Below are 65,614 nucleotides of genomic sequence, written 5' to 3' on the forward strand. Positions count from 1 at the left end.
AAGGAGCTCCAAAGATTGCAAACAAACTGAGGCACAGGTTAAAAGAACTTAAAATCCACTCAGCAGGAAACAACTCCAAGGACTGCAAAGAAACTGAGGCAAATATTCCAAGAAATAAAAGAAATGTAAAGGACTTAAAAATCCACTCTGCAGGAAACAGCTCCAAGGATTCAAAGCCAGCTGAGGCACTGCCCTGCTGCTCACCCACGCTCTGGGCACAGCAGCTCAAACATCACCAATGAGGGTTTTCATCTGGACCCTAACTGGACAATGACAAGAACTTCCCAACAGCCACAAACGGATTTTGTTTCCTGCTGGTGGTGGCCCTGGATTCGAGCAAGCCAACCTTTCCAGCCAGTTCCAGCAGAGCATCTCTTACCCAAGAGTGCACAAAGGCTGCAAGCACAACATCACCCAACTGCAGAGAGCACTTCAGGAACCTTCCATAGCTCTGGGAGGAAAAAAACAAAACAAAACAAAACAAAAAACACCAAAAACCAAACAACCCAAACCCCAACACAACAAACCCCTTCTGTGGTAGCCTGGGGATAGATGGAAGCAAAAAAATTACTGACAGCTTTCCTGCTGGGGCTGGGAGCTTTGGCAGGAGGGGCTCAGGACATCTCTGCTCCTGGTCCTACATGGAGCTTGGTGTGCTCAGCCCTCAGAGCCCTGGGAAGCTTGAGGGTGGGTGGGTTGGGTTTGCTCTTGTTTTGTGGTTTGTTTTTTTTGTTGTTGTTGTGGTTTTGGTTTTGTTTTTCTTTTCCTCCACAGCCATTAAAAACCTTCTAATAATTGGTCATGACTTTGCTCCTTCAAACCCAAACTTGGCAACAGGGAGGTTTTGTAAAGCTTTCTGGAACAGGCTGCAGATAACCTGCCACAGACTTTGTGTTGTGCTCTGCTGTGCTGGGCTTGAAAAGAAGCCTTCATTAGAACTCAGCCTTGTTTACTCCTTGCACTGAGCACTGTCATCCCAATTCCTGTAATTAAATCCACAGTTCTGACAGCTCAGGCTGCAGGAATAATTGCACTGGTAGCCAAAGTTGCTGCTGTTCAGGCTATCACCAGGAATGTTTTCAAGGCTCCTCCCTCTGTGTTTCAAGTAAATCTGAACTGAATCTTCAGCCATTCCACCTCACTTCATTTCTGGAGCAAAGATCTTTAAAAGCTTTCCTTTCACCTGGGCAACCTGGAGGTGCAAACCAAGTTGCTGAGTTCTGGCTGCATGCTCTGTGCTGTCTCCAGGCATATCCAGGGTGAGAGGGTCAGTGGGAGCAAGCAGCATGGTCATGTTTAACTAACCTGAAAGCCTTCTATGAGGACATCACCAGGTGGGTAGTTGATGGTGGAGCAGTGGATGTGGTTTGTCTTGATCTCAGGAGACCATCCGACAGCATCTCCCACAGCATCCCTGCAGCTAAACGGAGCAAGTGTGGGCTGGAGGATCAGGGAGTGAGGTGGATGGGAACAGGATGAAGTCAAAGTTGTGGTCAGTGGGACAGAGTCTAGCTGGAGGCCTGTATCTAGTGGGGTCCCTCAGGGGTGGGTGCTGGGACCACTGCTGTTCAATATATTCATCAATGACCTGGAGGAAGGCCCAGAGGATGATGGCACCAAGCTGGGAGCAGTAGCTGACACCCCTCAGGCTGTGCTGCCATTCAGCCAGACCTGGGCAGGCTGGAGGGTTAGGTGGGGAGAAGTGGAATGAAATCCAGCAAGGACAAGGGGAGAGTCTTGCACCTGGGCAAGAACAACCTCATGGACCAGTAGAGGCTGGGGACTGAGAGCAGAGGAAAGGGACCTAGGGAGCCTGGTGGACAGAAGGATAGCCATGAGCCACCAATGTGCTCTTGTGGCCAAGAAGGCCAAGGGCATCCTGGGATGGACTAGAAGAGGGGCAGTGAGGTCAGAGAGGCTCTCTTGCCCCTCTCTTTGCCCTGGTGAGGCCACATCTGAAATATTGTGTCCAGTCCTGGGCCCCTCAGTTCAAGGACCTCAGGGAACTGCTTGGAAGAGTCCAGCACAGAGCCACAAAGCTGCTGAAGGCAGTGGAACATCTCCCTGGGAGGAAAGGCTGCTCCAACGGGGCGGGGGGGGAACTCAATCTTTCAAAGTCCCTTCCAACCCCTCCCACATTGTGATGCTGTGATTCAGAGACTTTGCACACCAAGAACACCAAGTCCACAGCCTCCTGAGTGCACCCATTGCCCCAGCAACCTCCATCAGCATTTCCTTCAGGTCAGAAGGGAACCAACACCACCAAGCCCTGAAAAGCTCTTTCCAACAACTTTTTTATTTTCCAAGACTATTCCAAGCACAAAGGGAAACATTTCCACCCAGGGGAGCAGGTAACACAGGCACCACAGGAAACAACAAAACACTTTGCAACCACATCTTGCACTCAAAAGCCAACTGTGCTATCATTCAGGAATGTTCAAAGCAGGAGAAAGCAGCTCAGAAAACACAGCACTGGATCTGTGCATGCTCCAGAGCTGATGTTTTCTGCACCTGAGGCAGAAGTGGCTCAGTGAACAAAAGAAGATGCACTGTAACAGCAGCTCCTCCACAAAGGTGGAGATAAGAAAGGGCAGCCTGCTGCAAACACTGCAGCTCTCTTCCAGGAGCACCCAGAGGGCCCAGTAAACAAAAGGAGAAGCTGGAACAAGAGCAGGAAGCCACCTCTGACATCCCAGTGGTGACTGAGGAAAGGTTTAGAACCACATCATTTACAGATGGAGGCCACCTGCAAAATTATCTACAGCTTTTTATGGCACCCCTCAAGCAAACATTCTGCTCTGCAGGAAAAGGGAGCTGACCAACTGCAAAAAACAGCTCTGGTTTAGTAGGAGCTTGAACAAAACCCAAAGCCAACTGAAAATAAACATTCCCCCCCCCTGCCCAGGATGTGCAGGAGATGGGAGAGCCTCTCAGTATCCCAGTTTGCAGTGCACAAGGGAACCAGATCTCAAAACACCTTTGGTATCCACAGCAGTGTCACACTCCAGGTTATGTTAAATTTCCCTCCCCACCATTTGTACTTTTGATTTCCTCAGAATCACAGGAGAACAAAGAGATACCCATCAAAAATCAACTCCCCTTCAAATAACCATCAGGAGATCCAAGGACCTCCCCAAGCTCTTGTGCACTGGGCACAAAATAAATTAAAAAGCTACAATTAAGCACTCCAGAACTTCTTGGTCTGACCAGAACCAGGCCCAACATTTGGGACCTCTCACAATTCTGCTGCCTTCTGGATTTGTCACTGAATTGTAACAGTGAACAGATCTCTGCTGCTACATTTAATAAACCAACTTTGTGAACAGGAAAATTGTTCCTCAAAATGAAGCTCAGGAGGGGTTGAGTCCTGCCTCTCCAGAGGCCTTCTATAAAAGAATAAAGAAGATGGACTCCAGACTTCCATTGCACAGATGTTTGGAACAGTTTGACTCTGCCTGTGCTTCAGAGAGGATTACAAGGTGCTCAAGAATTCTCTGACCTGCAAAAAGAAAGAAATACTGTCAGGATCTAGCAACAGAAATAGACAGCAACTGCATTTACCTCACCCTGGCTTTCTGCTGGGCTACAAGCCACAGAAACAGGAGCTGGGGAAAATCATCTTAGGCTCAGCTGTCTCACTTCTTGGCCACCAAGAACTTTTTCAGCCATGGTACCCTTAGCAGAGACACATTGGAATGATGCTCATTCACTGATTCAGAGATTCCATTGGCTTGGAAGGGACCCTCAAAGGTCATCTGCAGTCAGCAGGGACACTTCCAACCAGATCAGGCTGCCCAGGGCCACACTGGGTCCTGCCTGGTCCTAAACTACAGCCCTACATCCTGAATGATCTCCTCCTCTAAAGAGGATGAAGGGAATGACCACCTTGGAGAGACCAACCCAAAACACTCTTGGTGTTTAATGCCCATGAACAACCTGAGACATCTAAGGAGTCTGTTCCTTGGAGTTTGAGGCTGGCAAATAAGTAATGAACAATACCCAGCAAAGCCACAGCACTTGAAATAGAGATCCCACACTGTAGCTACTGCTGAGCTTCATTTCCACTGCTTGAGGAGTGGCTCCCATGGCTACAGCTATCCAAAAATTAATAGCAATTAAAACTTGAGTTTAAACAATAGTGAGTAGAAACTAATTGAGCAGTTTCTCACCCACAGAATGTTATCTAGAACCTGGAGTGGGAAATCCATGATGGACACAGCACCAGGAACCCACAGAGCACCTCCAGAAGAAAATGTTTCCCCATGAGAAGAGTCAGACATGGGAATCATCTCCCAAGGGAAGCAGTGGAGCCCCCTCACATTTTGAAGCCCCAGCCTGGTGCTGGGCCAGCTCATTTCCACCAGACTGTCACCTAGAAAGGTTGGACCAGATGGTACTTGGGATCCCTTCCCACCTGGCACTGTCATTGTGGGATCCTGGCAGGCAGCAGGCCAGCTCACACTTGCAAGTGTGCTCACTTAAGACAACCCCTTAAGGTCAGGTCACTACCAAAGGCAGTGTGCTGAGAACACACTTCTGGCCACCTCTACCCCTCCAGTCCCCCTCCCCAAAATCTAAAGAGTAAATCCTCCCTCTAAGGGTAAGAAGAGATAGGAATGAGGGCTGGAAGCAGCCTGGAGTGGGAGCGTTTCCTGCCTGCCCACTCAAGCTGGCCTACCCCCCAGAAAGGGCCATGGCACTGCTCCTTTGGCAGGGGCCCTCATACACAGTGCAGCTGTGAATGTTTTGTCCAAGTCCCTGTTGTGAAATGGAAAGGGATCTTGGATCCCACTCTCCAGCTGTGACCCTTCCCCCCAAGTTGAGGGCTCGAGGAGGTGGAGAAAGAGGTCAAATCCCTTCATGCAGAGAAGGGAACACACAGCTGTGCCACTACTCCAGCTGGAAAGCCTTTGGAGAGCAGCCACAGGAACACTGCCTGGTGAACCTCATCAGGATCCACACCAGGCAGTCTCAGGAGAGGTCTCTGAAAGCATCAGGAGAGGTGAGAAGGAAGCAGGCAGGGTGTGGGTGCCCACAGGACACAAGCATACACTCAAGGGCACAGCACCCAGCCTCATGAAGAGTGCAGCAGTGCTGGGGTTCACTCAGGGAATGCCAAGCAGGGCTTGGGCTGCTCCCAGCTAACCTGGCAGCTACACAGGAGCCAGCTGCCCTGAAAGCCCTCTGCAGGTGCCCCAGCTCAGCCTTATCTCAGAGTGCAGATGGGAAGGCAATTCCCTCCACAGCTGCAATGCCCACTCCTCCCAGCCATGAAGGAGCTTCAAAAGAGCAGCTACCAGAAGGGCTGCTTTTAATCAGGTGAACTTCAGCTCTGCTTCTCAGTGAAGAAACTGAGATCAAAGGACAAAGCTGCTTTCCTTCTGAGGTAAAGCATTTATCTCTAAAGAGCAGAAAAACAAGCAGATACCATTGCTGAGGGCTGGAACTCATTGCAGCTACTCAAATAAAAGACAAGTTGTCCTCATCTGAACCCCATCACGATGCAAACAGTAAATTACCTGAGCAATTCAAATGCTGATGGGTTGGCCTAGCTTAAAAATATATTAAAATATATATCCTAAAGCTTTTTATGCTCTGGATTACATCTTCGGACCACAAAGAGAAACTTCAGCTTGACTTCTGATAGCAAATGGACACTGATTTATATCAAATGATATTCAGACTTGGATTTACATCAAATGGACCTGGATTTACATCAAATTATTTGGATTTACATCAAATTCTAACAAATAGACTTTTATTTTATATCAGATAGACCTTTTTGTACTCTGCATTAGATCTTCTGAACACAAAGAGAAACCTCAGCTTGATTTCTTTTGATACCAAATAGATTTTCTTCTTTTTTTTTTTTTTCCCTCTCCATGCCTTCAAATAAAACCAAAAAAGATCCTTCTGCTTTATATTCTGGATGTCTTAAAACAGAAAGTGTTCTGCATTACGTTTTAGATTCAGTAGAAAGGCACAGCTGGAAAATTCTCCCTGAAGTTTCAGAGCACTGCTTTGGAGAAGGCTTTTGAATAATGTTTCAGCTAACACAACTTTAACTCAATTGAATAAGCAAGACTCAGAATCAAGGAGCCTTGCTGCAGGGGATGAGAGTGTTCATTATCTTGACTTAAATACTTCAGAAAGGTGATTATACAGGGAGGGATATTTTTAGAGCAGAGGATTCCCCATTTGCATTAACTGGAGTGACACAGAGGAGAGGACACAGTCCAGAGACTCTTTAGTTCAGCTAAAAATAATCTGCAAAACCTAAAATAGTTTGGCATGAGGGTCACAGCTGAGCTGCAGATTCAGTGAAGTCACCTTTCCAGGTGCTGTTGGCATTGTACTGCATTTTCACAGTACCTGACACCACAGGTCTGCTATTGCCTAGGCTGGACACCTCCACACCTAGTAGAAGGAAGGCTCTGCCTCAGATTTCCAAGCTGGACTTCTAGGGAAAAACTTAGGGTGGGAATAACAGGAAGAACAACAGGTTCTAACCCCAGTCTGACTTCAAAGAATGCTGCACTTGGAGGTGCAAGAAGTATCCTGAATTCCTTCTGACAGACTGGCACCAAAGCTCAGTCATGGGTTTGCTCTGCCTGTGGACTGTTACCTTCTCAATCAGCTCATCACACCTGTCCTTGTTGCCCTGGAAGTCTTCATCAACATCCAGTGTTAAAGTAGGTATTCTTTGGAGATACTCAAAATCTGTTCTGTTGGGACAGGAACAAAGGCAACAGCAGGTGGGAAACCCAGATATGATGCCAGTCTCTGTCAGCAATTTCATTGTTAGGAACCTCACAGGAGCTGCAGATATAAATCACAGCCATGAAAATTCAGGATGGAAAGCAGCTTGAACTCACAGTGTGGCTCCCAGGAGCTATTATTGATTCTTGAACATGCTGTTCCCACAGCACCTGACATTAAATGACCTGAGCTTTAGGTTGGAACAATTTGTTTGCTGCAAGAGTGGTCAGGGATTGGAAGAGGCTGCCCAGGGAAGTGGTGGAGTCACCATCCCTGGAGTGTTCAAGAAATGTGTGGCCATGGCACTTGGAGCCATGGTTTGATGGCCATGGTGGGGTTGGGATGATGGTTGACCTTTTCCAACTCAAACAATTTTCTGATTCTAAATTCAGCTGAAGCCTCTGCTCTCCAGAGCTCTGTGGGGAGAGAGCTGAAGGCAGGTGGCATGTCCCAGCAATAATTCACATGCTGTAAAGCCAATGCTGATGAAGAAGGAGAAAGAAATATTCCTGGAGCTTCCCTATGAGAGGAAAAGCTGAGTTTTGGCTGGTGGAAAAACCATTAGGGAACATCCTTACAGAAATTTAGCCATCTGGGAGGAACCTTGAAGCAAACCCTACTGCAGCACCCTGTGCTGGAGCCAGCTTTCATGCTTGGAGTAAAGCTTCTCCAGATATTCAGTGGGAATTTCTTGCTCCTCTTCCACACAGGTACATCCTGTTTAAGCATTTCTAAAGGCAAAAGAGATGCAAAAGGAAAAATAAAATGAAAACAAATTGGTTGTTTCTACAGGCCTAGAGAAGGAGCCAAGTTTGCTGATGCTTTTTTGACCAACCCTTCCTGCTGGTGAATATTCAAGGGGCTACCTTATGAACCCCTCCCCAAGACTGCACACAAAATCCAAGGAGGACCCAAGCACATTTTCTCCTCCAGAAGGATAAGCTCTTTATTAAAGAGGGCACCAGTGCATTGCATCAAAAGGGCACAGAAACACCCAGCTGGCAGGCAAGCATTTCAGAACCTCTTTGGAGCCCACTTTAAGTGTAATAAATCAATTGTTCCTGTCCTGAACACATCCAAAGCCTCAATGACAAGCCAACCAAAGCTGTTTACAACTGCTGGCTTTGTAATTGAAATGTTTGTGACCTGAAGGGGACTAAAAAGAAAAGCCCTCAGAGGAACTCTGGCATGTTACAGTGCAGTTGTTGACACCAAAACCAGCATCTGAAAGCATCAGAGTTGGGAGGAAGGAAGTACAGACGTGACCTGTTAGCTAATTACTGCAATTAGAGCTCTTCTGTGTTTTCCTCTTGCCCCTGCACACCCAGATCTGTTCAGGATGCTGCTCTCTCCTTTTCAAAAAGCACAGATGCCCAAAGATCAAAGCACTGTCAGAAAGCCTCTGGTTTTCTGCTCTGTATTGTTGTGTCTTGTTATTGTAATTAGAAAATCATCCCCCTCCCTTTCAGTTAAGAGCACAGAGGCTACATTGTTGAGGAGATTCTTTAAGTGTTTCCAGGCTGCATTAGTCATAACCCAACTGTTGCAGTCTTCAGGGGGATACTGCAAGCTGAGCTGAACTCCAGCCACCAGGAGGAGATCTCACAGAGATCGAGGGCTGCTCAAGACTCTGAGATTACAGCTCCCAGCTGTGCCCTTGCCTGTTCCAAGCGTTCCCCAACACAAGGATACAGTGGTATGCAGTGACACAGCAGGGTGCCCTCACTGGAGCTCACTGCATAGAATCCCAGCATGGCTCAGGGTGGAAGGGACCTCAGAGATCATCTGCTCCAAGCCCCCTGCCATGGGCAGGGGCACCTCTCGACCAGACCCAGCTGCTCAAGGCCTCATCCAACCTGGCCTTGAACACCCCCAGGGAGGAGGCAGCCACAGCCTCCCCAGGCAGCCTGTTCCAGAGTCTCACCACCCTCATACTGAAGAACTTCTTCCTCAGCTCCAGTCTTTCCCTGCTCTCCCTCAGCTTCAAACCATTCCCCCTTGGCCTGTCTCTAGACACCCAGATGAGAAGCCCCTCTGCAGCCTTCCTGCAGGCTCCCTTCAGTATGTTACTCTTTTATCAGCAGAAAGGTCTGCAACAGCACTAATTCCAAAAAGCCTCTGGCAGAACAAAGATCCCATTTAGAGGCAAGGCACAGGAGGAGTCCTCTCATCTTCTGTGCTGCCATAAAGTTTTATTCCTCACCTGGGGAGTGGCTCTGAGATAAATGATTCCATCCAGTGCCAGGCTCTGCCCAAACTGCTTGCTCAGCCAGTTGTGCCACTGCTGGTAGATGGTCCACTCAGCTGCATTCAGGCACCCAGACTCATGCAGGCTGCTTGCAAAGACGTATCTGCCAACAGAGCTGTGGTGGAGACACAAACCAGCTGGAACACAGCAATCACAGAAGCACAGGATGTCAGGGCTTGGAAGGGACCTCAGAGATCATCCAGTCCAACCCCCCTGCCAGAGCAGCATCCCCCAGAGCAGGTCACACAGGAGCACATCCAGGTGGGTTCTGAATGTCTCCAAAGAAGACTCCACAACCTCTCTGGGCAGCCTGCTCCAGGGCTCCAGCACCCTCACAGTGACAAAGTTTTCCCTCCTGTTCCCTTGGCACCTCCTCTGCTTCAGCTTTCCTCCAGTGCCTCTTATCCTGTCATTGGGCATCCCTGAGCAGAGCCTGGCTCCATCCTCCTGACACTGCCCTGCACCTCTTTATCAGCAGGAACAAGGTCACCCCTCAGGCTCCTCTGCTCCCATCTCCAGAGCCCCAGCTCCCTCAGCCTGGCCTCAGCAGGGAGATGTTCCACTGCCTGCAGCAGCTTTGTGGCTCTCCTCTGGACTTTCAGAGGTCTTTTTCAACCAAACTAATTCTCTGATTCTGTATCAAAATGATGACAAAACGAGGTACAAAACTTAGCCATGCTCTGCTATTATTTACTCCTGCGTTTGACTTGGCAGAACTCTGATCTTCACTTGAGGGACCTGCTCTGCCCTCTACTCTGTCTTGCTGAGACCACACCTGGAATACTGTCTCCAGTTCTGGGCTCCCCAGTTCAAGGAGACAGGGATCTGCTGGAGACAGTCCAGAGGGGACTACAAGGATGCTGAAGAGACTGGAACATCTGTGTGATGAGGAAAGGCTGAGACACCTCGGGCTGGTTAGTCTGGAGAAGGCTGAGATGGAACCTTATCACTGTCTATAAACAGCTGCAGGGTGGGTGTCAAGAAGGGGCCAGGCTCTTTTTGGTGGTCCCAGGGATAGGACAACAGCTACAAGCTGGAACCCAGGAATCACAGAATCAATAAGGTTGGAAAAGACCTCAAGGATCATCAAAGTCTAACCTGTCACCCAAGGCCTCATGACTATTAAACCATGTCACCAAGTGCCACGTCCAATCCCCTCCTGAACACCTCCAGGGATGGTGACTCCACCACCTCCCTGGGCAGCACATTCCAACATCTAACAACTCTCTCTTTGAAGAACTTTCTCCTCACCTCGAGCCTAAACCTCCCCTGGCACAGCTTGAGACTGTGTCCTCTTGTTCTGGTGCTGCTTGCTGGCTACAACCTCCCTCCAGGTAGTTGTAGACAGCAATGAGGTCACCCCTGAGCCTACTCTCAGTTCCAGCTCAACATGAGGAGAAACTTCTTTGATGAGAGGGTGCTGGAGCCCTGGAGCAGGCTGCCCAGAGAGGTTGTGCAGGCTTCCAAAGCCCGGCTGGGCACGTTCCTGCACGACCTGCCCTGGGTGACCCTGCTCGGGCAGAACGTCCCCCAGAGGTCCCTTCCATGGTGTGGGGTGGCTGCACACACCTGTCGCTGTAGACATAGGGCTCCAAGAAGAGGGCTAGAGCTGACAGAAAAAAATAACCCTGTAAATGACTCAGCAGTGGTTCATCATTCCCTGGACATCTTAGAGGAGATCTTACAGGACACCTGGGCACCCCTCTGCTCTCACTTGGCTAGTTCACCACTGCTGACAGTGACTTCTCCCTCCTTTTTCCATCTCCTGCTTTAATCAGTAAACTAGCAGAGGCATTTACTGTTTTGATCATTTACATCCTGGTGCTGGATAAGGGCTATTCTACCATCCACTAAGAAAAGTGGGAAACAGGGCTGTGCTAAGGATCAGCCAAACTGCTGCCTATCACAGTGATGGGAAGCAGAACATTCAACTAGGTTTGTTTGCTTGTCTGTCAAGTTTCACTTTCTTTTCTGTTACCTTACCTCATGATCCCCTTCAGAGTTCTGCTGAAGATTGCACCATCTGGCCAAAGGCTCCAGAACAACCTTCCACTCCTCATCAGCTTGCTTGAGAAGGCTCACAAAGGTCGATTTCCCTGCAGCTGCAGAAGCATTTGGGGAGAACAGCAGTGAAAAATCCCCAGTGTTGTTCTTTGACTACCACACAACTCTGGTTTCAAGGCCCGTGAATGAGCCTCCCACACCCATGTTCCTTCGACCTGGTGACCAGGATGAATGACAAGGAGGTTATCGTGTGCCAGAAATTGTCAGCAATAGAGCAACTGAGTTTCTCTCTTTCATGTTGTACCTCACGACACTATGAGCTGATTTAAGCCCAACCCAAACCTCCTCTGGGGCAGCCCGAGGCCATTTTCTCTTGCCTTGTTGCTTGTTACTGGAGAGAACAAACGGAACCCAACCTGGCTTCAGTCTTCTTCGAGGACGGCGTGGCCCCGAGTGCAGCGGCGGCAGAGTCACGCTGCAGAGCTCTGACCACCGGCCCCTGCCAAGGCCACCTCTCTCTGCCCAGTCCTTCAGCCTCCCGGTGCGGCGGCAGAGTCACGCTGCAGAGCTCTGACCACCGGCCCCTGCCAAGGCCACCTCTCTCTGCCCAGTCCTTCAGCTTCCCGGTGCGGAGGCGGCAGAGTCACGCTGCAGAGCTCTGACCACCGGCCCCTGCCAAGGCCACCTCTCTCTGCCCAGTCCTTCAGCCTCCCGGTGCGGCGGCAGAGTCACGCTGCAGAGCTCTGACCACCGGCCCCTACCAAGGCCACCTCTCTCTTCTCAGTCCTTCAGCCTCCCGGTGCGGCGACAACCCCAGCTCACCGATGCTGCCGTCCACGGCGATCTTCTTGATCCTGCTCTGCTGCAGCCCGCGCTTGTGAGGAGTCGCCGTGGCGGAGGGAAGGCGCCGACAGAGGCAGCGGAACGGACGGGGATGAGGCCAACAAGCGCGCGCGAGGCCGCTAACGGCCCGAACGGAAGTACCGCCCGCGCCCCGCCCCGCCCCTTCGAATTTGGCGCGCGGGGCCAACTCCTCCGGCACCGCCCACTGACGTCACAGCCCAGGGAGTGAGTACGGGCGGGCCAGAGGGCCAGAAAGCACTCAAGCAAAGCGTGAGGCAGTAAGGCGGGCAGTAGAGCGTGGCGCTGCCGAGCCAGGCAGAGCTAGAGGAAGGAGAGCGCATCGATGGGCCGGAGCGGTACCACTGTCGCGAGTTGCTCGATTCTCAGCACCGCCCCCGCAACCTCCTGCCCTGAGGCCTAAAGGTTCCCTACAGCCCAAAGGCTACTGGAGACCTTGACTGGAGACCTTGACATCCTTCCTATGAAGAAAGACTAAGAAAGCCGGGGCTGTTTAGCCTTGAGAGGAGCGAGAGGGGATCTTATCAATGTCTGTAAATATCGGAGGGGTGGGGGGCAAGAGGAAGGTGCCAGGATCTTCCTGGTGGTGCCCAGTGATAGGACAAGGGGCAAAGGCAGAACATAGGAGGCTCCACCTCACCATGAAAAGAAACTTCTTTACTGGGAGGGTGCTGGAGCCCTGGAGCAGGCTGCTCAGAGAGGGTGTGGAGTGTCCCCTAGAGGCTACTATCAAGACCCACCTGGATGTGTTCCTGTGTGACCTTCTCTAACTGATCCTGCTTTGGCAGTAGGGTTGGACTTGACCTCCAGACGTGCCTTCCAACCCCTGCCAGTCTGTGATTCTCTGAAATTCAGATAAAGCAATTACAGAAACCTAACTTTGGTGTGCAACGTTGGTGACAATATACAGGGAGAGGGAAAATAACAAAAACCCAAACAATCTAGAAGCAGGAGATAATTCAGAACCAAAGTCCAGAAGGAAATGAAGACAATCATGGTCAAACATAGCTATTTATTTTCTCTTATAAACAGCCTTCAGTTTCTTATTGAAAAAAAAAAAAAAAAAAAGAAACCAAAACCAAAAACAAAACAACCCTAAAATTTAAATATTCTGTCCCCTCACATACAACAATCTGTATACAGTATTTACAACTCTCAAATAAACATGTTGCAGATTTTTCAGACATTCAACTCGTTTTCTTTTCATCGAAAGCTGTTCTCCTTTGGAACTAAAATATCATCCTCAAATCAGTGGCTATGAAATGAAGCAATATTGGCACAGTTAGCTTACAGGAATGGTTCTCACCTTGCATTTTTTACCTTTTACACCTCGTTTTCTCCCATCTAGTTTAGGGTTCTAAAAGAGGAGGGAAGGTTAAGTGTTGCTCCTGTGATAGCTTTTCATTTTTTTGCCTTAAAAAATGGCATTTTAAAAAAAATTATCATTTATTGAAACCTCATTGGCTTTTATTGCATTCTTTCACTGCACATCCAACTATGTGCTTCTAGGTAGCAACACAACCACCAAGTAGGAAAACAGCCATGAAAATAAAACCTTTCCCCCCCAGCCCACCCACCCACCCCATGACAGGGCTCTGGAAAAAAAAAAGTCAGAAGTTGCAAATGTACAAAAATAATGAGTATAGTTTAGTGGCTATAAAAATTAATTTCCCCTAAAAATACAATACTCTAGGGACAATCTGGGGAATTGGGTCTTTGAATGATAAAAATAAGGTTGCTGGAGAGTTAAGCCAAGCTGCAAATCTTCACCTGGTTAAGAGGAGATTGGAAGAGAAGCAGGAAAAAAAAAATAAAAAAGGGTTAACGGTTTAAAAACATTCAGGGTTAGGCTTAGGGTGAAGAGAGAGGATACCCAGGGAAAGACAGCAGGAAACTGGTAGTGGTTTTAGTAGTGCAGTCTGGAAGAAGAAAACTCAGACCAGCAGTGGAGGAAGAGGGTGGGGGAAACCACCTCAGTGAGGGGAGGAAAGGGGTGGGAAACACCTCAGTGGAAGGAAATTCAGTGTAACAGGGAATCTTTTGGTGACAGTAAAGCAAAAAAAAAAAAAAAGTCTGTGCTGGTGCTGCAGCTTTTTAAATAGTCCATCTAAAAGGGGGTGGTTTCTGTACAGTAATCCAGCACTCTGGCAGGAGATGGGGAGAGGGTGAGCAAGAAAAACAAAACAAAAAAACAACTATCAACAAACAACTATCCAAAAAGGATGTGTTTATGGCAAAACTGTCTGGTGATGCAACAGAAAGAAGGGGGGAGGGTAAGAAGCAGAAAGGAACAATCTGAAAGGTAAGTAAAGTCCATAGCAGCAAATAGGTCTCCTTATCTGGTACAGGAGTGTCAGGGAGACTGGGAGAGTGTTGAGTTGCTAACTACTGAGGAAGGACAGAGCTCCTCCAGAAAGTAAGGTCAAAGCAAAAGTTCAAAGCCCTACATTGCATAGTAAGCAGTAAAAGAAACTCTACACTTGCAGATGGCCCCCAGCCCCTTGAAACCTGCTTTCTGCCTTCCTTTGCCACTCAAGCTACCTGCCAACAGCAGAATGGGGCATTTCTGCTTGCTGTCTGCATCATCTTGGACTCCTGCCATGGGTTTGAAAGCCTGCTTCTGCAAACATCCTTGCATCCACACCATCTGCACAGCATCAGTGTTGGACACAGGAGCTGAAGGTGGCCAGCTGAGCAGAGTTTGCCCCATCCCATCTCGAGGTAGTTACCACCCAAAGGACTGCCATGCTCTAACGTGCTGGGAGGGAGCTGCCAGGCACCACAAACCAGAGGACTGCAGGACCCTGCTACACCAGAAGGGCTCAGTCAGCACTGGTGGCACCCCACCAGCACCTCCTGCAAAGCTGCAAGTGTTGGTCTCCAAGCCCTGGTGCCACAAGAGGGTCCCATTGTAACATGAGGTTTGTTCAGGGTTCAGTTCTGGGGTTTATTTTGGGGGGGGAGGGGGGGTGAGGGGCTGTCCTCCCCCTTCCCCCCCCAACAAATGCACTATTTGAGTAAAACATTCACTGGATCCAGATCCCAGGTAGCACCTTGTGTTCAGCATTCCCATGTGCCCTTACTTCCAGAGCACAAACACAGCAGTGCCTGGTCCCACAGCTTTTGGAAGCAAAATAAGGAAAAACAAACACCCACCCCCACCCAAAAAACCCAAAACAATAAAAAGCTACAAACAGCATTGGGCTCCTACACCCCAAACGCTGCATGCAGAGCTTTTCATGTTGTTACTTTCAAGTGTTGTAGCATCAAACAATGTCTTCATATAGCTGGCAGGCAAATCATGATCTCCAAGCTTTTATTACATGCCTAGAAACTCTTCTCTGCAGGTGTTTTCTACTAGCTGGATGCTAAATACCAAAAATCCCACATTTATGTGGGATTTTCCCACCACCACCACCTAATACATTCTCATTCTTACTGGCTGAACTGCAGCAGATGCCTCTGACTGTCTAGAATTGGTTATTTAATAAAAATAAACACCCAAACCTTCCACAGCAGCGGGATACCAAAAATAAGAACTTGGGACTGCTCCAAGCAAATCCTAACCTCTTAATATTTCCCTTCTGCATTTCCTTGCTGGTACCTGACACCAACCCAACTGAAACCTGATGGAGGATATCTCCCAGTTAGCACCTTGGAGCAGGTTTCTGCCACCATAAATATTTTCCTTTTGCATTTCCTTGCTGGTACCTGACACCAACCCAACTGAAATCTGATGGAGAGTATCTCCCAGTCAACACCTTGGAGCAGGTTTCTGCCACTCTCACTCACAGTGTGCTAGCAGCAGCACCAGCACTGACTAAAAAGCTCCTCTCCAGGAGGATTATCAGCACAGGAACATGCACATGCAGCCTCTTCAGCACTGACTCAACTCAAAGCAGTTTTCATTAGAATGCTGACAGGATTTTTAGTATCAAACTGCACCTGCAGCACTCTTCAGGCCAGAAAATGTCAGTTGTTGAAGGCTCCTCAGAGAGAAGCAGGCCAAAAGGCTGAGTGGGGAAAAATAAATTCTCAAATCCAGCTTCCTGCATGCCAGTGAGTCCGAATTTGGGGCAGTTAAGACCCTTCTGTGGATGCTGACTGCAGAGGTGATCTCCTCCCAGAGGAGTATGGGAAAACACAAGGCTGAAGAGGCAAAGCCATGGACCTCAGGTGGGGGAAGGCCACATTCGGATTCAGTTTTCTCAGGGGCTGCACTCCCCAAATTCCAAACCTCCCCCAAATTCACCACTATCTTCCCATTACTCTTCCCACCTGCTGTATTTGCATGGAGATGGTCTGCAGCTTTAAATGGGGGAGGGAAAGGAGGGGGTGAACACCATCAGACCACCATCAATCCAAAGGGGTCCATGGAAGGAATGATACTCCTTCCAAGACACATTTCCTGCTCCTCCACAAAACCAGGCTTTTATTCATAGCTCCCCACCATCACTTCACTGGTGATTTTCCAAGCCAGACTTCTCTTGGTGTTACCCACCCCAGTGCATATTTTTTTTCCCCTACCTGTATTTGTGCAAACTAAAGAGCTCATTTGGCAAACACTAGGAAACTTCACAAAGTGACTGACCCAAGCTGATGCTTGTTAAAAAAATAAAAGCAAACATAAAAAGCAACTCTGAGAAGCCAAACCCAATGGCCACAAGACACAACACTTGCTAAGCACATGGTTCTCTGCAGTTTGGACACCACCTTCATTGGTTTGCTTTAGCAACTGGAACTTCATCCTCACTTCTCTGCAGAAGAAATAGCTAAGGTTTGAAAAAATTCTGTATTCATCTCTAAAAAAATAAGTATTTGTATTAAAAGCTGGAGATCACTGATTTCACTAAGTTATGGCTTTTTGTCTTTTTTTTTTTTTTTCTTTTCAGTGTAAGCATATTTATAATTATCAGTAAGTGTCCTGGGTGTTAGGTCATGGTTTGTTTCCAGCAATGTTTTTGTGTGTGTGCTTTGCACCTCAGAAGTGAGTCTGCCAAGGCACTTAAGAGAATGTAAGCAAAGTCTTTAAGGGACTCGATGAGAATGGGCTACCACTGACACAATACAAAGAACCCATCCACCAGCACAGTCAATCCCCCAAACCAAGCATCTTTTCCTTTATAAACACTCAGCACCTGCTAAAAATCCACAATGAATAACAACGACCAGAAAAGGGAAAAAAAAAACCCAAACAGAACAAAACAAAAATAAACTAAAATAATAAAAAAAAGAAGGTATTCACCACTGTGTCACTAACAGAGAAAAGATTTCCCCCTAAGAAAAGCACAGGAAGGAGATCTTGGCTGTCATTAGGAACAGCACAGGGGCTTTGTTCTCTTGGGTTTTGTTAAAAAAGAACAAAACAAAAAACCAACCAAAACTATAAAAACCAAATACCAAAACTCTTGCTTAAAGAAACAAGGGACTTCAAGAAATCCTCCTCCTTTTATCTGTCCTTAGAGGTGAGTTTTTCAATTAGTTCTTGAAGTGGTGCAAGTTCTCTTCTCTCAATAAGGTTGAATTCCTGTGGGAATGATGAGAAGAAAGACACTCAGAGTTTATAGCTTCATAGGATGGGTTGGGTTGGAAGAAACCTTAAATATCATCTAGTTCCAACCTCCTGCCACAGGCAGGGACACCTCCCACTAGCCCAGCTTGCTCAAGGACTCATCCAACCTGGCCTTGAACAACACAGCCTCGCTGGGCAACCTGTTCCAGTGTCTCCCCAACCTCACTGTAAAGAATTTCTTCCCAATCTCCAGTCTCAATCCAGTCTCTAAATCTTCCCTTCAATCTATTGCCCCTCATCCTATCACTGCAAGCCTTTGCAAACAGTCCCTCCCCAGCTTTTTTGTAACTTCCTTCAGGTACTGGAAAGCTGCTCTAAGGTCTTCCCAAAGCCTTCTCTGGGGAGATGGAGGGAGAGATGGCCAGAAAAAATACATAAAGATGGAGTAAAACAACACCTTAGGGTCCTGGAGTGGGTGACTCTCCTCCCAACACACCAGGAGTAGTGTGAAGGGCCACTACTTTGATCCATTCCTTTCTGCAGAGAAGAACTGTAGCCATCATGCTCCCAGCCACACTTACCTGAACAAAGAATATAAAGTGCTTGAAGGAAGTGTTAAGGTGAGCCTCTTCCTGCAGCTGGATCACTGGATCAAAGTGCTGGTGGTAGATGTGAGCGTAGACTCTGAAGAGACGCTTTAGAATTGTCTTTGCCACTGACATGAAGTTCTTTGGGAAGGGAACACCTGGGGAGCAGAAAGCAGAGGGCTCATTTTAACACACCCATGCCATGCTCATCTCCTCGCAAAGCCACCAGAAGCCAGGCCTCTCTCTTGCACAACAAGGGCTGCTCCATCTGTAAATCACAGGGTGTGCTTGGGCTGAAGCCCAACAAGCTGGCAGGGACCAGAGGGGAGGGTTCCTGCCCTTCAGCACCCCAATGGCTCCAGGTCAAATCACAGAACCACAGAATACTAGGGGCTGGAAGGGATCTCTGGAGACCATCCAGTCCAACCCCCCTGCCAAAGCAGGGTCACCTAGGGCAGGTCACACAGGAACACATCCAGGTGGGTCTTGAAAGGCTCCAGAGATAGAGACTCCACAGCCTCTCTGGGCAGCCTGCTCCAGGGTTCCAGCACCCCCACAGTAAAGAAGTTTCTTTTCATGTTGAGGTGGAACTTCCTGGGTTCCAATTTGTGTCCATTGCCCCTTGTCCTGTCACAAAACACCACTGAAAAGAGCCTGGCCCCTTCTTCTTGGCTCCCACCCTTCAGATATTTATAGACACTGATAAGATCTCCTCTCAACCTTCTCTTCTCCAGCCTAAGCAGCCCCAGGCCTCTCAGCCTTTCTTCACAGACTACATTTCTCTGCTGAACCTTCCTAAATCCAGCTGCTAAATGTTGCTATACTTAAAACAGCTCCCTGAAGAGCCTTCCTTGACTGAGACACCTCTGCCCTTCCAGGAGCATTCAGATCCATCACCTGGCCTCTGACTGCCAGCCAAGTCTCCTCCAGGCTTTGAATCATTCACCAACAGGTCTGCTGTCTTATAACACAAGACACATTATGTTCATGTCTCATGAGGACAGGCTGAGGGAGCTGTCTAGCCTGAAGAAGAGGAGGCTGAGAGGAGAACTCATGGCTCTCTACAAGTCCCTGAAAAGAGGCTGGAGTGAGGCTGGTGCTGGCCTCTTCTCCCACGTAACTCATGACAGGACAAGAGAGAATGGCCTTAAGCTGCACCTGGAGAGGTTTAGGCTGGATGTTAGGAACAACTTCTCTGCTGCAAGAGTGGTCAGGGACTGGAACAGGCTGCCCAGGGAGGTGGTGGAGTCCCCATCCCTGGGGGTGCTGAAGAAATGAGTAGATGTGGCACTTTGGGTCATGGTGATGCTGGGTAGAAGGTTAGACTTCATGATCTTAGAGGTCTGTTCCAACCTTAACGATTCCATGATTGTAACAGCTCTGTGCACACACCCAAGAGAGCACAGGACACTCCAAAGGACACCAAGTACTTTGTGTAGCCAACTGAAAGCACTTTTGGTATCAGCCAGTGAGTTGTACACTTCCCCTGGCTGAATTGCAAGCAGAAACAGGCTCTCCTCCACCTCTCAGCACAAAGACTCCTGGCTCCATCCTGCTCACCCCTCAGCCAGGGGCTGCTGCTTTGTGAACAGCGTCCTGAACTACTCTGAGACCTGCTCCTTTCACTCACTACAGTGACAAGGACCCAGAACAGGTAAAATCAGTTTCAACAGCAGACTGTGTCAGTGGACAACCTGTATTAAATTTGGTTAGGAAACAGCAACCAGCTACTGGGAGCAATCTTCTCTTTAGCTGACACATCTGCAGGCTAAGAAAAGATATGTATCAGCCACTTAAACCTGAGATTAAACCTGGCCAGCCTCTCATCATGCAGCATTTTCCCAGCCAGCTTAGTTCATCTGCACTCTGGAGTCCTGCCTGAAGGCCAGAGCCCCAGGCTGGATGCTGTAAGCCACTCAGGGTCTTGCTAAAGCTTTAAATGCTCAGCAGTAGGATTTTCATACTGTGCTTAAGCTTGCCCTGCTTCTGTGTACATCATATTGCCTTCACTGGCTGCTGCATCTCTTGGGAAGGTCACATGTAGTTGGTAGTCTACTCTAAGGCTCTTTCTGGAGCCCTACTTTTCAAAAATACAGCCTAGTAAAAGAAAAAAAAAAAGAAGATTAAGTCTTGAGGTAACCTTTTAAACATCAGTTTAATGTTAACTGTAATTATTGAATATCATTCTTCTTAGTGGACTTTTACCCCAGCTCTTGATCCCTACTCTGAAACACTAAAATGAATGTCACAGCAGGCAAAGAAACCCTGCTCATATCTATTGGGCACCCAAGATTCAGCTTTTGGTCACCCAAACCAGCCTCTTCTGCACGTCTGCCTCCAGAGCCTCACTGAAAATGTGTCAAATGCTTCAGAGACAGTCACAGAAGGAAAGCAATTAAGAGATCTCCCTCCTTCTTCTACAGCCTCTGAGTAGTGGTGTGCTGGAAAACTGCCAGTGAGGAGCTTTAGAACAAACAGTCCTTGGTGTCTCTAGAAGCTGGGTTTTCTTCTCCTTATCCTTTCCAAACTGCTGGCTGTTCAGCATTTCCCTCCTGCTTTTCTCAAAGAAACCTCTTCAGAACCCCAGCTCTGCCCTGCCTCCAAACCCCCAGGCTCTCACCTTCACTTGGAATACCAGCAGAGGTTGGGGGCTCACCTATTGGAGAGCAGCACAGGGGAAAGGGGCCTGGGTTCTGGTGGATAGAAGGATGCCCATGAGCCAGCAATGTGCCCTTGTGGCCAAGAAGGCCAAGGGCATCCTGGGGTGGATTAGAAGGGGGGTGTGGTGAGTAGGTCCAGAGGTGTTCTCCTCCCCTCTGCTCTGGTGAGGCCACAGCTGGAATATTGTGCTCAGTTCTGGGCCCCTGAGTTCAAGAAGGGCCTCAGGGAACTGCATGAGAGGGTCCAGCACAGAGCCACAAAGCTGCTGCAGGCAGTGGAACATCTCCCTGCTGAGGCCAGGCTGAGGGAGCTGGGGCTCTGGAGCTGGGAGCAGAGGAGCCTGAGGGGTGACCTTGTTCCTGCTGATAAAGAGGTGCAGGGCAGTGTCAGGAGGATGGAGCCAGGCTCTGCTCAGGGATGCCCAATGACAGGATAAGAGGCACTGGAGGAAAGCTGAAGCAGAGGAGGTGCCAAGGGAACAGGAGGGAGAACTTTGTCACTGTGAGGGTGGCAGAGCCCTGGAGCAGGCTGCCCAGAGAGGTTGTGGAGTCTCTTTCTCTGGAGCTATTCCAAACCCACCTGGATGTGTTCCTGTGTGACCTGCCCTGGGTGCTCCTGCTCTGGCAGGGGGTTGGACTGGATGATCTCTGGAGGTCCCTTCCAATCCCTACCATTCTGTGGTTCTGTGTGTGTGAAGTTCAAAGAGGCAATTCAGCTTCTTAGGAGGGAAGGTCTAGGGGAACAAACACCTTCCCTGCATCAAGAAGCTGCCAGCTACTGGTTGTAAGATTTGGAGAGCCTCTGCCTTATTTGTAAGGAAAGAATCCAGTGCTGAACATGAAGAAATGTCATATCAACAGATTTGTTAAGCAGGATTCAGCACTGTGCTGGGTGTCTATTAGGAGTATCAACAACACATGGATCAGAGTTCACATACTACCACAGACATTTCCTTTGAGGATATCAAAGTGTGTGTCAGTGTGAGCTGAAATTCTCCCCACGCCAACAATAACCAGGCTAGCTTACACCCAATAGTGACTTATTTACACTCTTTCACTTCCTCTGCTTGAACTTTGCAAGGAAAAATTAAAAAGACAGTTTCAAACCATCACAAAGTTCCTTTCCAGAAATCATGTCACCTTTTCCAGCTGCCCAACTTATCCTGCAGGAGCAGTTTCCATGCTGTGAAACCTGGAATGTCCCTGTGCAAGTGCAATCCCAACAGACAGTTCCACTTTGACTTGAATTACTTTACCTATTTTCGAAGGGAATAGTGTTTCATCATCCAGCTGATCCTGGACCCAAGTCATCAGGTAATCAATGTACTTTGGTGCTGAGCACTTAATTGGTTTCTTTATGTTTGTCCCATCTGCCCAGTGGTACTCATATCTGGGTTGGGACAACAACAAGAAGACATTTCTTAACACAATGAATCATTCAAATCAAGGCCTGGAAGGCTGCTCTTCCTGCTCTGCTCCCCTGTACTCCCACACCCTCCCCACAGCCCTTCCTGCAAGCAAAGGTCCAAATGCTCCTGAGCCAGCTGCAGCTGTTCTGGGCCCAATCTCCTCACTGCTTTACCTGGACTCTTTTTGAAGTCTGGGAAGGCTTTGGGGAAAAAAAAAAGTGCATCCTCCCATCATATAGCCCATCCCATAGCACAACTCCTCCATCCTCAGTTAGAAGTTGCACACAGCAGCCTGTGGTCAAACCTGCAGCATTGCACATCAAAAGGTGCTCTATGGTAGGCTTCCAAATCCTGAAAAGCCAAGAGCTGCTTAGCCTGGAAGGTTTTTTTTTCCCTCCCCTCTCCCAAATTAAAACATGACAGCCTGTTGAAGTGAAACACCAAAGTTAGATGAGATTCTCACACAGAGGAAAGCTAAGCTCCAGGGTTCAAACCTGACTGGTTTGTAACAACTCTGTCCCTGAAGATGTTCAAGAAGGCTGCAGAGGGACTGTTTGCAAAGGCCTGCAGGGATAGGAGGAGGGGCAGTGGTTTGAAATTAGAGGAGACTGAGACTCAATGTGAGGAACAAATTCTGCACCATGAGGATGCTGGAACACTGCAACAGGTTGCTCAGGGAGGTGGTTGAAGCCCCATCCCTGGAGATCTTCAAGGTGAGGCTGGAGAAGGCTGTGAGCAACCTGCTCTAGTGGAGGATGTCCCTGCTGACTGCAGTGGGGTTGGACTGGATGAGCTTTGGAGGTCCCTTCCAACCCAAACCATTCTAGGATTCTATGATTCTGACAGAATTCCCTCACACCAATACACACCAATTAGTTGTATCTTGAAACAGAAGCTCTAGCTATGCTCCTCACATCAGAAAACATCCCTAAGTGCAAACCATCACAGGACCAGCTCCTCCACCAGGCACTTCCACATGGCCTAAAAAAATCCCCCAAAGCAGAAAGCCCCAAGAGATGCCCCCTTGATGCCTGCCTTTCAGCCCCCCTCACATGCACACCCGCTTCTGATCCTTCCACAGAACCCATCTGGGGTTTCCCCAGCGTGGGGAATGCTCTACAATCCCTAGGGACAAGATCACCTAATTAAAAGCCTGGCAAGAATGCATCTCCCAGCCTCTAGCATCTCTTTTCTCCTCTGACTCCTAACTGTTTGAACAGGACATCCATTTCTGTCAGTGCTTCTTGCTCTCTTTGGGGAGAAAGAAACTGTTTAGCCTGGCAACCAGACAGCTAAGCCTTTAATAATTAACCTCCAGCCCCAAATAACTGCTTCTCAGGAGACAAACAATAAAGCAAAGAAATATTTTCATGCCCTTATTTAATAACCAAGAGTCTGTTCTGCATGCCAAAGCACAGAGCAGACAAAGGGCTGCGTTATTGCACAAGCTTAGCCCCAAATCCTTCTGCTCTGTGGCAAACTCCTATTCCTTTTGTATTTTCCCACTTCCTTGCTTTGCAGCAGCAACTCTGCTGCCCACGCTGGGTTTGGCATGCAGCAGTGTCCGTTTTTAGGTTAAGAACCCAGTGCCAAAGCTTTTCTGGTCCATCTGGCTGCTTTTGCCTTGCACAGCCTCTGGCCACTCCACCTTGCAGCCTTCTGCACTGCCTCAGCTCTCCAGCAATTATTGCCTGCAGGCAGTCACAACAATGTCACTACACAAGAGGAGGAAGTGAGGAGGGGAGAGGTTCTCTTGATTATTTGTCTAAGATTTTGCAGTCATTTAAAAGGAAGCAGTGCCCTCCCTCACCACTTGCTTCAAAATTTTCCTCTTTGGAAGATACTGAGCAAGGAAAAAAAAAAAAAAAACCAAAAAAACCCAAACATTGGATGTCTGTACAAAAGCAAGAATCAAAGTGAAACTGAACTGAGGGACAGGGATTTTTTTTTATGCACACTACTAAGAACTGTAGCCAAGTTTACTCCTCCAAGAAGAAAGATTTTGGAAAGCCATAGTTGAACACTTGCATGTTGAACACTTGCATATAAAACCTGCCAATGTGAATTTAAGAAGCCCTCATTAACATTTCACAGCATTAAAAAAAGAAAAAAAAAAGGAAAAATTAGGTTTGATAATTTAGAGGGAAAAAAAAAGAACCAACAAACAAACAAGCCACCAACTCAACAAAAAAAGCCACCCTAAACCCCCAAACCTTTCCACTCCCCACTCCTTTAAAGGTTCAGAGGTTTTTTACCTTCACAGGTTAAAAGTCATTCCACCCCCAGAAGTGATCTTATCTTTGGCCCCCAACTGAGCTAATCTCAAGTTTGCAAATGCAAAATCATCTCCAAAACTGCCCCTCCTCAGTGATGTGTAAAGCATCATCTTACTTTGGGCCAGCAGACATCACAGGGCAGCTCTCCTCCGTGCAGAAGTCTGTGATGGTTCCATAAAGCATATTGATCTGGTTGAAGAAGTCCACAGCTGGAAAGCATTTAAACAAACATCAGTTAACACTGCAGGGCAACGGCAGCACCAGCTTCCCACAGCTTTCATCTGCTGAAGATGGACCTGGAGAAGAGAAGACTCCAGGGGGGACATTAGAGCTGCCTTCCAATAGCTGACAGGATCCTACAGGAAGGCTGCAGAGGGATTTTTCCTCAGGGTGTCTAGAGACAGGCCAAGGAGGAATGGTTTGAAGCTGAGGGAGAGCAGGGTTAGACTGGAGCTAAGGAAGAAGTCCTTCAGTATGAGGGTGGTGAGACTCTGGAACAGGCTGTCCAGGGAGGCTGTGGCTGCCTTCTCCCTGGAGGTGTTCAAGGCCAGGTTGGATGAGGCCTTGAGCAGCTGAGTCTAGCTGAGAGGTGTCCCTGCCCATGGTGGGGAGGTTGGAGTAGATGATCTCTGAGGTGCCTTCCAACCTGAGCCATTCTAGGAGTCTATGAATAATATATTTGGGGAAAAAAAACTTCATTGTTAGTGTTTTTTCTGATGCATTATAAAGAAGATGCAGAATGCAACCACCAACTTCCTACAGAGCCTCTAGCAGTAACTATTTGATCATTCTTCAGTTGAGAAATTTATTTCCTCTGGGTGCATTTTTAGTAGAATCCCAAACTCTAGTGGGCAAGCCTGGCATAAACCAAAGATTGTCAGTGGAAACTTTCCACTTGCAGAGAGCTGCTCCTCATAAGACAACAGTATTTGTATTTCAGGCTTTGTATTTCCATCTTTTTAAGGAACATTTCATAGATTCACAGAATGGTTTGGGTTGGAAGGGACCTTAAATATCATCTAGTTCCAAGCCTGTGCCAGGGGCAGGGACACCTCCCAATAGACCAGGGTGCTCAGAGCTCCATCCTGCCCAGCCTTCAACACTTCCAGGGATGAGGTTTCTACCACCTCCCTGGACAACCTGTTCCAGTGCCTCACCACCCTCACTGTCAAGAATTTCTTCCCAATTTCCAGTCTAAATCTGCCCTCTTTTAGCTCTGTTACAGCCAAACACCACAGGTATGGGAAGCAGGTATAGAAGGCATGACACAGGATTAGTTACAGCACCAAGCAACTTCTGTTTCTTACCACTTAATTATCATTAATTACCCCAAATCAATACTTGGTCCACAAAGTCTCCTCTTTATAAACTACCCTTGGAGTTTTGCTCTAGGGGGATTGATGCTCAACTTGTGGTCCATGTTGGGAAGAGCAGTTCTCATTGCCCAGACTTTCTTGTTTTGATGGTCTACAGTTGAATGACTGAAACCAAAGCCCCCAGCTTGGCACATTTGAGTATTCCCAGGGCTATCAACTCTGTTCTCAGTCTGTGTCTGCTAACTCTGGTACACAGATACACAGCTTTGCTGTCTTGAAATGGAGACTGACATCCTAAAAGCAAGCACTAGCAGGTATCTGTGAAAGTAACTGAATGCTGAAGGAAAGGGAGGGGGAAATCCTGCAGCTTCCCCTCACTGATTTTGCCAAAGTATCAATTCAAAGATCACACAAATATCTTGACAGCAAGACACAGCTCCTGTTCAGCAGAGGCAGGATATGAGCTACAAGTGGCATGCAACTTCCTTGGTATTCAGAAAGGGAAGAAGGAAGTAAGAAGTGGTGCTACATGCACCCAGCACAGCTCATCTGCTGAAACAAAACCTCTTGGCTGCTTTTTATCCCCTGCACAGCAAAAGCAGAAAACAGCACTGGGGCCTCAGAGCTGCATTTCAATATCTGAAGGGGACCTATAGGAAGGCTGGGGAGGGACTGTTCAGAAGGGGCTGTGGGGACAGGACGAGGGGCAATGGTTTGAAACTGGAGCTGGGGAGATTTAGGTGGGACATCAGGAGGAAGTTCTGCACAGTGAGGGTGGGGAAATACTGGAACAGGTTGCCCAGGGATGTGGTTGAGGCTCCAGTCCCTGGAGACATTCAAGATCAAACCTGATGTGGCCCTGGGCAGCCCGATATAGTTGGGGATGTCCCTGCTGACTGCAGGGTGGTTGGACAAGGTGACCTTTGGGGGTCCCTTCCAACCCAATGCAACCCTGTGAACCTGTGGAAAGGTTGATAAAACAGCTACAGAGGAGCAGGAGGACTCCTAAGGCCTGTTTGGATAGGGGGAGGAGGCAGTTAACACCAAAGGGCAGCAAGAAGTGGTTACATGCAGCCCTCATTTCTGAAGTGTACACAGGAACTGTTAATTAAGTTTCCATTGCCTGCTCCCAGCAGAAACCACAGCCCAATGTTTGCTTCAAGGCAGGCATGTTCAGAAAGCCCACACAGGCCCTGACAGGGTGACTGATGACTGTGAATCCCACACTCACAAAGTCTCCAAGGCCATGAGGCACACCACAGCCAGCAGTGTGTGACAAACAGCGCCAACGCAAGAGCCTCCTTTTCCAGCATGTGGAAAGCTCCACACTGGCTCTGAATATTTTCATTTCCTCTTTTCACTCACTGTTCTCTGCATTTCAAGGCCTTAGGTGATTTCTCCAAGTGCTTTTCTCATCAGAGTACACTCTGTCTGGTGTTCTGCCACAGAGATATGGGTGAGATGTTCTCCTGAAATCATTTTTAGCACTTTCAAAGGAAACTCAAAACTGATTATGCACTTCTCACCTTTTTTTCTATTTTGAAAACATGTTTGAAAAAATAAAATAAAAATCTACTTGCACATCAACTCAACTCCTACAAGCCAGCAGCAAAGCTAAGAGCCCAGCAGCAAAGCTGATCTGAGAGGTTTTTTCTGACCTTAATGATTCTGTAAGAGCAGAGCACATTTGTTACTGTGCTCTCACTATTCTGAAAGGCAAAAATCAATGGCATCAAGTCACACATTTGATTTCCTCAGTACATAGTCAACAGAAGGGGCTCAGACCTGCCATTATCTGGTACTAGGTGTGGCAGAGGGAAGCTGGAAACAAGGGAGCACATCCTCAGTCAATATTAAGTATTCAAACCCCACCTGGCTGCAGGAGGCATGAAAAAGGGCTAATCACCCCACAGCATGCAGCTGTTACCACAAGGCAGCTCCCACTCTTTTGCTAAGTGCTTTGCTGCTTTTGCCACCCAGCTGTCTCTCAGTTAATTCATTTGGGAAGGGAAAGACACCACTGCCACGCAGGAGAAAAGAGCTGTGGAGTGGAGGAACCACCAAAAGGGAAGGATGCCAGCAAGATCTGAAGCAGCTTTTGTAATGCTTACTCATAAAATGGGTTGGTTGTTTTTTTTTTTTCCTTCTAGATAGTTTTGCAACACAGTGTGAATCAACTTTTCTATAAGCATTGGCATCAGCAATTTCCACATTCCCTGGATGCAGTGGCAAGCCACATGCCAGAGCATCCTGTGGCTAATTAAGAACAGGAAGGTTGAGTGACAGTTTCACTTCCCAAGCGTAGCAAAGGGCAAGGAGAAACTGAGAGAGCCACAAAAACAGTAAGAGGACCTCCCCTGCAGGGAGACTGGAGTTAATCTCCTCCCCCTACTATCAGGTGATAGGAGGAGAGGCAATGGCCTGAAATCGTGGCAGGGGAGAGTTAGGCTGGAGATGAGGAAAAAGTTCTTTGCTGCAAGAGTGGTCAGGCATTGGAACAGGCTGCCCAGGGAGGTGGTGTCCTTGGCTAGCCCCTCACCAACACATAAGCAAAGGAGCCCCTGGTTGGTGCTTTGAGTTTCCCAAGCTTTCTTCTGGGTTTGAGTTCAACACACCAGCTTTTCCCTCCTGTTATTTAACTCTGTCTAGAGATGATGCTCAAGAATATGGCGTAGTAGTTGCCCTGGTAGAGTTAGATAATGGTTGGACCTCCTGATCTTGAAGGTCTTTTCCAACCACGGTGACTCTACAACATTCCCCTCTCCCAGGTACAGCAAGGTGGTGCTCGCAAGACAGAAGAGCAAACCTTGCTAGAAAGGAGCACACAAATGTCAGCCCACATTCAACACCCTCCTTATGAAAGGGAAAGGGGAAAAAACCCAAACCAACCAACAAAAAAGGGTTAACCAACTTACTGTTAACTGCAACCCACTCGTTTAAGTCTTCCCCCTCTGGAAGCATAACAGCCATGCGCAGATTGCCGCTGCCCAGCGTGGCCTCAGCATGTTTTAGCAGCTCATACTGGTGAGACCCCTCTGGAATGTTCTTCTTTGGTTTGAAGGTTTTGGAAGAGCGACTACCACTGTGAAAGGGAGAGGAAATATTTAGGCAGCTTGTGGAAAGGGAAGGGGAAAAGAAAGGAGTGGGTAAGTCACGTGCGAGCACAGGGTTAACGTTAAATACTTTGCCAGCATCCTAGAATGGGTTGGAAGGGACCTGAAAGCTCATCCAGTTCCAACCCCCTGCCATGGGCAGGGACACCTCCCACCAGCACAGCTTGCTCAAGGCCTCATCCAGCCTGGCCTTGAACACCTGCAGGGAGGGGGCCTCCACAACCCCCCTGGGCAACCTGTTCCAGTGTCTCTCCACCCTCACTATCAAGAATTTCTTCCTAATCTCCAGTCTCAATCTGCCCTCCTCAAGCTTTAATCCATCCCTCTCATCCTATCATTACAAACCCTTGCAAAAAAGCCAAGCCCTTGTATTTGCTACAACTAATTTCTAAGAGGAAAACACTTCTTGCAATTCCAAGATGTTTTGCTCCCTTCACTCCCACAACCAACATGTCCAGCAAATCATGCCCTTCTGTTTTTCTAGGTAAGTACAGCTGCAGCAGTGCCAGATGCAGCTCAGCCTAGCACTAAATGAGGAAATGTGTTTAAAGGGATTGAGTCAGGAAGCCTGGCAGGGGAGCCACACCTGCCAGCGACTTCCCTCTGCCACAATCCCACACAGCGCTTGGCCTCAAGAAGACATCACAACTTGCTTGTAAGCAAGAGCACAACATTTCCTCCAGAGGTGTCATTTCACCTCATCACCTGCTGACAGGGAGGGGTTTCATCATGCAGATGCTGCTGGCTGTTCTGGTTTACATTAGCAGCATGATGTTTCTAGGGGAAAGGAAGATTTTCAGGCACCCTGCTCACACCACGCTGCATCAACAGCCCACTTCAGCTTCAAACACAGCCCTGGCAGATCTTTTACAATCAAAGTTGCTAAATATGCAGCCCAAGCTCTTGAGACACTTCTTGTTAACTGAAGCAAAGGAGCCACTTGAACCTCTGCAGCTAAAAGAAGCACTTGGGCTGGCCTGGCTTAGACCTCCTAGCACCCAAGTGTTTGTACACTGGAGTCTCTGTGGAGCTTTGTATCCATTTCTAGGAAATCTGTTCCATATCCAAACAAAGCTGAGTCAAACCAGAAAAGTTTAGGCTCTTTATGGAAAAAACTTAAGACTTCACAGCTTGTTCTTACCACAGAACCTCAAACTCTTATCTACTGTTGTGTCTAACAGTTCATACTGACAAGAAAAAAAAAACAACCTTTCCCTGAGCCCAAATCCTACTTGGACCCAGGCTGCCAACTTATCACTGAGTTATTGAGTGTTCCAAAGCCTTGCTCCAACCCCTCTTGAGGAGCAAAACCAGACCAAGATATCCCATAACTCACTACAGCATCTTAAACTAATGCAGTACTTTTAAAGTGATCACTGTGCCATTGGCTTAGTGGAAGGAGGAGAAGAAGAACAACTCAAGAACACAGTGCTGCAGTTCCTGCACATCATTTCACCCAGGGCTCACCAGTGGATTGCTTGATCAGACACTGGAGAGGACAGAACCTTGCCCTGGGGAAAGGTTGCAATGGCATCACTTTCAGGACACACTTGCCCCTTACACTTTTCTAAGTGGCCTGTAATGCTGAGGCTGTGGAATATCATCCTGTCTTTCCCTGGGGGAATGTGGGAGTAGCTAAGTCCTGCAAGCACAGCTCTGCTTCTCCCAGCAGCTTTCACCACCACACAACCACAAGCATTCACCATCATGGTCCAACTGAAGTAAGCCCTGGAAATGCTGAGGAGTGTCTGAAAAAGCTAAACTCAAGGCAGCACACAGAACACCTACCTGGGGCATCCTAACTTCTCCTATGACAGCTCCTGCTTTTTCATCTTCAAAGACCTTTGCAAGCATTAATTAGTCCTCACAAATTATCTTTGAAGTAGGCAGCACAGACTCATAGAATGGTTTGGATTGGAAGGGACCTGAAAGCTCACCCAGTTCCAACACTCTGCCATGGGCAGGAACACCTCCCATCAGCCCAGGTTGCTCAAGGTCTCATCCAACCTGGCCCTGAACACTTCCAGGGAGGGGGCAGCCACAACCTCCCTTGGCAACTTGTCCCAGTGCCTCCCCATCATTAGCATCTTATTAAACACAAGGAAACTGAGGCAGGGACTCAGTGCCAAAGACCAACAAGTGAATTTATCAGAGGAGTGCCCAGATTTTAGTTCTGAACCTTTGTCTCCTTTTTCCTTCTGCGTCTCTTTTAAACCCTGATCCACAGAAACACTGCAAGGCAGAACCAAATTCCAGAAAAGCAAACATCTCAAGCCTTCAAACAATACTATGGGGCTCCAAATGATAACATCCTGCTAAGAATAGACACTTGGGAGTATCACTGTGTTTGTTTCCAGCAGCCAACATGTCAACAGAGAAATTTAAGTGAGAGCTCAAGCTGCTTTTTCAAAACTAAATCAATAGTTGCAGGTTTCAAGGCTTTTTTTCCCCTGTGACAATCCCAGCAGCTGAAAAGACCAGCAAGGAAAATGAAGTTGTACATGCACAAAATGTGCACTGACAAGCAGTTCAGCATTTCTATTTATAAACCTGAGCAGTCACAACATCCCTGGGCTGAAGAGAGATGGCGTGTGAGCCAGGCATTACTTTCTCCAGCTTTTAACAGTACCCAAAAGTCAATTCTTTTCCAGTCAAACTCCCACTCATTACAAGGAGCCTGCCTCAATCAGTTCACTTGAACTTGGAGAACCAGGGTGGTTCAGGAAGAGAGATTGCAGAACTCTCTGTTCCTTTGAGGTACCACCATGCAGCAGGGTCTAAAGACAAAGTAGATTAGGAGAGAGAAAGAATGGCAGCCAAGGATGTTTCAACCCCAGGCTCAGAGATTATGGGTTCCAACATAGTCCCAGCAACATGTTTCTGCTACTTCAGAGTTCTCAACAGTTGCAAGTTTTGCTCTCCATAAGATCTGGTTTACTGCCAGAGCCCAGCACAATCACAGAAAGGTAGAGCTTGGAAGGGACCTCTGAAGATCATAGAATCCTAGAATGACTCAGGTTGGAAAGGACCCAGAGCTCATCTACTCCAACCTCCCCACCATGAGCAGGGACACCTCTCAGCTAGATTCAGCTGCTCAAGGCCTCATCCAACCTGGCCTGAAACACCCCCAGGGAGGAGGCAGCCACAGCCTCCCTGGGCAGCCTGTTCCAGAGTCTCACCACCCTCATACTGAAGAACTTCTTCCTAAGCTCCAATCTAACCCTGTTCTCTTTCAGCTTCCCTCCCCGTTGTCCTGTTTCTAGACACCCTGAGGAAAAGTCCCTCTGCAGCCTTCCTGCAGGATCCCTTCAGCTATTGGAAGGCAGCTCTAAGGTCCCCCTGGAGTCTTCTCCAGGCTAAACACCCCCAGCTCCCTCAGCCTGTCCTCCAGCAGATCCACAGGAACACTCCCATCTAACAAAAATAACCCTCACAAACATGAAGCTGTAAAAAGTCTAATTCTCTGCATGTGGAAACAGCCTTTGCCAGGATCACTGATCCAAGCAGCCAGTCTGGGAAAGAGTTAAGAGCTGCCAAGCCCTCACACAGCAGAGCTGCCCTCCAAAAGGTGCTTAGAAAGCAATTCCACGCCTGAGGGGTTTGTTTTGCTTTGTTTTGTTGGTTTAAGGAAGAATCAGTCGAACTGACTTGAAAATATCCCAGCAGCACGGGGTCATGCCTCCAGAAACAGCACACATGTTGGCTTTGTTTATACCTTCTGTTGTAGGAACCAAACTGGAAACACTTTGATCAATGCAGAGAGCTGAAGCTTCCCTCTGCAGCTAGCAGGAGACAGAAGAACCTCAGTAGTTTGTACTGTACCTGGAGTGCAGTCAATGAAATGAGACATGTCCCAGTTAGAAACGCTGACATTAAAGAGTGCCTAAGGAAGGATTCCTCCCAAAGCTAACAGTGCACTTGAGAACTAAGAGGCTTCCACTTGATAAGGAAACTCAATTCCTGCCTGCCTGAGCCACAGCCAGTTGCCAAGGCTACCAGAGATGCTTTCCAACCCAAGGAGTGGGAGGCAAAAGACCTCTTTCCAGGTCACAGCCTGCTCCTCCTGCAGCACTGTCACCAGGAAGGTTGTGTACAGCCTCTTCCCTCCCCCTTCTGCCAAAGTAACAATTAGGCTTCTAGATTTGAAACAGTGCCTGCAGTCAGGAGATGTTTCACAGAACACCTTGGAAAGGCCCCAAGGACCATCTGGTCCAACCTTTCCAGGTGACAGTGGAGTTGAAATGAGCTGGCCCAGCAGCCCATTGAGCTGAATCTTCAAACTGGCCAATGCAGAGGACTCCAATGCTTCCCTTGAAAGCTGATTCCAATTTTAGTTACACCAAAATTTATTCCCGTTTTAATTGCTCCACAATTTATTCCCATTTTTACTTCTCAATGCCTCAGGTGGGGTTTAATTAACATCTGACTTCCCCTTCTTGGAAAAAATAGATTTCACTGGAAAAAATCCCCTTCCTAGATTGAAGTTCCACACAATGGTATGAGAAGGTAGATGAAAAAGTCATCATCTCATCAAAAAAAACCCAGAGGAGTCCTGATACACAAGACTCCGCATGTTAGAAGAGCAGAAGTTTATCAGATGACTCACATCCAGCAAGGAGAAAGTGATTCAAGGTAGCCTTAAGGAATGCTTTTGCTTTTGCTCGTCCCAGCCATCACCAGGCAGTGTTGGAAGCTGTCACAACATGTCCACATTCCTCAAAGCCTTTCTTCCTTTTCCATTTAAAATGCAGATTTCAGAGTCAGTGACACTAAGCAAGCAGGGGATTCATCAGATGCACCACAGCTGAAGGTAACCTTTTCCTGGCTGCGCCTAGGGGAGTGACAAGTCCTTGGAAAGAGGCCATTGAACTCTTCCTGTGACACATGCCCTGGCTTGCCCTGCAGCAGCACACTCCATACCCAATCCCCAAAGATGCTAGGTGGCCACAGGTCGTGTTCTAGCTGAGCCAGGCAGGCACCTACACTTCCCTCATCCCCACCTCTGTGGGCTCAGAATGTGCCTGCAAACAAGGGGGAGGTGTCATGCTTCAGCACTCATGTCTACTACAGCCCCGCCCATGGAGGTGGGGATGGTGTTCCTGCTGTTCACCCACTTGGATGCAACCCTTCTCCCAAGTAATCACAACCCTCCAAGGAGGTATCCAGAGAGCTCTCCCGTGAGCAGGAAACCATCATGGGTTTGCTGTGCTCACACCCAAAACAAAGCCTCTCCTTTCATTTACAACACTCCTGGAAAAGGCTCACAATAACCAAAGCAAGCCACAGTTGTCTTCCCTGGCCAGCACCAGAGCCCTGCCTGAGCACTCACAAACACAATTCAAGTAAGCCCCAGAGCAGCCCCCAGCAGCTGCTGACTCAACCTCTCAAGTGTCCTCTGCTGGGCCATGCAAGGAGAGGGACAGGCCAGGAAAAACTTAGATGGAAACAGAAAGAATCACAGAATCATTGTTTGGGTTGAAAGGGACATGAAACATCATCCAGTTCCAAGCCCCTGCCATGGGCAGGGACACCTCCCATCAGCCCAGCTTGCTCAAGGCTTCATCCAGCCTGGCCTGAACATCTCCAGGGAGGGGACATCCACAGCCTCCCTGGGCAACCTGTGCCAGTGTCTGCCCACCCTCACTCTCAAGAACTTCTTCCTCATCTCCAGTCTAAGTCTCTCCTCCTCAAGCTTCAATCCATTCCTTCTTATCCTTTCACCCCAAGCCCTTGTCAAAAGTCCCTCCCCAGCACTCCTGTAGCCCTTTCAGGTATTGGAAGGCTGCTCTTAGGTCTCCCTGGAGCCTTCTCCTCTCCAGGTTGATCAGTCCCAACTGCCTCAGCCTGTCCCCATAGCAGAGGTTCTCCAGCCCTCTGATCATCTTTGTGGCCTCCTCTGGACCCTCTCCAGCAGCTCCATGTCTCTCTTACACAGGGGGCACCAGAACTGGATGCAGTGCTCCAGATGAGGTCTCACCAGAGCAGAGCAGAGGGGCAGAATCACTTCTCCCAACCTGCTGACCACACTTCTTTTGATACAGCCCAGGATGCCATTGCAACATCTGTTAACAATACATTCCTACATGCTCCATAGCCATTGACCTGCAGAAAGACCCAACCCCTGTGAGATCTGTGGCCCAAATCAGGTCAGAATCTCCCTCTGCTTTGTTACAAGACACAGACCCAAGAGCACAGGCAGGAAGAAGAACATTTGAGTGAGGTTTTTTGGGTTTTTTTTGAGGAGAAATTCTTAAAAGGAGGCACTGGATTCTTCCAAGAAGCTGTTACATTCTAAAGGAAAACCATTGCAGAGAGGAAAGCTGCTTGGTAACACATGTGGGAGTGAGGATGACACAGCACATGTTCTGCAGAGGCATGGAAACATGAAAAGCAGCATCAGACAACTCAAACGTCAGCAGAACACAAGGGAATGCAACAGGGAGGGTTTTTCTCCTTTTTAAGAGGGAAGCAATTAACACAAATCCTGGCCTGGCAAATCGAACACCAACAAGAGAGGGAAAGAAACTGGCAACAGAGCATGAGCATCCAGAGATGACCAGGAATCCAAACTAGAAAGTATCACAGAATCATGGAATGGAGGGGGGTTGGAAGGGACCTCTGGAGATTAAGTCCAACCTCCCTGCCAGAGCAGGTCACACAGGAACACATCCAGATGGGTCTTGAAAGTCTCCAGAGAAGGAAACTCCACAGCCTGCTCCAGGGCTCTAGCACCCTCACATCATGGAATTTTTTCCTCACACTGAGGTGGAACTTCACAGGTTCCAGTCTGCGTCCATTGCCCCTTGTCCTATCACAGGACACCACTGAAAAGAGCCTGGCCCCTTCTTTTTGACACCCACTCTGCAGAGATCCATAAACATTCACAAGATCTCCTCATCAGCACCATTATGGATGCAACTGAACAAATTATGAAAGAAATGTAAAGCAATAAAACGTGGAAAGCTCCAAAACTGGATTGTGTCTTTCAGTAACACAACTGGTTGTGTTCAAAGAAAAGAAACTGAAAACAATAACGAAGAAAGATTTCCTAAACCTAGCATTAGGGGTTGGACTACATGACCTTTGGAGCTTCCTTCCAACCCAAACCATTCTATGACTTAAGCTGGATGAAGGAATTCAAGATCAGCAAGCAATTGAAAACACCAGGAGGTAGCCAAGGGAGCTCCAGCCCTGCACACTGCCAGTCCCATAAAGCATCATCCAGCTTGTGGGGCAGGAGCAAAGGGGGGTGGGGGGCTGTCAAAGAACTCCAGCAGGATTTGCCCACCTATGATCTCTTCACTGTAGTAACCTCTCAACTGGATCAAGCAAGGACAAAAGTGTCCCAGGTAAAAGCTCTATGCTCCTTTCCCTAGCAAAGTGTTCTTCCTGCTGCAGAGATTTCCCTCTATCCGGCTAAAAATCTCTTCATGTCTTTGCATTCCTGATGCCCTCTGCATACTAAACTTCACCTGCTGGTAAGAGTCACACCCTTTAAATACATTTAAGAGAAGAGGAAGCAGAGCTTTTCAGAAAGTGGTCTACGAGCTGTTGAGGATGATGAATTGCAGCAATAAAAGCTTGGCTCTAGTATCAAATTAGATCCTTACTTATACACCAAATATAGTGCTTGGAGAACATGCCTCAGAACATGGATGGGTTCCCAAAATGCTGATCAGTGCTTTGGAAAACCAATGCTCTCTGAATGACTAAAGCAAATCTAGTCAGACAACCTAAGGAACCATAGCAGGGCAGCTGAGAATAAAAAAAAAAAAAAAAAAAAAGAAAAGGCTCAACAGTTTAAGAGTTTGTAATCCCTTTAAACACAATAAAAAGAACAACCTGTGACTGTGTTTAGGAAAAAGGCAAAGTTAAAGGTGAACCTTCACTAGATTTTAAAAGGGGGGAAGTCATTTTAGCACTTCAGGAGAGGCTGCCTTTTAGAGCAATCCCCAAACAAAACAGGCTGATGATATCAACATGGCAAATGAGAAATCCTGGGCAACTTCCCAACAGAAAAGCTCCAAGCATGTCTCTAAGGTTCCACTCAGACTTCGATGAACAGCTAAAAGGGGTCTGAATTCAGGAAATAACCATTAGCAGAGGCAAGAAATAACACCCAGAACAACAGGAAGAACTGGCCAGGAGGCAGTAATGAATAATCTAACAGCTTTCCAAAAATACACTGCATTATCTCACCACCAAGCATTTCTTACACAGCCCCCAGATCTCATCCAATGCTTTATGTCCTGTGTGTCTACCTTCAGTTAAATTTGCGTACATCATGTGAAGTCTCACCAGGAAAATCCACCTGAGAGGGAACCACAGCTCCTACATACACAGGGGAGCAGTTCTTTCAAATCATTTAAGCTTATGCATTTGACAGCTGAGGCCACAGTTTAACTTAACTGCTCTGTGGTGAATTTAACTACACAGATTTCTCCTCTTCTCCACTCACTGCAGCAAGAATCCTGGAACGATTTGGGTTGGAAGTGACCTTCAGATCATCCAGTTCCAACCCCCTGCCATGGGCAGGGACACCTCCCACCAGCACAGCTTGCTCAAGGCCTCATCCAGTCTGGCCTTGAACACCTCCAGGGAGGGGGCATCCACAACCTCTCTGGACAACCTGTTCCAGTGTCCCCCCACCCTCACTGGAAAGAATTTCTTCCTCATCTCCAGTCTCAATCTCCCCTCTCCCAGCTCAAATCCATTGTCCCTCCTCCTTTCACTCCAAGCCCTTGTCAGAAGTCCCTCCCCAGCTCTCCTGTAACCCCCTTCAGGTATTGGAAGGCTGGAAGAAATTTTAAGGAGAGCTGTCAACCATGGGAGTTAATAACAGGATATTAGGGACACTGATTTTCTGTAGAATTCATAGTCCAGCATTAGAAAAAGCAGCATTTTGTTACCACAAAGTAGGACAAGTAGAAGACACAGCAATGCTGTCCTGATCCCTGGATCTTGAACACTCAGCAAGTCCCTAAAACAATGACTCCATTCAAGCAAAAACTGAGAGTGAGCTACTGAAGTTGGTAAAAATAAAACACAAAGTATCAGCTAGCAAAACAAAATGTGGGTTAGTTCATTGAGGTCAGCATAGGAAGCCCTCCCAATCATCATTTGGGTTGAAATTATTTCTGTATTAAAAAAAAAAAAAAACCACCCAAAAACGAGATGTCTCAATCTTGAGCAAAAGAAGGAATTTAGCAAAGCTCACTTAAGCTCACTTATTCTCATTGTCATGAAGAATGGAATTAGACTTGTGATAAAGTCAATAAATCCAGGCATTATGAGCTCTTAAGCTGCAGGATGTTCTTCACCAAGGGAGGGATCCAGATTTCCTGTGTCAGGAGTGCTCCTATTTCTAGGACATAATCAATGAACTCTGGAGGTAAGCTACCAAATTTAAAGGTGAAGTGCAATGACAAACAACCAAAAAGACCCAAGCAACCCAGGTATGTGGAAGAGAAGCAAACTCCAACTAAAACTCAACTGAAATATGGGTAGGATCAAGGGAGGTATGCAAGAATAACAAAAGGAATGGATTCCTGCCAAGGAACAGCTGGGAACTGGAGAAGGAAGAGAAAAGGGTGAACAAGATAAAAGTGTCCTCAAAACAAATCAGAAGGAAAGTTGGGATGAGAAGAGAAGGTCAAAGCTGGATTTCAAGAGGAATGCATAAAGGTAGAACAAAGGAAGAAAGGCCATTCCCATTTGCAAGTTGTAGCAGAGTGACTGAAGTAAGTTCATAGATTCATAAATGGTTTGGGTTGGAAGGGACCTGAAAGCTCACCCAGCTCCAACCCCCTGCATGGGCAGGGACACCTCCCACCAGCCCAGCTTGCTGAAGGCCTCATCCAGCCTGGCCTTGAACACCAGCAGGGAGGGGGCAATGGGTTAGAAACATTCTTTAAAGCCTGTGAGAAGCAATGAAGCTCTAGTCAGTCAGAGCTGAAAAGGGAGCATTTGCAGATGGAACCCCCAGCACTCCCCAAACCAAAGAGCAGCCAGGGCACTGCAGCCTAATGGGAAGTGGCTAAGTTTACAGCTGCTGAAAGCATCCCAGAGCACATCCCGTGGTTTAGGTTGGTTTGTGGGTCAAAGGCTTATTGACAGCTTTGGCAGCAGCATCTTTCCTCCTGCTTACTAGGGAAGATGTAAAGTGGCTGTTTAATAGTGGCAGCTATCAACTTCTCAAAGGAAAACAGCAACTTCATTCTGTCAGCCCTAGGCACTAAGCATTACCACACTGCAGCTCTTAAGTCACCCTCAGTGGACAAATACTTCCAATATTTCATCCTTTTTCAAACAAGATAAAAAATAATTATTTCTCTCTCCAGACACAGCCAGCCTCAGATGCAGCTGTGACCCCTGGACTGTCCTTATGGTGGTTGTCTGTTGCCATAAAGAGGTCCTAAATCCAAAGACCTGACAGAAAACCACTGAACACTCCTGGCACCTTTTCAAGATTACAAACCAAGCCACTTTAGACAAATCCTCCCCTGAAAGTGATCCTTGTTCCACCATTCTTCTGTCTGACAAATGTAAACAGCTAATTGCAGAGGTTCACTTAAGCTGCGAACACAAAGAGGGGAGGACAAACAAGGGAAAACAATCGTGGCATAAAAGCAAACAATTAGGAAGCAATTAAGGCTGGACATCAGAGCCATGTAGTAAACACAAGTTTCACACACTGAACAATGCCTTTCTTGCCATGGCTGCTGGGTTTTTCTCCACTCCAAACTAAGAAGGAAGCATCTAAGAACACTTGATACACAGGTTGCAACTTGGTTGGAAGGGACCCTCAAAGGACATCTTGTCCTACCCCCTGTAGGCAGCAGGGACACCTCCAACCAGATCAGGCTGCCCAGGGCCACATCGAGTCTGATGTTGAATGTCTGCAGGGATGGGGGCCTCAAACACATCCCTGGGCAACCTGATCCAGTATTTCACCACTCTCATTGTGAAGAACTTCCTCCCAATGTCCATTGAAAAGTTCCAATCACTCACTCCAACTCACATATCAACTCATCATCAATTTCATGTTCCCCAAAACAGAGTACTGGCAGCAAAAGGCTTTTTTCCAAGGCAATTCCAGGCTCAAGTTCCTGAAGTGGTCCACACAGCTCTGTAATTCTGAGGCAGACTGCTTCTTTCTGACAGAAAAGTCAGACAGCAGCACAAGCTCAGCTTTGCAGCCCTCTGCCTCCAACCTTACTGCTAAGGCAGCAGCACCCATTGGGGGCTACAACTTATTTCCATTTCCTTGCACGTAAATTTGATCAGCTGCTTTCTGAAGGTGCACACTGGTTGGCAGGTCAATGGAGACTACACCACCTCTCTGGGCAGTCTGCTCCAGGGCTCCAGCACCCTTACATTACAGAAGTTCCTCCTCATGGAGGATGGAACTTCTGATGGTCAGGTGCATGCCTGCTACCCCTTGTCCTGTCACTGGGCATCACTGAACAAAGCCTGGTCCCATCCTTCTGCCACCCACCCTTGAAGTAATGATCAGCACTGATGAGGTCCCCCTTCAGGCTGCTCTTCTCTAGACTAAAAAGCCCCAGTTCTCTCAGCCCTTCCTCATCACAGAGATGTTCCAGTGCCCTCAGCATCTCTGGAGCCCTACAGCAATTCATAAACACACAAACCCCAAACAACAACTACTCATCCTCACCCTTACTATTTCCATCAGCTCTGACTACTTAAAAGAACCTCCTTTCAAGAAAACAGTATGGTAGAATTTACTGAGGGCCTTCTTGGCTTTTTGTGGTTTTTTGTTTTGCTGAAGATGTCTTTTTATTTGGATGCCTTTTTTACTCTGATGTCTTTTTATTTTGACAGCATTTTATTTTGATGCCTTTTTATTTTGTTGAAGACAAGGCCGTTTCACAACTTCAATACTAAAACTGATTTTTTTTCTTTTTCTTTGTAAAATTAAATGGTTTCCATCTAGCTCCTTTTTTTTATGTAAGCTGTGCCAGTGTAGGATACCACAAGCATGTCACCATATGGCACCGCCTACCAGAACTATCTTTAATTTTTTTTCCTTGGAGATGTTAAGCTGAAGTACCTGCAACTATGCTGTCATTTCCTTTTAGAGAGAACTTAGCAAGCTGCAATTTCATTTTTTTTGGGGGGGGAGCTGAGGCTATTTTCTAGTCCAATTGCCACTTCATTTTAATTTTCTTAAAGATTCAGCTATCAGAGAGGTTCAGAAAGTCTCTTCAGAAAGGAAGAAACAGCTCAGAAAGAGAAAATAGGCAGTGCTGGAAATAACAATTGCTGTCAAAACGGAGTTGTATTAATTCAGTGCCTGGTCTCACAAGACAGCCTTTTTATAATGTTACCCATAATGACAGAAAACAATGGTTTCCCTTGATATTTTTTTCCTCCCTCCCTGTAGCTTTATATGTCACTGGCCCTAGCAACAGCAAAGAATAGCAATGGATTTGTCAGCGGACAAGGACCGTGCAGCAGGCCCGCGCGGGGGGCCCCAGGCACCCTGTGTTATCCGAGCACAATCGCTCTCTTATTTGACAGCAAGCAAGAACACGGCTGTGGATCTCCTACTTGAGTGTCCAGCTGACAAACCACAGCCAAGTTACCGACCTGAAACTTGCAGGACAGGCTTGCTGCAATCAGAAAACGTTTCTGCTGCATCTGTACCACCAGTTCAGAAGCCTGAATCAGTTCACGAAGATGCAACCGTATCGCCGACAAAGAGCACAACATACAACCCTCGCTGCCAGCTCTGCATCAAGGTGGAAAAGGGAGTGAAAAAGTCTCATGAAAAACTATGTTTAAAGTACTGTGATAACATGGGGAGGGGTGGTGCAGCTCAAAATACAAGCCTGCAACACAAAATCTAGCAAAAGATACTCAACCGCTACCTTTGAGCGGCTCTGTCACACCAACACTAAATTCAGGTTTGACAAAAGGGGGATGCTAACTTTCTGGATACTTAAAAAAACCCACAACCAACTACTTGGCAGAACACACAAAGTCCCCCTGAGGCCTGCCAGGCATATTTTAAACGTATTTCTTTGAAATCCATTTCTAGACTGCAGGTGAGTAAATTAGGTGCTGTCTACAAGGCTCTGCCAACAGCAGCTTCGCCAACATTTCTCACTTTGCCATGCGATCACCTCACTTTCCACTGCCACGTTTCATCCTGCAGGGCCACTTGAAACAATGGAAGGGGGTGGGGGGGAAAGGTTTGCTTTCTGAGGTTTCAGAAGGGTCTGGAAAAAAGAAACGAGCATCTCATTATTGCCTGTGACAGAGGGTGGAGGGGCTCATGCTTTTCCGTTACCACTTAGCCAAATGCCACGGAGAGGGAGGCTCTCTAATTTGCAAACCAGACTCCCGGGACACCACTGTACTCGAAATCCTGTTCCCCCCCACTCCTTCTCCATTGCAGCAGCTGAGAATTATGAAGGAGGGAGACAGCTGGGCTTCTCATTAGCAGCAGCCCAGCGCGTCTGAATCCACCGACGGGTCATTTGTGCCCACCTCCCATTTGCAGCTTCCACCCTGCAGCTGATAGGTGTCTTTCAGAATCTCTTCTGGGGTAAAGGCAGCACAAACACAATGACAGGCAGGCTGCTCCGGTATAGCAGAGTTAAAAAAGGCTGCTTTGGTAGAGCAGAGTTAAAAGATAATAAATGCAGTGGAGAAGGTTCAGAAGGAAGCCAGCACTGCTGTTATTTGTCTCCATGAGAACACAACTTACTAGAAGACTCCAGCTCCCAAGATAAAGCATCTTCTCTAAAAGCAGGCTCTGTATGCATCTGTTGGTTATCAATATAAGCCTTTAACAACTGTCAAGATATTATGGCAACAGGCCCGCTAACTGCTCGCACGGAACTCTGAGCGGGCAGCAACACTCAGCGGGGTCTTGCTGGAGCCTGGCTCTGCAAGGGTGCCCTCATCAGCTGCTTGGATTTCCCTTCTTTCCCTAGAGCACATCTTCACTTTAATTAATAGGTCACTGAACCGGTTTATGTTAATTACCAGAAGTACCTCGTCTCTGTTCCCAAGGGGAGGGACCAAAGTTCATTCAGTTGCCGTCTACGAAGCAAAAACTGCGAAATGTGAGGTTTTGCACACACTTAAATTGCCACCGGTTCCTCGGGGAGCTTTTTTATGCCGCAGTAAACAATCGCCTCTCATTAGCCCGGCACAGCCTGCCAGCGCTGTCCCCTTAGCTCCGCACAGCCGTGACACAAAATCAATCACGGAACCTTGGGGCTGGAAGGGACCTCTGGAGATCATCCAGTCCAAACCCCCTGCAAAGGCAGGGTCACCTAGAGAAGGTCACAGAGGAACACAGCCAGGTGGGTTCGGAATCTCTCCAGAGATGGAGGCTCCAACCACTCTCTGGGCAGCCTGCTCCAGGGCTCCTGCACCCTTACAGTAAAGAAGTTCCTCCTCATGTTTAGATGGAGCTTCTTATAGTCAAGTTTGATGCCTGTTACCCCTTATCCTGTCACTGAACACCACTGAACAAAGCCCAGTCCCATCCTTCTGACACTCACCCTTGAGGTATTGATCGGCATCGACGATCTTCCCCCTTCAGGCTGCTCTTTCCCACCCTCAAAAGCCCAAACTCTCTCAGTCTCTCCTCATCACAGGGACGTTCCAGTCCCCTCAGCATCTCTGCAGCCCTCAACCGGGACTTCACTTCTCACCGCTGTTGTTCACCAAGCTGCGCCAGCGCCATCCCCTTCTAACTTATGCACCGCAGATAACGCTACAGGCAGCAACTTCTGCTCACACCGTCCTGCCTATGAGTAAAAAAAAACCACCGGTAAAGCAGAAGGGGGACTCCAGCCGATGGGCGGTTTTTCCCTGAAGGCAGCTCTCGCCTCCCCAGCGACACCCCCACCACACTCTGGGCTTCCAACACACTCCCGATTACAAGCCTCGCCTGGACTTATTCGCTTTTTAAATTCGTATCCCCCCCTGTTCCAGACGCCAGAGCCGATAAGAAAAGGTCGAAACCCAGCTGCCGCCCTCCAAACGCCCTCACAGAGCGGGAGGCGCCGGCCGGCCCCGAGCAGCTCCCGCGGCTGGGGGTGGGGGGAAGCGGCAGTTGCGGCCGTTAGCGCGGCTGGGGTCCCCCGGGGCACTGGGGCACAAAGGGAGGGAGCGTGCACAACGCTGCTCCGCGGCCGCAACCGGACGGTGAAGAGAGGTGCGGAAAGAGGGGAATCATGCCGTCGGAGAGCGGCCGCCCCGCTGCCTCAGGGAAAGCGGGAAGGGTGGCGGGCGGCGGCCGCGTCCCCTCGGCGGGCTGCCCTGCCCGACGGGGCGGGACGGGGCAGAGGAGGAGGAAAGGGACCCTGCTCCCTCCTCCCCACACGCCACCGTGACCCCTCGGCGGTTACTCACAACAAGAAGCTCATGGCGATGGCGACGGAGCGGGAGCGGCGGCTGCCTGGGCTCGGCGCTGCTCGGCTCGGCTCGGCGCTGTTCGGCTCCCAATGGCAGCGGCGGCGCAGGGCGGGCGGTGCGGGGAGAGCGCCGCGGGGCGGGGACAGGGCCTACGGCCGGCCGCCTCCCGCCGACAGCGCTCCCAGCAGCCGGTGGCCTCTTGTCCCCAGGCACAACTCTCCTCCTCCCCTTAAAGAGCCCCTGGCCCGTCGGACCTCTCCCCTCAGACACACTCGTTTTCCCCTCGGGTGTCTCCGTGTCCCCCCTTTAAAGCCCTCCCGCGCCCTTTCCCCTCGGGCTTCCCTCGAAATCAGCCTTCCCTGTCCCTCCAGATGGCCGCTTCCACGCCTCGGGAATCCCCCGGGCACCCCGAGCACCGCCGGACACCCTGAGCACCGCCCTCTGTCCCAGGGGCAGCACGGGGCTGCCTGGAGGCCTCTCCCTCAGCCCTGGGTGAGCCGAAGGGGACAGAGAGCAGGGTTCAGCCTCTGTCCTCAGGTAAACCTCTGCACCACGCTAGGCCTCAGCTGTCACTGGGCAATTTTTCTTGGGCACTGATATCACATAAACGCCTGTGACAGTTTTTTAGGTAGTTCTGGCTGTGAAATCCCTGTAGTTGCCTATGAAAAGTGCCTGAGTGACAGAGCTGCCTGCTAGTATTCCTCCCTCTCCTACCCAAACAGCCTCCTGTGGAGCAAGCCTGCAGGGCAGAGATACAAAGAAGTTCACTTTGCTTTAGCATGTCACGTCAGGGACTAAAAACATCCTAGTGTTTCATAATTGATGCTATCCAGGCTTCCTCGGGCAGGCTGTCCTCATTCTGCAGGTTCACGACAAAAGGGTTCAGGTACCCAACCCACAGATAGCCATCATGGGCATAAAAAAAGTATAGAGAGTTTTTTTTTAACTGGCATTTCAAGAACCACAGAGTGGTTTGGGTTTGGAGGGACCTTCAAGATCATCTAGTTCCAACCACACTGCCATGGGCAGGGACACCTCCCACAGTTTGCAAACTGCGGAGGTGAAAAAAAAATCCCACCCAGATGTTCTTACCAGCTCTTGGTTTTACTTACAAACCCTTGGCAGGCCTGTCCTGAATCACCTCACTTTGTGTGAGCACAGTTAAAACCTGCCTGTCTCCCTGTCTGTGGAAATCTAACACACAGCAGAATCATTTCAGCAGGAAATTTCACTGTCACATCTTTGCTAGCAACAAAGATCACACAATGTGCTCTTCCCCAGGCAAGAGGACTCTTCTACAAAGCACACACCAAAGCTCTGCAGTGCATTACAGATGCCAAACAGCCCAGATGACAGCTGCAGGCTGTGCTTTTGGGGTCTGGGGATTGTGCTTTGGGAATCTCTACCTCCTGATCCTGAACCAGGAACAATGCCCTTAGTCTGGGGGTTTGTCACCATCAGTATCTATCTTTGTTTCCCATAGAACATATACAACAGAATCCAGAATGCTTCAAGACAAAATATATTCACAGCAAACAAGGAGCACACACCCCACTGTAGACTTAGCCACATCCAAGTGGCAAAAAATTACAACCCCAGGCTGTAACTTCTTCTGACAATCTGCCTCTGTTTAGGTCAGTAAGAAGCCAGCTGGACTTTGGAGAGGGGACAGGACAAGCAGCACAACCCCCAGAGATTGCCTCCTGCCTCAAGGGGATTCTGCAAGCCCTGGCAACCCCACAAAGGTCACAGTGATGCAGGTAGGCCAGATGAAAACCTGATGGCTTTCAGATTTATCAGGCAAGTTCAGCAGAAGGAGACTCGCTGCAGCCTCTGGCAGCGTTACCTTTCTGCACAGCGCAGGAGGCGCAGAAATCTTGCCCTGTGTGGCCACACTGACAGTGACCTGCTTCCCTCACCTTTCTAACTGCTGAAACTGCAGTTCCTGCTTTCCTGGCTCTGTCCTTCAGACCAAGTCAGAATGCCAGGTCAGTAAATTAAAACGACTCTAGGCCACTTTGAAATCCAAGCCTTGTACAGAGCAGCAAAGGTGTCATTAAAAAGCATTTCATGACGTTGGCAATTTTCCTTTTGGCTGTTATTAGCAAAAAACACAGGCATGAAATGGGTCTCAGGGCACCTTTTAAGGCTGTCAGCTTAAGTTGGCCATGTAAATCAAACTCTGTCTAAACCATTGCTCATCGTTTTTGGCACATTCACATTGGGACTACGAATAACCTCCCTCCCCTGGTGCCACCCATACGCTTCCTTCTACCCACCGCCCGGGTTTATTTTAGTGGCAAGTTAAAATTAAAAGTCTGTTCCTGCAGCAGCCAGCAGGAAACACTTGGCCAGGGTAGCTGTGAGGAGAAGTGGTTACGTAATGTGTACATTTGATGTCTCACATTCACGTTGGGCTCTTTGGGATGGCCAAGGGTCACTTGAAGTGCTGGCTTCAGATGCTGCCTGATCCAAGGGGCTGGCAGCGTGCTGCAGTCTTACATAAGAGCCCAAGCGTCGCTCCAGGAAAGGCAGAGTGAGTGCACCAGTGGCCTCACCGCTGTCACTTTGGCTTAGCCATGACACTGGAGAGCTCCAAGAATGGCTCTGAAAGGGCCCTCCAGCTGACAGAGTGCTTCAGTTCTGAAGTTTCCAGCTTTTTTTTTTTGCGGCACGGCTCGGTAAAGACAGAACATTCGGGGCTGAGAAAATGCTCAGAGATTAACAGCAAAAAACTTCTGATGTGTCTTATCAGGTAGACAACAAACAGGAAACAACATTTTGTTTGGAGATATAAATAATACAGTCTGTAAACACCATGCTCTGCAAGCATTCCCATAGAGTCAGAGAATGAGTTGGGTTGGAAGGGACCTTAAAAATCACCCAGCTCCACTCCCTGCCATGGGCAGGGACACCTCCCACCAGCACAGCTTGCTCAAGGCCTCATCCAACCTGGCCTTGAACACCTCCAGGGAGGGGAAATCCACAACCTCCCTGGGCAACCTGTTCCAGTGTCTCAGCACCCTCACTGCAAAGGATTTCTTCCTAATCTCCAGTCTCAATCTCCCCTCTTCAAGCTTCAATCCATTCCCTCTCATCCTATCACAACAAGCCCTCACATGCTAGATTAAACCAACAGCATCCATCAATTTCTTAACTGGGTAGTTGTTTGTGCATTAAGGGATTTGGGTTGTAAGTGAAATATCTAAGTAGTTAGGGTATGTTCATCTAAGGACTCAACATCTAAGTAGTGGGGTATGTACTTGTAATTATTGTCAACAAAAAAATGCCACACAGAAGGAAATTACAGGAATTATGAGGTTATTAGTGGTCCCCAGAGTCACCCTAATTCTGGAGCTGGGAGAGCACAACTCAGCAGCTCTGTAGAAAGAGTAATAAATGCAGCCAGTCCTTGGTTGCCTTCAGTGCAAGTTCCTTTCTCCTAGGATGACTTCCCCTGCCTCCCCCCCATCATAGGTGCAGCACCTTTGATCCTTCTCATTTACTCAGGAGGCTCTGAGATTCCTGGAAAACTGAAAAGCCAGAAGATGTCCAACAGAGTGGTGCCCTCTAAAGGTAACTCACACAGGCTGGCAAGCTGCAGGACAAACAGCAGTGGGACATTTTCTACTGCACTTGGAAAGCAAAAAAAACAAAGGAAAAGTGGGTGGAAAATGTGTACCTCTTACAGAGACTCTTCCATGCATCCTGCTGGGCTCACAGGAGAGGAATGCACATAACATTCCCTTGGTCCACAGGATTCAGGGATCTGCTTATTCACTTAAAGCCACCAGGCTAATCCAGATAAAGATAAGTGGTCAAGATGAATTCCTGCAGTTATTTTTGTTCTCCTGTAAACTTTGCTTGCTTGTTTAAAGAAAGTTTTGAAAAGAAACCTGACATGCAGACTATGAAAAACTGGAATGTGAACCACTCCAGCACTGAGGTCAACATTCCTTCGAAAATCTGTGTAATGTGTGATTTGCCTTGAAAACTGCAGAGCTGAGAGCACTGCTGCCAAGGGACTGTGCTAGGATCAAGGTAGCCATCTGTCAGCTGAAAGTTTGTTGCAAGAAAGCAGTTCATAAAAGCAAAAGATGACAGAAAACAGCTTGTTAGTACTTTCTAAACAGTGATAAGAAACATTCAAGGCTTCTGAGAACTTCATGGTTGCCAGTATTGCAAACTACAAGCTGAAGGGCTTCTGTTGAAAAGCCCAAGGCTGCATTTTGGGTGGTAGTTTGCAACAGCAAGAGATTGCAACTCTCACTTGGCAATCCCAAGTGAGACTTCAACTACAGGATCCTTGTCCCAGAATCACAGAATGGCTCAGGTTGGAAGGGACCTCAGAGACCATCTACTCCAACCCTCCCACCACAGACAGTGACACCTCTCAACTACACGTGGTCTCCCAAGGCCTCATCCAACCTGACTTAAATACCTCCAGGGACAGGGCATCCACAACCATTCTGGGCAACTGTTCCAGAGTCTTACCACCCTCTCATTGAAGAACTTCTTCCTTAGATCCAGACTAACCCTGCTCTCCCTCAGCTTCAAACCATTCGTCCTTGTCCTGTCTCTAGACACCCTTATGAAAAATTCCTTTCCAACCTTCCTGTAGGATCCCTTCAGGTCACCATCTTCCTGACACTGGGGTCCATATGCCAAGACTGGTTTGAGACACCTTCCTCAGTACTATGGTTCTGAGCCTCCAGACTCCTTTGGCTTCCTCCATTGTTGGTTTGGGATTTTTTTTCCTTGCCTTTTATCCTCCTACTCATTTTGCTTCATCCTAAGCAGTTTTCCTCTGGGTTCAGCACGACCTACCTTCCCCATGTGTGCACTTAGAAGCTAGTGCTGGCTCTTCCCCCTTTTCCTTCTGGGATGCAGCAGTAAGAGCAGGACTGTTTCTCCAGATCACCTGAGAGGAGTGTTCCTCACAAACAGGTTCAGCCAGTTCAGTTAGGATGGCAGTGAGGGGACAAAATGAGCTCCCTGATGAAAGCAGCCAGCAAAGGGGTGTAAAAGGGTCATCGTACTTAAATCTGAATTAAATCTTTACACTGCAAATATGCCCTGGGGGTCTTCTGTTTAATAAAAATAACCAAAAAACAATGTATCTATGTATATATAGGTTAGTGGTGACAGCAACCGTAAATGAGCATAGAGCAGTAAAAACTTACCAAGAATCCCTGAACGTCCCTGCTCAAATGTGCCAGCTAACAACCATCTGTTCATTTACAACCCGTTTCTGGCAGAGCTCGAACGCCCCCTGCTCGGCTCAGCAGTCCTGGAGACCACCCCGCCGCTATCCCTGCCGCTTTCCCCCTCGCTGGCCGAATCGTTGCCCCCCCTCCTGTCACATCTGGAGCTCTCTGAGTTGGGAAACAGCAGCTGTGGCCTGAGCAAACGGATGAGTAGAATCACAGAAGATTCTTTGGGTGTAGAAGAGACCTTTAACGTCATCCAGTCCAACCCCTAACCCAGCACTGCCAGGTCACCACTAAACCATGTCGCTCAGCACCACATCTCCGTGGCTTTTCGATGCCTCTCGGGATGAGGGCTCCACTGCTGCCCTTTTGGGGAAAGCATTGCTCCACATGTCCAACCTAAACCTCCCCTGGTGCAACTTGAGGCCATTTCCTTTTGTCCTGTCACTTGCTTTCTGGGTGACCAACACCAGGCTGTTCAGGAAGCTGTAGAGAGCAATGAGGTCTCCCTTCAGCCTCCTCTTCTGCAGACCAAACAACCCCAGATCCCTTTGCCACTCCTCTCCAGACTCTTCACTGGCTTCGCTGCCCTTCTCTGGACACTCTCCAGCCCCTCACTGTCCTTCTTGGAGCGCGGGGCCCAGAACCGAACCCAGAATTCGAGGTGCGGCCTCACCAGTGCCCAGTCCAGGGGCACGATCCCTGCCCTGCTCCTGCTGGCCACATCACTGCTGATCCAGACCAGGATGCTGGTGGCCTTCTGGACCAGCTGGGCACACGCTGGCTCATCTTTTCCCACCGGGCAGTTTGCAGCCACTCTGCTCCCGCTCCGCGCCCCCAGGAAGCGGAGTGCGGAGCGCAGGAGGCGCTTCCCGCCGCCGCCGCCTCCTGGGAAGGGGAGGCGGAGCCCCCGAGCCCCCGCCTGTCGCCCATGGCCGCGGTCGCCGCAGCACGCCGCGGCCTGGCCGCCCTTGTGCTGGGCCGCCGGCCGCCGCTGCCGCCCTGCCTGTGCCTGCCGCCCGCCCGCCGCCTTCCCAGCGCCGCCTCCTCCTCAGCCCTCGGGACGCCGCCGCGGGCTCCCGCCCCGCTCTGCGCTGCCCTCCGCAGCTATAGCCAGGTAGGGGCCCAAGATGGCGGCACGGTGCTGCGGGGGCACTCGGCCGGGACCCCGCCGGCACCGAGCTGCGGCAGGCGCGGCTGCAGCCTGCGCGGGAGCCGGGCCGGCCCCCGCCGCCGCGGTTCTGCGGCCTGAGGGCGGGTGGCCCGCCCAGCCGGGCCGGGGGACGAGTGTGACAGGGGCGGCGGGCAGGGCCAGCCCCGGCACGGCGGGGCACGGCGGAGCCCCGCGGCCGGGTGCCCGCCAGCAGCGGGAAGGCGGCTGCCGCCCGCGCCATGGGCACCGGCAGCGCCATGGGCACCGGCAGCGCCATGGGTACCAGCCGCTTGTCCTTGCTCCGCCCTGCCCTTTCCCTCCGCATGTCGTGCCGGGCCCAGTGACCGTGCGCTTGCCTGCAGAGCTGAACGTCGGTGGGTACCACGGCTGAAAGCTGAGCGCTGCCACCTCTTAATTTGGGTTTCTTTGTTGTTGTTCCTTTCTGGTGACAGATCACAGATGCGTCGTCCCAGGAAGGTCACCTCTCGGAGCAGGAGCAGGAACCACAGTCGGCCAAGGAAGTCAGTGACAATGTCTTTCTCATCAGGGCACAAGGATTCCCCTTCTCCTGCACCGAGGAAGACGTGCTTACCTTTTTTGATAGTATGAGAGTTTATTTTCCTCCATAACTGCGCAGTCTGCTGTTAGTGAACACAGTAGTTAACACTTAGTTAACAAAGATCAGTAACCAAAGAGGAGTTCTTAATATGGCTGCAAAATCGTTCATGATTTACACATAGAAATCAACTTCCAAACTGCTGGACACTGACTAGAAACTCATGACATTTTCCATTTATATGATTAAGTTTTTCCCTTCTTAGTCCGTGTTGCCACAGTAAAGACATTCCAGTTGGAAGTGGTTCCTTTAAAGACCATTATATGCCTTTAAGGACCATTCTCTTCCTTTAAAGACCATTATTCAAGCACTGGAACAGGCTGCCCAGGGAGGCAGTGGAGCCCCTATCCCTGGAGGTGTTCAAGAAATAGCACTGGGGACATGGTTTGATGGCTGTGGTGGTGGTGGGTTGAGGGGTTGACTCAAGGATCTTAGAGGTCTTTTCCAACCCAAACGATTCTATGGTTGCCTTTCCCCCCAGCTTTCCTGTTTTAAACAAACTGGAGTGTTTTTTACTTACTAATTTAAACTTCAGTGTTGCTTTCTAATCCTGATTAAAGCCTGTATATACCTTCTCTCCACACTTCAATGTTATGATCCATCCTTCCAGAGTAGACTGGAGATCAGGTCCTAGTTTTTTAATGGTTTGGTCATTGAAATTAAATCAGTTTGAAGCCCTAGGGCAGAGGAAGATAGAGCAGGCAGATTGTAGACATAGAGAGAGAAAGGAGGTAGCATTTGTTCTTGATTTCAGGTAACTCAGACAGTTTACCAACAACATGAGAATGTATCAGAGTTGTTTCAGTTGGACAAGGCCTCTAAGATCACCTAGTCCAACCATCAACCCAGCACCACCATGGCCACTAAACCATGGAATCATGGAATAGTTTGGGTTGAAAGGGACCTCCAAATCTCATCCAGTCCACCCCCCCTGCAGTCAGCAGGGACATCCTCCACTAGATCAGGTTGCCCAGAGCCTTGTCCAGCCTGACCTTGAGTATCTCCACGGATGAGACCTCAACTACCATGTCCCCAAGTGCCATGGCCACAGGTTTCTTGAACACCTCCAGGGACTCCACCACCTCCCTGGACAGCCTGTTCCAATCCCTGACCAGTCTTGCAGCAAAGAAATTTTTCCTGATCTCTAATAATCCACTTGTACAGCTGTGAAAGTTAACAGAAGTCAAACCAGTTCCTTGCCTGTGCTAGGCATTGTGTGTTAAAGGTTAGAAACAGGAGTGTCCCTCATTTGAAGGCAGCATTTTGTGCTGCTGAGGGGGGCAGCTGAGTGCAGGATGTTCAGCTTTCCTCTGAGCAGTGGAGCCCCAGGTGTGGTGCAGTTTCTGTGTCCTGTGTTCCTTGGTTTCCAGGCTGTAGAATTCGAAACGGTGAGAACGGGATCCACTTCCTCTTAAACAGGGATGGGAGGCGCAGGGGGGACGCCTTGATCGAGCTGGAGTCCAAAGCAGATGTCCAGAGAGCCTTGGAGAAGCACCTCAGATACATGGGCCCACGCTACGTGAAGGGTGAGTCTGACACACCACTGCTTCCCTTGCAGAGGCCTCCTGCTAGAAGAAATAAGGATGGCAAAATAAGCCTCAGCTTGACAGGCTGCTGGGCCAGCTCATACCAACTCCACCATCACCTAGAAAGGTTGGACCTCAGGATCCTGAGGACCTCTTCCAAACTGGCATTCCATGAACTGCTTGAATAATAAAGCAGGCTGGTGTGGTTGGGGCAGATGTGGTACAGAGCAGAAAACTAAACCAGAGAGCTGTTGGAGCAAGTCCAGAGGAGGCCACAAAGATGCTCCAATGGCTGGAGCACCTCTGCCATGAGGACAGGCTGAGGGAGCTGGGGGTGTGCAGCCTGGAGAAGAGGAGACTCCAGGGGGACTTAGAGCTGCCTTCCAATAGCTGAAGGGATGCTACAGGAAGGCTGCAGAGGGATTTTTCTCAGAGGTGTCTAGCATCAGGATGAGGGTGAATGGTTTGAAGCTGAGGGAGAGCAGGGTCAGGCTGGAGCTTAGGAAGAAGTTCTTCAGTAGCAGGGTGGTGAGACTCTGGAACAGGTTGCCCAGGGAGGTTGTAGCTGCCTTCTCCCTGGGGGTGTTCAAGGCCAGGTTGGATGAGGCCTTGAGCAGCTGAGTCTGGTTGAGAGGTGTCCCTGCTCATGACAAGGGGTTGGAGTAGAGGAGCTCTGAGGTCCCTTCCAACGTGAGCCATTCTAGGATTCTGTGATTCCTATGCTGAGCAGGAAAAGCAGAACACTGCGTGCAGTGAGGGGCACCATTGCAGGAGCAAGGAGTGTGGTCTGGGGAAAGAAACACAACAGTTAAGTCCTGCTTTAGAAGAATGCCTGCAGAGTGCCACCTGCAGAGTGCTGTGAGGGAAAAGCTGCTCTGTGCTCCCTTGCAGTCTTTGAGGTCCACGACAGCGATGTGGAGAGCTTGCTGCGGAGCCTGCACAATGAATCCCAAGCCATAAACGATGGAGTTGTGCTGCTCAGAGGCCTTCCCTTCAGCTCCACTGAGGAGGACATAGCAGATTTCTTCTCAGGTAACTCAGCCTGGTCTGTGCTCTTCGGTTGTGAGGTGTTTACTTCTCCAAGCTGATGCTTGGACAGGTGGCTGCTTCCCTGAGCAAGAGGAACAGCCTTGAACACCTTTCAGCAGTGTAAGGAAGCTGGGAGCAACTGAGGCTTTCTGAGCCAGCTTTTAGCTGCAAGGTTTTCTTGCACCTTTGAGTTCTGCGGGTCTAACCTAGGGTCAGGACTTGCAGCACTCTTCTTTGGGGATCAAGGGGAAGGGACCTGGATCCTGGTTTTTTTGGGAACCAAGGGGAAGGGACCTGGATCCTGCTGTATGCGATTGGGTTGCTACCAGTTTGTCATTTGGCAAAGTTAAGAGAGGGACAAAATGCCTGGAAGGTAGAGCACAGTGAATGCAGAGTGGCTCAATGCAGCTCTCCACTCAAGACAGCCAGATCACATAAACCTCTTAGCAGCAGGTTTGATGATAATGACTGGGGGCTAGACTGGATGATTTCTAGTGGTCCCTTCCAACCCCTAAGATGCTGTGATTCTGTGACTGGCTTGTTCATGCTTGTGGAATTTCACTGCTCCAGTTCAGCTGAGCCAAGTGCTACACAGAGATGGGGGGGGGAAAATCACCATAATAAGAGAAAATGTCAAGATGATCTGTGCTCTGGACCTCCTTCATGTCTGGAAGGTGGATTCACTTCTTCCCATAGTTAAAGCCTCAGGTTGATTGACTGTTAGTGATGAAGCCTTTTGTGAAAATAAAGCAAATGAGGTGGAGTTAAATAGAACAGGTAGCTAGGCCAGCATGAGAGTTGTTTCAGAGCTATTTAACTGTCCAATTAACTCCTCAAAACCCAAAAGAGCATGGAAAAAGATGTCTCTGAGCTAAGACCCAGGTTCCTGACAACTTAAATGCCTTTTTTCCTCCCCTCTCTTCTATAGGTTTAAAAATAACCGACATAGTTTTCATTTACCGGGGAGAAAGAAGAACAGGAGAAGCCTTTGTGCAGTTTGCAGCTCCTGACATGGCAGCTAAAGCCCTGCTCCGGCACAGGGAATATATGGGAAGCAGGTAGGTGCTTCATGGAGGTCCACCAGGCTAGGAGAACCTGTTGTGAAGCATCCTGGGTGACTTGCAGCTTGCTTCTGGCCAGCTGAAACAGCCTGGCCTTGAACATCTTCAGGGGGGGCGCATCCACAACTTCCTTGGGCAACCTGCTCCAGTGTCTCCCCACCTTCACTGCCAAGAATTTCATCTCCAGCCAAAGTCTCCCCTCATCATCTCCCAGGTCAGCTTCTCCTTTCACCTGCAGGTACATCGAGGTGTATGTGAGCAGGAAGCACAGCATGCAGAAGCACATGGCCTACGACAGGGAGAGGAGGGAACCCGAGCCTGTGTTTGGGGAGAGGCGGCTGAGCCACACAGGAGACGCTGAAAGAGAGCACAGTGAGTCCCTGCTCTGCCTGCTCTTTGGGGGCCCTTCCTCCTGCCCTGGCTGGCTGCGGCTTCCTGTGAGGGAGGTGCTGGTTGTGAGTGCTAATGATGTGTTCTTCCTCCTCAGAACTGGGCAGGGAAGGAGCAGAGAGCTGCAGGCAGGCTGTAGAATCTGGCAGTGTCTCATCACCGCTGCACTTCGTGCACATAAGAGGGTTTCCCACCCAAACCAGTGCCCAGGACATCATAAATGTGAGTAACCATCAACAGAATTCACTGCTCCTTACCAGCACAAGCCCTCAATTGATGGTGACAGCTGAGATGACCTCAGGTTTGAGTTTATCTCGGTGGCTTCAGGCTGAAGGTGTTTGGAACTCGGAGCTTGCTGAGGGTCCCAGGCTCCCCAGGGTGTCCATGGCCTTGTGGGCACAGCAGCCATGTGCTCACCTTCAGAAATAAGAATCATAGAATTGTTTTGGTTGGAAAAGACCTCTAAGATCATTGAGGGCAGCCTAAGACTACCATGGACATAGGATGGCAGGGGTTGGAAGGGAATTCTGGAGATAATCATTGAGTCCAACCCCTCAATGTTTTGCTACCCCAAACCTCAAACTCCCCCATAGCTGGGCAGACTCTGTGAGAGAAACCAGCAGGTTTCTCAGGAGCAGCACCACTCTGCTGTTGTTTCTTTCTCACCAAACTCTCTTTTTCCCCACCTTTTCCAGTTTTTTGCTCCTCTGAAGCCCACCAGGATCATGGTGGAATACAACTCCCATGGAGAAGCCACAGGAGAAGCAGAAGTATATTTTGAGAGCCATGAGGATTCAGTTGCAGCCATGGCCAAGGAGGGGTCACACCTAGGTAAGCACAGAGGAGGGAGGTCTCAACCAGGGAGGCTGTGGATGTCCCCTCCCTGGAGGCGTTCAAAGCCAGATTGGATGAGGCCTTGAGCAAGCTGAGCTGGTGGGAGGTGTCCCTGCCCATGGCAAGGGGTTGGAACTGGGTGATCTTGAAGATCACTTCCAACCCAACCCGTTCTATGAATCTAAACCCTGAACCTCAGCTCCTTGGGTGGCTGGGGCCAGCTTGTGACGCTGCTGCTGACACCCTGTGCCAAAGGGGATCTGGAATGGAGGCTTCCAGTTCAGCTGTTGTGTGGCCTGAGCTTTGTGTCAGGACAAAAAGGAGATACCCCCCCGAGCAGTCACTGACCACATGCCCCCTCTCTGCCCTTGCTCCCCAGGGTGCAGTGCTGTGCAGCTGTTCCTGAACCAACATCCAAAGGCAAAGGGAAGCTGCCAGTGACAGGGGCCCAGCTCAGGTTTGGTGAGTGCAGCTTTCTCTCCTCCAGCTCTGGCAGCACCTGCCTCAGGCTTGCTGCTTCTGACACTGGATTCCAGCAAGCTTAAAGACTGACTGGGAGTGGCTGAAGGGGCTCATACCTGGACCTTCTGGCCTGCAAATCCAGCTCCCATGGGCTGGAAGTCCTGTGGCAGAGGGGCAGCAGCTTGCAGGAGAGCTTCATTGTCCTCCTCTGTTTAAAACTGCTGCTGTGATGGGGTTGGATTCCCTGGTGTAGAAGAGAAACCATGGCCTTGAGCAACCTGGGCTGGTGGGAGGTGTCCCTGCCCATGGCAAGGGGGCTGGAACTGGATGATCTTGAAGGTCTCTTTCAACCCAACCCATTCCATCAATCCATGAATGCTTTCCACAGGTGTGGGGTGGGTCTGGCTGGGGACAGGGCTGTGTTGCTGCCACCTCCAAGGGCTGGAGCTGGACAAAGGGATGTTCTACAGGTGATTTTTGTTGTGTCCATCCCTGCACAGCCATGTCTGGTGCTCAGCCTGGGCTCAGTGCCACCAGGCTCTCATGTTTCTGGTGTGTGCCCTTTAAGAAAGTTCTTGGCCAACTTCTTCTTCCATAACTCCCTTCTGAAAGTGCTCCCTGAGATCCTGCCCCTGCTGCCACCGGCTGCAGCCCTGGGTGTGATCCAGGCCAGGGATAAGCTCTTGGGGCAGGTCCAAAACATGCACTCAGCTGCAGCCTCCATCCCATGCAGCCTCCTTGGTGCAGAAACAGCAAAACTGAACCCCTCTCCCACCCCATGTGTGTGGGGGGCAGTCCCCCTTCCCCACCAGTGTCCCACCTGGTGAGTCAGATCTTGTAGTCCTGCAAATTCTGCTGTTGGGCAGCACTTCAGAGGGCAGCAGTGGTGCCTGAGGATGAGGGAAGCACAGAGCTGCAGCCAGGTGGTGATTTCAGGACAGAGCAGATGAGCTTTGGGGTCCCTTCCATGCTGGCAGTCTGAGGTTTGTGTCTCTTCCCTCTAGGCCAGGTGAAGACATTCCGTGGGGCTGGCGAGCGGCTGGTGCTGTGCAGGCTCCAGGATGAGCTGGACATGCTGGCTTTGCACTGTGTGAGAGCCTCTAATAAATGATGTTGACTTACTCTGTACAGAGCCTCTTGCAGAGCTGGAGGGGCAGCAAACGTGGTGGGATGGAGCTGCTCTGACCTGAAGGTGTGTGGTGGTGCACAGAGCATTGACCACACCGCTACTGGTGGGTGACGCCATGGAGCGACCTCAGCTCCTCACACAGACCTCAGCAGGCTACATGTGTAGGAAAGTTTGGGGACACTGAGGGGCTGGAGTGTGTCCAGAGAAGGGCAACCCAGCTGGGGAAGGATCTGGAGAACAGGGCTGGGGAGGAGCAGCTGAGGGGAAAGTGGGGCTGGTTAGTGTGGAGAAGAGGAGGCTGAGGGGAGACTGCAACTCTCTGAAAGGAGGTTGGAGCCAGGTGAGTGTTGGTCTCTTGTCCCTAGGATCAGGTGATAGGAGAGAAAAAGGCCTGAAATTGTGCCAGGGGAAGGTTAGGTTGGAGAGGAGGAAAAATTTCTTTGCTGCAAAGAGTGGTCAGGGATTGGCACAGGCTGCAGAGGGAGGTGGTGGAGTCCCCATCGCTGGCTGGGCCCAAGAAACAATGGGACCATGGCAGTTGGGCCCAGGGTGGTATTGGGTTGCAGGTTGGACTTGATGATCTTTGAGGGCTTTTCCAACCCAAACAGTTCTGTGATCCTATAACCAAAACCACCTCCCTCCTCCACACTGCTTCCTCTGCACCTACCCCCCACCCGTTAGCAGCTGGAAATGCTTTCCATGCACACAGTTGATAGAATGACCACTTGAGACACCAAAGACAGATGACCAAGTTTTTATTGTTGTGTGCAACAAAGTGGACATCAGGAAATCTGCCCTCTGCTCCCCTCTGTCCCCCCATCCTAGTGCCCAACCCCTAGCCTGGCAGGACCTGAGCCAAGGTGCTGGGAAGGTTTCCAGCACACACCCAGCAGTAGCAGGCAGAGCCTGGGACACCAGGCAAGAGGCAGGAGCTGAGAGCAGCACAGTGACTGTGACCTTTCTCAGGTACAGCACCCACCAGAGCTGTTTGCTGAGGGGTCCTCAGCCACCCCCCTGCCTGTGAACAGGGTTAGGATTTGAGGACCTTCTCAAGAGCTGTCCTGCTTCTCACACCCAACTGTCACAGCCCTCACTTGGAGCAGCAGCAGCTCCTGCTGGGAGAGGTGACAACAAAGCTGTCACTGGAGAGCTGCAAAGAGCTGGGCGGAGCAGCACTGAAGTAACCCAAACTGGCTTTCAGTTGAATCCTCTCCCCTGGGAGTCACTGGGGTCTCTCTTCTGGGGGATGAGTGACACTGGGAGGGATGCAGAAACTGAGCCCTCGCAGCTGTGTGCACAAAACCCTCCACACTAAACTGAACAACCCCCAGATTCTGAGTCCCCCCTGCCAGCACTGCTGTCACCCCTGCAGGGCTGTGTGGCCACGCCACTGCCCTAGGGGCACTCCAAGGAGAGGTTTCTGGGGACTGCCACGAGGGTAAAAAAGCAGGAGAAGAGAAACTCTTTCAACTTGTGCCCCCTCTGAGGTGCTCTGGCTGTGAGGGGCAGCAGGAGGAACTGGAGAATTTGGGTGGCTGCACAGCCCCAGGCCTAGAGGGAGCTGGGGGTACCAAGGAGCACCACCCACGTACCTGACACTGCAGCAGGGTTCCAGCCAGCCCAGGCAACAGAAAAAGCCCCCTGAGGGGAGCCCCAAACAGAAATCAACAACCCCAATGCATCTGTCACAGACAGGTCACTTTTGTGGACTACAACACAGCCTGTGGTCCTAGAGGCTGAAGGTGGCTTCCAGTACAAGCCAGACCAAACTATGACCCCCTATGTGCTCCATGAAGAAGCCACCACAGATTTGGGGAGCAACGTGGAACCCCTTGAGGTAACAGCAACAAAGAATGATGCAGCTTCAACTGTGAACCTTCAAACTGCTGACACCAGAACTTCCCACTAGGTGAAGGCCATTCCCATCTCATCTCACCTAGGTGAGATCAAAGTGAAGGGGAGGTGCCAGCTATGTTACAAGGACCTCTTCATGTGCCCATGGGGGAGAGGTGGATGGAGGTGGCCCTGACCTGGAGGATTTGGTATGGAGGTGCTTGGGGATCCAACCCTTCCAGTTACCACCCCAGACACAGTGACAGCAAAGTGGCACCCTGTGCTTTGGCCACTGCTGCCACCAAGTCACTCTGAGGGGCTCCAAGGGGAAGGGCTGAGGTGCCCTGAGGTGTGTCAGGTCAGTTCTCACACCTCAGAACCACCCTAGGCCCCTCACAGAACTTGGACAACTTGGACTGTTGGATGCTGCTGTGCACAGCTGAGCCCAGGGAATGAAGCCAGAAGGTGCCCATGTGCCTCACCCACCAGTGGTGCAGCTGGGTTGGAGTGTCCAAGGCCCTGGGGAAGGGGAGATGAACTTCAGGGGCAGCTCTTGCCCTCCTGGCAGGGAGCCCAGAGCAGCAGCAGGTCTCACAGCACACACTGGAAGCCAAGGATGTCCCCACACAGTCAGACACACGTGGACACACAAGAACTCTCTTTGGGGTGCTCTCTGTTCTCACCATGCCCCGAGGCTGCTCCATGGGACAGCCTGAGAGCAGAAGGGGTTTAGTACCAGGAAGTCACAAGAGACTCAACACCATGAAGCTGCTTCCCATCCCAGACCTCCACAGAACCCAGGTAAGTGTCTTCTCCTTCCCCCTGAGCAACTCCAGGAACCACCATCAGCTACAGCTTGTTTTTGTCACCTCTCCTCAAGCTGTCCCCTACAAGGGGCTGCTGGAGTACTGCTGGATGAGCTGCTTGTGGCAGGCATCGCAGACACGCTCAGGGTTGATGCTGGAGGGCAGGGGCAGCTCATTCCCTGAGCAGGACTCACAGAAGATGCCACCACAGTTCTTGCAGATGTTCTGGAAGGCAGGGAAAGCACAAACATTCAGGAGAGGTTCAAGACATGAGCAATACAGAGGGCTACAGAGATGGTGAGGGGACTGCAACACCTCCCTTGTGAGGAGAGACTGAGAATTGGGGCTCTGAGGGGGATCTCATCAATGCTGATCAATATTTCAAGGGTGGGTGTCAGGAGGATGGCACCAGGCTTTGTTCAGTGGTGTCCAGTGACAGGACAAGGGATAAGGGACACAAACTTGACCATCAAAGGTCAGCTCAGCAAAGGGCTGGTTTCCTTGCCCCAGGTCACCAGAAGAGCTGTCCACCCAAACCCAACATCAGTGGCCACCACAGGGCAGAGGTGACAGCACAGGCCCCAATTACCTTTCTCTTGCCTCGGCTGCTCTCCTCCCGGCAGAGCTGGCAGACCTCAGTGCTTCCAGGTCCTGAGAGCTGCTCCTAGACCCCAAGTGAAACCCAAGATGTTCTGCTTTGCCCTGGACAGGGCACATGGGTCAGAGCTCTGGGGCTGATCTGCATCTTACAACAGGGAGGAAGACCCCACAGGCTGCTGTTTGAAACCTCCCCAGCCCAGCTGTGCAGGGTGAGCTGCAGCTGCACCAGCCACAGCATGAGGCAGGAAGGGAAGCACAGCACAGCTGCAGGAACCAAGGACCACACAGCTCCATCTCTAGGCTGGGACCAAGGCTGCTGGCCCAGCACCTAGAGGGAGCACTCAGCACCTTTTCACCTGACAGATGCAGAAACTCCCCATGGACAGGACCCCAGAGCAGCAGCATCCCTCTGGCAGCTGGGGTCTGCCTGGAAGCTGGAGCAGAATGTCCCCCACAAGAGAACAACTATGGACTCAACAGCCTCACCAAGGCTACCCACAGGACAACCTTCAGGATGGGAAGGGAAGATGCTGCAGACAGCCAGGAGCTCCCTCAGCACCCTCGTCCTTCAGTATTTCAGTGCAAGACAAAGAATCACCAACCTGCTCTTCTTGCGTGCTGCTCGGTGACCTGCAAGAGAAGAACGTCGTCACTTGGAGCTGGGGCTCAGGAAAGCACCTGGGGGCCTGAGGATCCCCTCAATCTTGGACTGAAAAATCCTAAAATGATCCAGGTTTGGGTCTGTGTAACCAAAACCCTACTGCCAGGAGACACAAAGGTGCTCAGGAGCTTTGCAAGCACTGTGACTGCTGCTGCATGCACACTCCTGAAACCCCTTCAGCAGAGCAGAGCAGAGGGAGCATGGGCAGAGAAGCCTTTTTCATGGAATCATGGAACCATTTTGGTTGGAGAAGACCTTTAAGATCATTGAATGCAAACATTCTCTAACTCTGCCAAGGCTGGGGCTAACCCATGGCCCTCAGCACCACGTCTCTGCAGCTGTCAAAGCCCTCCAAGGGATGGGGCTTCAACCACCTCCCTGAGCAGCCTGTGCCAGGCTTTGAGAACCCTTTGAGTGAAGAAGTTCCTTCTAATGTCCAACCTAAATCTCCCCTGGTGCAGCTTGTGGCCATTTCCTCTTTAGAGGGCACAAGCAGAGCTTAGAATCAGCTTTCAACTTTATTGCTGCAAAATGTTTGATCCCTCACAATGTCCTTGAGCAGTGGGGATGCATTTTGAGGCCTTCCAGGCATATCAGCAGCTGGATGCTCTCACACTTAAACTCGGGGTTGGAAAGTTTCCTCTGCCTGCTGAAGCAGACCTGAGTCCAGCTGATGCTAATTTTCACACCACACTTTCCTGATTAACTTTGTGCTGTGCCAGAGCTGACTTCAACACAGGGTGGCATCATCATCTCTGGGCAAAGTCCTCCTCACAGAGCTGTCCCCTCTGGCTTCCAGAGCCCCTTTTCATGTTTCAAACCAGCTCTGAAACTTAACTTTCCAGTACTGAACAAACCCTTCAACAAGAACCCTCTTCTGTGACATCCAGCTTAGAAACCTTCCTGAGCTGAGGAACCTGAACCTGAGCTCTGTCTTCATCTAACCATCTTCTTGAACTTAATTATTTCAAGTTCTCTTTCTCCAGCAGCTTCCATTCTCCTCCAGATCCACTCTTTTTTACCTGATCCACCAACTCTTCTCCTTTCCCTCCCTGAAGAGATCTTTGGACATAGAATCCATAGATTCACAGAAGAGTTTGGGGTAGAAGGGACCTCCAGATCATCCAGTTCCAACCCCCTGCCATGGGCAGGGACACCTCCCACCAGCCCAGCTTGCTCAAGGCCTCATCCAGCCTGGCCTTGAACATCTCCAGAGAGGAGACATCCACAGCCTTTCTGGACAACCTGTTCCAGTGTCTCATATGAGTACCAAAGGTCCAGGTCTCTGCAGTTCTTGGGTTACGAAATTTCACTAAGAAAAATGAGTAAATAACAAATTTATAGAGGAAAAGGTAAATTGGAGAGAGACAGAGCTTCTCAGACCCAGAAATGCTGGTGGCAAGAGAGCTATCAAAAAAGGAGTTGAGACATCAAAGGGCATCAGGTTGAAGATCCTTCTTCAAGAGATTGCTCTAGGCCAAACTTCTAACCAGCAAAGAAGCTAGAGAAGGGGAAGCAGGACTCAGGAGAACCATGAGATTTGATTTCTCCCATACTTGTGTGTCAGGATGCTGTTCTCCTCTCTCAGGGGCTGTTTCAGTTTAGGGTTCTCCTCCTGGCTTTTGAGCTTCCCATCCTGCCAAAAGGAAACAGTGACCCATCAGCTGAACCCTGAGGAGTTCCACAGACCCATCAGCTGAACCTCCACATCCAGCCCTGCCTCCCTACAGAGGCAGACTTCACACTGGGGTTTTGGGAATGGGGCCTGCCCCTCCTGGCTGTGAACTCCCATCACAGAATCACAGAATGCTTTGGGTAGGAAGGGACCCTTGAAGGTCATCTTGTCCAATCTACCCTCAGAGCAGCTCTCCCTGACTTCCCTCTGCTGTGAGCAAAAAGTTGACTTCCTGCTTTAGAGATGGGCTCTCAAAGAAGTCCCATGACCTGCTGACAGCAGAAGGTACAAGAAGCTCCACAGTCCCCCTTTTTGATTTCAGCAGCAGAGGCTGAACAGGGAAATGGGCTGAGAAGGCTTCTTAAAGCCTGATCAGGGAGAGAAATCCTCTCTGTTAGGAAAGGAAACAAACCCAGGTGACAGCCCAGGCCATATGTGCCTGGACACCCCAGTGCAGCACCATGGTCAAAACCCAGCCCCCAGCCTGCATGGGCAGCTCTGGCAGAACATCCAGCACCAGCTGTGAGAGCTCCAAACCCCAGCAGAGCTCCTGCAAGTGCAAGCTGCCAGTTGATGAAGGACCTCCTGCAAATCCTGGGGGAAAAAAAGAGAAGCCCATTCTGGAATGAAGAGACCAGTGACCTGGTCTCAGACCCCTCAGAGTGAGGAGAAGCTGCTGTTCTGCCCTTGCAAAGAACTGACCAACTGCTGCTTCAAACATCTGCTAATACAATGGAATTAATCATAGATCCACAGAAGGGTTTGGGTTGGAAGGGACCTGAAAAATCCAGTTCCAATCCCCTGCCATGGGCAGGGACACCTCCCACCAGTCCCCAGGGAGGGGACATTCACAGCCTCCCTGGGCAACCTGTTCCAGTGTCTCCCCACCCTCACTGTCTGAGCCTGGGTTTCACGGCCAGGCCAAGAGGAGAAGTCTCATTACCTGTCTCAGCCAATTCTTTGTGCTTCTTCTGGTCTCTTGGCTGTGTTGGTGACTCTGGGACCATCTCTCTCTTTCCCTCTTCAGCTCCAGTTCAAGGTGGCTCCTAGAAGATGGAGGTGGAACTGTGAGTCAAGGCTCTGGGTTTGGAACACTCACCACCATGAGCTGAGGAACTATTTAACCCTCTTCTTACACTAAAGCAGCTGAACCCCAGCTCAGGAGCTGCAAAGTGTCTCTTGCAGCAAGAAGCAGTAAGTCACCATGTGTCAGGTCAGGAAATCTCTTCTCCATCTGGTTGTAGCAGCATCTTGTGGGGAATACAACTCTTGACTATGTCTGCAAGTCCTTCAAAACCAGTTGGTTTTCCACCTGTCACAGAGCTGCTGCTCAGTGCCCTGTTCCATCTTCAGCACTTGAACTGTGACAAGACCAGCCCTGAAACCAAAGCCCTAACCATTTCCTAAGGCCATCAGGACAGGATGGATGGGCAGCTCCTCCCTGACAGCTGGGGAAACTCTTCTGACACCCCACTTGAAGCTGGGGCTTGGTCCCTATGGAGGTGGTCAAGAAATGTGTGGACATGGCAACTGGGGACAGGGTTTGATGGCCACGGTGGTGTTGGGTTGGTGGTTGGACTGCATGACCTTAGAGGGCTTTGCCAACCCATAGAATTCCATCAATCTATAGGTTGGACTGGATGACCTTAGAGGGCTTTGCCAACCCATAGAATTCCATCAATCTATAGGTTGGACTGGATGACCTTAGAGGGCTTTGCCAACCCATAGAATTCCATCAATCTATAGGTTGGACTGGATGACCTTAGAGGGCTTTGCCAACCCATAGAATTCAAGAAATGTGTGGCCATGGCACCTGGGGCCGTGGTTTAGTGGCCAGGGTGGTGGTGGGTTGATGGTTGGAATCAATGATCTTAGAAGGCCTTTGCACCTGAAACAATTCTATGATTCCATGACCTCATCACAGGTTAAGGACCTGCTGAGTGTCCCAAACAGCTTGTGGTGATCCCTATCCTCCTGCACCTCTGGCACTGAAGGTTTTCCACGAGACGGTCACCAACGGATGCCCAACTAGAGCACAGAAAGCTCCCATTTTGCCCATTTTCTGCTTGCCAGCCCAGAAAAAGAGATGAGAAAAGGATTTCTTCACCGCTGCCTGGAGAGCTCTTCCACTTCCAGCTGCAGGCTGTTGATTTTGTCCCCAAACTCCTGCTTGAAGAGGCGGTTGTCCTGCTGGGCCAGCTGCCGCTCCTTCTCCGCCTGCCGCAATCTGGATTTGAGCCACATGAACTTGTGATAAAAAACAAAAGCCATGGTGGGGAGGGAAGACTGAGTTTAACCAACAAATTAAACCAAAACAGAACACAAAGAAAAACAAAACAACAGTGAAAAGGTCCAAAAGGCAAACAAAGAGCTGGAGAAAACGATGGGGAGGAGGCAAAGCTGTGAATGGCAAGGGAGGTGTAGGTGAACCAGGCAGCAGCTCGGATTTGCAATCGTTTTTTATTCTATTTTACTACAGTTTACA

The 65,614-nt window shown here is 49.6% G+C and overlaps 3 protein-coding genes across 3 annotated transcripts; 1 reads left to right on the forward strand and 2 right to left on the reverse strand.

The window, feature by feature from the left end:
- Positions 1-3,472: 3,472 nt before the first annotated feature.
- DCK (deoxycytidine kinase) lies at positions 3,473-14,458 on the reverse strand. Its single transcript, XM_054392209.1, is given in 9 exon segments — positions 3,473-3,499; positions 6,626-6,725; positions 7,380-7,460; positions 7,462-7,490; positions 8,963-9,110; positions 10,577-10,635; positions 10,991-11,109; positions 11,834-12,059; positions 14,447-14,458. Coding segments are annotated over 9 exon segments (801 nt in total).
- Positions 14,459-17,321: 2,863 nt separating this feature from the next.
- On the reverse strand, positions 17,322-44,155 carry MOB1B (MOB kinase activator 1B). The gene is made up of 6 exons (XM_054392285.1): positions 44,142-44,155; positions 28,548-28,714; positions 24,432-24,525; positions 21,888-22,021; positions 17,966-18,129; positions 17,322-17,399 (listed from the first exon to the last, which is right to left on the reverse strand). Exons 1-6 carry the CDS (start codon positions 44,153-44,155, stop codon positions 17,322-17,324), a joined length of 651 nt encoding a protein of 216 aa, XP_054248260.1.
- Positions 44,156-50,285: 6,130 nt separating this feature from the next.
- Positions 50,286-57,537, forward strand: GRSF1 (G-rich RNA sequence binding factor 1). Its single transcript, XM_054392323.1, has 10 exons — positions 50,286-50,471; positions 50,960-51,110; positions 52,494-52,649; positions 53,541-53,681; positions 54,607-54,736; positions 54,978-55,111; positions 55,227-55,351; positions 55,825-55,960; positions 56,343-56,425; positions 57,430-57,537. The coding sequence occupies exons 1-9, from the start codon at positions 50,286-50,288 to the stop codon at positions 56,402-56,404; spliced, it is 1,221 nt and encodes a 406-aa protein (XP_054248298.1). The 3' UTR covers positions 56,405-56,425; positions 57,430-57,537.
- The last annotated feature ends 8,077 nt before the right edge of the window (positions 57,538-65,614 follow it).

The sequence above is a fragment of the Indicator indicator genome, chromosome 25 (assembly GCF_027791375.1).
Source record: "Indicator indicator isolate 239-I01 chromosome 25, UM_Iind_1.1, whole genome shotgun sequence".
In the NCBI taxonomy this organism is placed as follows: domain Eukaryota; kingdom Metazoa; phylum Chordata; class Aves; order Piciformes; family Indicatoridae; genus Indicator; species Indicator indicator.

Excerpts from the sequence above, each read along its gene's own strand:
- MOB1B (XM_054392285.1), bottom strand. Across the intron at positions 22,022-24,431 it reads GTGATGTCTGCTGGCCCAAA|ATATGAGTACCACTGGGCAG; the intron begins GTAAGATGATGC and ends GTCCCAACCCAG. Across the intron at positions 18,130-21,887 it reads ACTATTCCCTTCGAAAATAG|GTGTTCCCTTCCCAAAGAAC; the intron begins GTAAAGTAATTC and ends TCTGCTCCCCAG.
- GRSF1 (XM_054392323.1), top strand. The coding sequence starts at position 50,286 with ATGGCCGCGGTCGCCGCAGCACGCCGCGGCCTGGCCGCCCTTGTGCTG. Across the intron at positions 51,111-52,493 it reads CGTGCTTACCTTTTTTGATA|GCTGTAGAATTCGAAACGGT; the intron begins GTATGAGAGTTT and ends CTTGGTTTCCAG. Across the intron at positions 55,112-55,226 it reads AGACGCTGAAAGAGAGCACA|AACTGGGCAGGGAAGGAGCA; the intron begins GTGAGTCCCTGC and ends CTTCCTCCTCAG.